This window comes from Lagopus leucura, unplaced genomic scaffold, assembly GCF_019238085.1.
Source record: "Lagopus leucura isolate 7727_CA_CO unplaced genomic scaffold, USGS_WTPT01 Super-Scaffold_100017, whole genome shotgun sequence".
Classification (NCBI taxonomy): Eukaryota; Metazoa; Chordata; class Aves; order Galliformes; family Phasianidae; genus Lagopus; species Lagopus leucura.
The window spans coordinates 7,626,216-7,691,772 of record NW_024962271.1 but is presented as its reverse complement, the minus strand read 5'-3'; the positions used below and the strand labels follow the sequence as shown (position 1 = coordinate 7,691,772).

The following is a 65,557-nucleotide window of genomic DNA, read 5'->3' as shown; positions in this document are numbered from 1 at the left end:
AAGGTAAGGATATTCTCCTCCTGATTTTGTGATCGTTGTACCAAGTTCAGCAAAACAGAGTGCACCTGAGCAGCAAGAAATACAGTTGTTATTTTTTTGTTTGGTTTATACCTATCTTAAATTATTGGCTATTGATAGATAGTGCAATTGCAGAAGTAGATAGATATATGTAATGTATCCTTAATTCTTTCGTGTTCCTGTACATTTGACTGTGCACATCAGATTTTTAATTGTGAATTGTGAGGATGTGTGTGAGTTTGGGTAAAACACTGAAACTTCAGTGACAATCTAGAATTTACTGTTAGTTGCATTTAAGACTCATAGATCAAGTACAAAGGTTCTGATTTCATTAAGAGCCAACACTTAACATCAGATGACAACTGCAATAAGTTGATGTACTTTTTAGAAACCTATGGGGAAAAAGATTTTGTTGCACAACTTTGAAGAAAAATGTCTACTGAGCTCATGGTTGTTTTTATGCTCTGTATCTGACATAACGAACACTTAATTCCTTCTTTTCCTAATTGAAATATTCTGAGGTGCTTAGTACTAAATTTTGTATGAGAAACTTAGACTTACACAACTATAGAAAAACAGTAGGAATACCAGGCTGCTGCTGATAGATCTTGCATAGTATTTTGCCTGTGACTTAAGTAGGTGTTCTCTTCATTACAATTAGTGAATAAAGTGAGCAAAACTTAATTCCTGCTTCAAGAAATAAGCTAAAAACGTGCTTTATGATTTTAATAGCTTAATCTGTTGTTTATAAACAACACATTTATTGCAGTCATCAGAGTATTACTGATGTTAATCTAGGTGCTATTACCTAATTTCTGAAATTAGTTATATGCAGACACAGAGTAGTAAATTAAATGATTTAAGCAAAAATTGAAACTTGCTGCGTGGACTCCGTTTACCTAGTGTTGCGAGAACTCCACAGACTGCCCAGATGGTTAAACAAGGACCCACTGCTCCAACATTGGCAAGTACTGATTTTGGAGAAACAAAGATACCTGAACCAATAATTGTGCCAACGATCATACAGATTCCACTAATCAGGCCCACCTTGAAATAGAAGGAGACATTTTGGTGAAGGAATTTCTAATAACTGCTTTTCAGTTGAATATAACAATAGTAATTGACATCAGTGATTTATTGTTGTCACTTTCAACATGAGGTTTCAGCTAACTAGTAAACTGGAATTTCTTTTCTTCCAAATAACTACATGGCCTGTGGTATGCCAGCTTGCATATTTGTTTTCATAAACCATACTTTGAATTATGTGGGTCTCAAAATCAACTTTGTACAAATGAGCAATTATCTGTATTTGACTTAACTGTCACATTTTGCTGAAGACTTGAATTCTGAATTTTTATAAGACGTGCCTTCTTGGAGGGATTCTGTCCTCCTTTAAGCAGTTGCTCTACTCTCCTTTCTTCAGGTATTTTCTGCACAGAAATTACCTTAATATTGATACATGATGAAAAGATTACGTTCTCCAGACTTTGTAGTGATCTGCATATTAGATGAATCTAATAAAACTTCAGCCTTAAAAGTCAAGGGCACAGGCATCTTAAATTCTCCTTAAGTTATAGCTAGTCTAGTAGCATCAGTATTTTGCCAGTCCAGAATCTTAGCACCTAAATGAAGCTATGCAGAGTATAATTTTCCAGGTTGCTTAAACTGAAAGATAAATTACACTTCCCTTTGTGAGTCTTGTCAGAGGTAAAAGTGGCATATCTCCTCTGTAAAAGCATCTATCACTTTCTGGAGAAGAAAAATTACTATTTGTCTTCCTGTGCAATTAGCTTTTTAATGGACATATACACTAACAAATTTGCAGAAGCAGTGAGCTGAACCAACCCTATTTAGCCTCTGAGGAGAATTAGTGAAGTTCATAACATTATGCTGAGCTGAGCAATTCTGAAGTAGAAAATACTAAAAAAAATAATTTAAAGACTTGAAAATTATATGTTCTTTCTTTTAATGGTGCTTATATCAGAGCTGTGCACATAGTTAATGAGTTCATAAAATGTAATTCAACCACATCATGAAGAAACCAGTACGCTGTTGCAAGTAAGAGCAGTTTCAACTTTAGTGTGATAATACATAGTCACAAATACATTCTTACTGCCTCCCCGTGCCAGCCCTTCACATGCACATATTAAGGAGTGGGTGTTGGCATTTACCTCTTTTTTTAGGTTCATAGCTTGGGGTTCCTGCCTCTGAATGGATTGTCCATCCTCTCTTCTGTTGTCCTGTTCTTTCCTTTTCCTCAAGCTTCCTTCACCCATTATATTTACTTGTTGAAATATCTGAATAAATTAAAGGACAAAAAAACAGTGTAGTCTCTGTCTTTTGAATGCCTCTAGGAGACCAGGTTGATTTAATCTTTCACCTAGAAGCCAGCTAAAGAGACAATTCCTGATCTTTGTTAAATTAGGCCTTTTCCTGATTTCTTGGAGATGCAAGTATGTTAGACCAGGTGTCATTTCCTGTGACTAAATAGCAGCTCTTTGCTTCAGAAAGTGTTGCTGTTCTTCTCTGTGTTGACTTAGGGTGAATGTCTTCTACTGAACGTTATATTCTGTTCAGAATTAGACTGTAAACAATTTGACTTCAAAAAAATTAATTTTAGACTTGTGAATGTAGTATTTTCTTGGGAATTTTGTTTGTTTCACACAGTATTAGAATAAAATCCAACCTGAAGTAGTGATGGAAATGGAGGTTAAAATAGATCAGTCCCGATTCCCGCTGTTGATTCAGTCAATCTTCTCTGTCCTTAGACTCTCCACCTGTAGTTGTTAGAACCTGAACCTTGAAGATTGTTTGGCAGCTGAAGAGACAATAATTCAGGTATGCTTCGTGTTCAGACAATTCAGCTGATATCCACTAATTGGCTTCTTTTGTAGCCTTTTAAATTGATGGAATATCCATCTCGGTACTGTTGGTCTTCAGAAATGTTTCTGTTATAGAGAAACCTGGTTTATGACTTAAAGATTTTAAAAATCAACGTAATCCAACTTAAGATTCAAGCTATAATGGAAAACTGCCCATGTAAGGAATGTAGGGCTTGGGTCACTGAACTCTTACAGCTTTGTGCCCAATGTTTCTCTTTAAAGTTTTTTGTCTAGAATATGTTGTCATCTTCTAGTAATTCATACTGTCACTTACCTTATTTGTATTTCCTTGGTGTAATTCAGGGATCCAGGGAGCTCTGTATAGTGTTTCTCTTTTCTCCCGTTAGATTTACCAGCCAGTTAGAGAGCAACACAGAAACCAGAATATGCAGAAGCAACAGCAGCTTAAGTACAGAGGTTATAAAAGGTAATCATTAAACCTGTTCTCAGACAAGAAGCTTTGAGATGGGAACCACAGGTAAACCAATAGTCCAATTAGTTTATCTTTAAAACAAAAAGGTTTTTTTTTTCCATTTGTTAAGAATGTTTGTCCAGTACCTAAGCGTTTTATTATATAGTGAGAGGAAATCATAATTTGGGTGGATTTTAATTTCATGTCATGATATTTCTGCTTTAGAAACTGTGGAAGATAAACTTGAAGTAATTGTTGTAGTGTGGATGTGTTTAAAAGCATCTGTCCAGATGTTAAGTGCATCCCATACAAACAGCTTGTTTCATCTTGAGGAGATGGAAAAGTGTGAGCAGAAATCTCTCATTTGTTTTTCATTAACCTGAAGACAGCTGAGCGGGCACATTGTGTTCCTTTCATCTGCATTTCAAGTTTTCATTTTTGTAGATGTTTAAAAATCTTGCTTTAGGGGTAGAAAACCTGTCTCAATTTCTGTACAACTATATATCCAGGAAAACGTTGCTAATACTGTCTGCTGAAACAAGGTAGCTTCATTCGTGGTAGTCATCCCAAAACTACTAGCAAAAAAACCTCTAAGTGTGTTTCACATCATTTTTAGTAATGCAAGCTGTAAGTTCTAATTAAGTCAAATGTGAACCAACTTTTTTATTTCTACTGTTAAACTAACAGACTTCAATCTTCAATGTGATTAATACATTTTAAGACTTACTGTTACGGCAGTGCCTCAAGAAAAACAGTAGTACAGGATTGGAAATAAGTCCACGTTGTTGGATCTAAATATCAAAACTAGTCAAGAGTTGAGGTTGTCTGTATGTTGCTAACACAAAAACTAATCATGACGTGGAATGAGAGAAGCAAACTTTACCATTCTGTCCCAGCTGTATGCTGGCATGTTGACAGCCTTTTTTTTTTTTTTTCCCCCTTTTATTATTCTGTTTAAGCATGCAGTCTTGATCAACAGAAATTCCTGGCTTTTGTAATGTTAATATAAATCTGTGATTAAAAAAATAGACTGAAGAAAATGTGAGACAACCCTATATTGGTTTATGTCTATCATGTTTTGTTATGGTAGAGCCGGTCTGTGCAGCATCCATTTTTCTGAGACTGAATTGCAGAATCATAGGAGTTGGAAGGAGGCTCTGGAGATCATTGAGTCTAACCTATCTGCTAAAGCAAGCTACCCGGAGGAGGTTGCACAGGAAAGAGTCCTAGTGCATTTTTTTAGTATCTCCACATACTCCACAACCTCTCTGGGCAGCCTGTTCCAGTACTGTGTAACCCTCAAAGTGAAGAGATTATCCCTCATGTATATATGTGTTCGAGTTTGTTCCCATTGCCCCTTGCCTTGCTGCTAAACACAGCTGAAAAGAACCTGGGCCCCATCCACTCAACGTCTGTCTTTTAAATATTCATAAGCATTAAGAAGATCACCTCTTCATCTTCTCCATACTGAACAGACTCTGGTCTTTCAATCTTCCCTCACAAGGGAGTTGCTTCAGGCCCCAGTCATCTTTGTGGTCTTTTGCTGGGCTCTCTATAGAAGTTCTGTGCACTTCTTAAACAGAGGAGCCCAGAACTGGACACTGTACTCTGGATGTGGCCTCAGCAGGGCAGAGCAGAAGGGGAGGATCACCTCTGTCATCTTGCTGGCTCTTTTGAATGTATCCCAGAATACCACTAGCTTTCTTGGCCGCAAGGGTACACTGCTGGCTCCTGGCCAGTCTGTTGCGCACCAGGGCATCCAGGCCCTTCTCTGGAGAGCTCCTCTCCAACAGGTCAGCTCCTAAACTGTACTGTTGCACATAGTTACTCCTCCCTAGGTGTAGGATGCTGCACTTACCATTGATGAACCTCATCTGATTCCTTTGCCCAGCTGTCCAGCCTGTCCAGGTCACACTGAATGGCAACAGTGCCTTCTGGTATGTCAGCCACTCCTCAAAGTTTCACATTATCAGCAAACTAGCTGAGGGTGTACTCTGTCCCTTCATCTAGTTCACTGATGAGGATGGAATTGCAAAATAATATCAGTACTGAAATCAAAGCTGTAGCTGCATTTTTGCAGCTATCAATTTTATTTGCCCACTTTATTTTGATAGGAATTAAAAGCAGGGTTAAACTTCAGGAAAAGCTTTTTCATTGTAACCAACTTGTTCAAAAGTTACCATCTGAACAGCAGAGTTGTGTGCTGTTTTTGTTTGTTTTACCAACAGAGAATAAAGAATATTAAACTCAGAATCCTACTTTAAGCGGATGAAAAGTCAGGCATCAACAATTTACTCCTTTTTCTGCATCTTTTATAAAGACTTAAAAATTTATCTTCGTTATTGTGATACACTGATGTTTCTACATCTATCAATTGTATATACCTAGCTTTGTATTGAATATTATATAACGTATTCCTGTGTTCTGCAGTGTATTTAGAGTGAGTAATCTTTGAATTTTACATGCAGGTAGATGTTCTGCATCCCTCGATGTTCTCAGATTTTTTTCTGCATCACACTTAGCCTTTATTTTGTTTGTTCAGATACAGTACAGGCAACATTAAATATCTGTTAATTTTTCACTGAGCAATCAATTTATTGAATCAGTATTGAGTAAGCATTTGGAAAGTTCTGATTTATTGAATGGACGTGTTAAATTTCTGCGAGTGGCTTGATTTGAGTTAGCCTGTTTCCTTATAAAAATGGAGTATATTCATTTGTTATCTATTTTTATTTTAAGGGTTAATCTTTGGATGGTATAGAGCTGTTAAAGGACTTTTATCAGCAATCCTTTTCTGAACCATTTAAAATTAAAACAGCAACAAAACACAACACTGAGTTCAAGAATTATACTGATTTTTTTCTTTTTTCCTTCATGGACAGGAGGAATTACATTCTACAGCAATGGGGGAAGACTCTTTCCCTCTTAACTGTATATCTATGAAGAGATCAAGGAGTTCAAATTTCAAGGGACTTCAGAATGAAGCACTCTGTGGGCTAGTCCTGTCAGTGTAGTTTGAACCTTTTCAAATACTGTTTGCTAATCATATCATAAGAAGTAATTTTCAACTTGAATTCAGGAAACAGCAAGAAAACAGCATATACATTTAGCTTTTATTACCATTATCACTAATAATAAAGGTTAATGTTTGTTGGGGCTGGTATTTATTGCTTGCAGTACTGCACGTATTCTTTTTTGGACTGGCAGTTCTTAAATGAATGGTAATGACTGTTCTAACTTGGAGGTTTTACTTATAGCTTAGTGGTATCTCAGAATAGATACTTTCCATTCTTACCTTGCTGCCTAACAGGTTACTTCGTTTTTATCAGAGGAAAAGTGTGTTTACTTGCACTTGCTCTTCTTTGACTCCTGCTGTTAACAGATGTGCTCTAAGAAGTTATCTCACTTCTGTTGATCTTAAGTGCATTTCGTTTTTCTCACGAGAAATTCCAGGTATGTTTTAGTGGAATGTAAGAAAACAATTTTTCTGAATAGTTGTGTCAAGCAGGTCATGCTCATGGTTTCAAGTTCCTTGTGTCTTGTGGCAGTCAGTTGTACTGGCTGGCCATACGTTGCTGTGCTTTGACTTGTAGCTGGAACAGTTTTGATGTCACAGCAGCGTTATGGCTAGTGCTGAGCAGTGCAGCATGGAGGTTGGGGTGGGCAGGAGATGCAGTGAGGACACAGCCAGGACAGCCAACCAAAACAGAGGGATATCCAACACTTACTTGGTATTCTACTCAGCAATTACAACTGGGAACTGGGGAGTCCTCTTGTTAGACAGTTATTTGTCTTCCTGAGAAACTGCTGTGCTTTTTGAGGCCTTGCTTCCTAAGAAGTAACTAAACATTGGCAAAACATTGCTTGCTGATGGGAAGCAGAGAATAACTTGCTTCTCTTTGTTTCCATATGCAGCCTTTGCATTTTTTTTCCCCTTTCATAAAACTCCACCTTATTTCAACCCATCAGTGTGGTTTTTTTTAATATTTTCTTGCCCTGCTTTGTTGAGCTGGGGGAGTAAGAGTGGATTGTTGGACCTTAGCTGCCCACTGACTGTCATACTATTACGTAAATATGAAAGATTAGATGAGTGTGGTGTTTTTATTGCCCATAGTATATATATTTTTTGAAATAAATATTTTTCCCCCTTTGTTTTTGCTCACAGTATATTTGTTTGGGCACCTGTGACAAAGTAGGAAAAGGAATGAGGCTGTTGGAAAAGTCTTCAGGTTTGCTAATGGTAGTAGATCTACTTCAGTAGTTATTCAGACAAATCACTATAATGAGGTGGATAAAAATGTCTTCCAGATCTGTTGTATTTTTTTCTTTTTTTTTTCCCCCTCATACAGGGAGGTAAACAACATCTTTCAGAGCAGGTATAACTGAAGATAAGCCACAAGAAGTCGTCTGATTCAGTAATTATTTGAATAATTTAGAAGGGTTTTAATCATCTCAGTACGTAGATGTTTTTTATTGACATGAGGATTCTTCATTAGTTTCAAAATCAGAATTTAAAGTTCTCTCAAATAATAATCACTTCCTGTCTGTGCCAAAATTTAGGCTGTATCTTAACCACTACAAATAAGTCAGAAATGCTGTGTGTTCTGTTTAGGAACCGAGGTGGGGTTGTTTTTTTTGTTTTTTTTTTTTGTTTGTTTGTTTTTTGTTTTTTGTTTTTTTTATGTTTACAGTACTTAATCTGAGTTTAAATTTATCAAAACCAAATATTTGGTATGTAAAACAACTTTAAAATACTACAGTATATCTTTAGAGAGTAGAGAGGTGTTGAAATTGAGTACAAGAAAAAAAAAACTCTACAGGTGTTGGTGAGAAACTACATTTTTAAAGACAGAAGTCCTCAAAATGCATCTTTTCGATATTCTAGCTGATTGTCAGTGTAAATTTATTATTTATTTCCATTATATTTGCAGAGCAGGATGAGTGCACAGAGCTATTATAAATGTCAAAACTGATTTTTTTCTAGACAAGGATTTGTAATCCCAATGGAGAAACACTTGGGATGCCTGATTCTGTTTGCCCGTATAATTGCATGAATTTCTTACGGCTTTAGAACGCTAGAAGGTTCTCTCTTCTGAGTTGTTGAAAGCCAGTGTTCAAGCTAGAAAGATGCAGCTCCTTCTATACTAAAAAGTGCATGAAGGGGAAAGGTCAGCAGCTGGGTATAATTCTCTTCTGAATGTGCTGTTATTTGGGGAAATAATTTGATCTGTACGTAACTTATTGCACACTTTCTGGTAATCATTACAAAGAAAAATTGAAAAACCTGTGTCTGCTGTTTCACCTCAACTTAATGATAAGCATAAGGGAATCTGAAATCAGCTTCTATAGATAACGTTGTTGTCATAGGCTATAAATTAGAGAATGAATCACCAGCAGAGCATAGGACACTATAAGGCATACTTTTCTTAGCCAGTCTGAGTAGTAGAATCTTTCCAGTATCTCTGCAGCTCACCTCTGAAAACCTTATTTTATTAGTATTTTGAAGATGCATCTGTCTTGCTTGAGTTTATTCCAGACTCAACAGAGTTTTGTTTGTTCTTAGGTGGTGGTGGTGTTTACATTTCAAGTTGAAATCAAGTATGCTTAGTTGTTACGAACAGAATATGGTCTGTAAATGAAGTGATGAAACCAACATGACCACAGGAGTACAAATTCTGAATTGTTATCTCTGTTTCTTGGTAAGAATTGAAGTACTTTCCCCTGTTTTTATTTTATTTTGTGAAAGGAAGTTGTAGCAGTGCTTAATGAGTTCATTTTACAGTCAGCAAGCTGTAAGAAGGAGAGCACTTAAAGTCAGTATGCTCTGTCAAGCACTGGTTGGGGTAAAGTAGTAGCTAATGTCAGTGCATAACAAAAATAAATGGTCAGGGGTAAAGCTTTTGTAGTGCAATATAACATCTTTTCTGTATCATTTGTTTATAATAGTATATGCGTATAGTAACTAGTAGACAATGCAAAGACAAATGGCTAACTAAAAAGACTTTTATGCTTGTGTACGGGGCAAATTCATTCACTCAAGGATGCAAAACTTCAATGCATTCACATTTGGGTGACTGATTCTAATTAAAAGGTTATTTTCTCAGAATAGGTAGTTGATCTTCACTTCAAAGATGCATGAAAACTGTGTTGCTTATGCAAATAGGAAAGAGTACTTTGTATTACTGTAATGCCTAGCATTAGCAGCCATGGCCCTGCACTTCTGAAAGAATGAGCTGCAGTAAGTATGCATTTATCAGTCAAGCTAAATCTGGCTTTATTTCTAAAAATAATTAGCCAAGTGGATGAGGAGTATCAATTTTATAAGGCTTTTATTGATGTGTCTCATGATATTCTCACCAGTATGTTGGAGTGGCAAAGTCTAGAAAGTATGTTTAAAACTAACAGAGTACATGAAAACTAACTGGCAAAAAATGTAGGAAGAAAGAAGCAGTGACTCGCTGTCGGGCTGGGAAAAGGGTTTTTTGGTCAGAATTTGTCCTGATTCTGTCAGCAAGAATGATGCTTGTTCTGCAGTGCTTGTCATCAAAGTCTTAAATTGATGCTTGTTAGGTTAAAGAGTACATTGAATGGATGGTTAATAAAATTTCATTCAGAGAGGAAAGTAATAATCCTTTCTCAGTTTCATGATGTGTATGAATAGATTTCTTGCACTTAAAACTGAAGCAGGAAACATTAATACATGTTTTCTTTCCAACAATATTTTCCCATGTGTCTAGACTTGTTTTGTGGTATTAAGACTAATGCCAGCACAGGCAAGAATCTGAACCAAATGTGCCATACCAAAAAAAAAGCTTCATAACTGTTTGAATCATGAGGAATGTTCATGGTTGCTTGGTTATTAAACGTCTCAGAGTGTATGTTTTCTTGTTTCTTTCCTGTTTTGTTCTGTCTTCTTAAAGAGCATGTGTTTAAACAGTGAGCAGGATTCACAGCACGTGCTTTGGTATGTACAAAGTGATCTCTATGCAAATCATACAAGCTGGAGAAGTTCAGTTTTCAGAGATTTGTAATATCCATAAAATGTCCACAAAGTATGTGGTAATAGTTAGAATTAAGAGAACAGATTGAATGAATATGTATGATAAAAGCTCTGCAACCTCTGCTAGTGTCAAGATTTTCAGGGTAAGATAGTTGTTTCACAGTTCAAAAGATTTTGCCTTCCACACTTCTTCCCAATGCTGCTTTCTTTCATGAACTTCATCCCATTGCTTAGTTTGGTGTGGTTCAAAGGTTGCTGAAGTAATTATTTCTATCCTTGATGTTGACAGAAAAGTGAAGAATGATTACAAGTTTTGCTTCTTCCTTTGTTTTTTGAATGCTAGTTAAAGACCTGAAACTTCGTATTTCCCTAAAGCTCCTTCCAAAGAGGAATGGAAGTAACTTTTGTCAGATGTAAGCAAGCTTCTTTGTGATTTAACACAATTGCTTCTTTGTTCGTAGAAGCAGAGGTAGAAACAATTAAACTGGTCACTCTAAACTACTGGATAATAGTTCAGATAATAGAATAATAGATAATAGAATATAGATACAGATAATAGAAGTTCAAAAAAATTACAGTGGGGAGGAACTATCTTTTTCACTCAGAGGAGAAAAGGTGAGATAAGCAGATTCTGGTAGCTAATTGGGAGGGTCCTGTAATCATGTCTAATACAGTGAGAGGTAATATCTTTAAATTTGTAATGTGTAGAGAATTACAGGTTGGTAAACTGTTCAGGTTTTATTCTTTTGCATAATTTACTTTCATTAAAGTGTTCTTTATTTGTTTAACCACTTACTCTGCTGAAGTAAGGTGAACGTGGACCTCCTATTCTATTGATACAGCTTAACATTGAAGATGAAAAGAACAGACCCGTGCTTATTTTGAAAGTGGTACCCTTCTTTTCACCTTCAGTGTTCAGACCACAAATATTCTTCTTAATATAATGTTGATACTACTTTAAATAGAAGAACAACAGGCAGTTACTTTTTATTGATCCTTGTTCAAGTCTTATTCTATCTTGTCCAGTTTGCTTCTGACTTGCATAGTATCTCTTTCTCTCTTTCTTATCTTTCTGTTGACTACTACAACAGAAAAAGAAGAGTCACAGTCACTTCAAGCATGAGGTAGCAGTTATCAGGATTCCAAGTCTGACACAGCTTTAACTGAACATTCTGGCAGTACCTCTTCCCAGTGCCCAGGGGTTGCAAAGACCTGATTTCCGTACAGTTTCAAGTAAATTAATTAGGTAAGGAAAACAATGTTAAAGAATGTGTGTGTGCTTTGGAAGAGTGGACTCCATATGATCACTTACAAGTTAATAAGGCCAGGTACCCATTCCTGGCAGTGATGGACTGTGTGAGTAACTTTTCTAACTGCCACAACTGATGCTATGGTGGTGCCACAGCAATGACAATCGCAGTACTGCTTCAGAAGTGAGAGATGGAGACAACTAGACTACTAGCTTTTGGCCAAGAGAAATATTCCTTTTGCAAGATAAACTTCTTTGTCATATCTTTCAAATGCTAACACTGGTTTCTGCTACACAGTGTTTTTTAATTGCGTGTTTAATACGGTTGTAAAATGAAAGCAGTAAGGAAGCTAGTCACATCTGACAGTTGAAATAGAGTGTAATATGATGTTGTACAGTCATCATGTGAAGTTCCTGGTTGCCATTTCTCAGAACTGCTGATCCTGCATTCTTCTACTATTATTCCACACCACTGTGAGATACATTTCTCTCTTAGCTCATCTGCCTGCCAGTGCTTTATTTATAATTGGTTGGTTTTATGCTCCTTTCCTAAATTAAGTTTCAGAAACACTGTATTTTATCACTCACTTGACTAGAATGTCATGTCAGTTATGTTGCAGTGTATGCTTCTCAGCAGTAGTGCCTAACTCCATGGTTATTGTGGTGTAAAAATGTTCTTAAAGTCCATTGTTATGGGAATTAATGAAAAATGAAGAGGAATGTTTTCTAACAGCTTCAGAAGGATGGATCTTGTGTTTCTATGATAGCATGTATTTGTAAAGAAACAAAAGCTTTCAATTCTCCACATGGTAACCTAAATCTTACCTAACCTATCTTTCTGATTTCAAATGGAACCAAAGTATTCTGTTACTTTTAGTGACCAGGGTTGAATCAAGGCTTCTGCTGGCTAAATGCCTGTATTCTGTGACAGTGTATGAAAAAAAGTATGTTCCACATACTGAAAGCATGGGAAATAAAAAGACCTTGTACTGGAATAGTAAAGTTCAGTCTGTCCTACTTATTATTCAATGTCTGTGCTTTTTATGTTGCATTTTTTTCTTGTTCTAGATGGGTTCATGTACCTAATCCAAGTTGCAATAAAATGTAACTTAGCAACTGTGTTTATAGATACATTAACCTAAAGACAGACTGAAGGACCTGTATTTTCCAGAGGTAGGGAAAAAAAGCAGTTTTATTGAACATACAAGTATATGCATATATGCAAGTATATTAAGAAAAACTGTACATAGTCTTGGTAACTAAAAGAATGAAGTTTATTTTGGGCAACTTCAATCACCATTCTTAAGTATTACCAAAACTTTTGCCAGATCAGCTGGTTATAAACCTGCCTAGGTGCTACCTCAGCTGATAGCAGATAACGCCCTAGTGACACTACTGTATTGCATGATAAGTGGATTAAGCAGTGATGAGAGGGACTGTATTTGGAAAGCTTTGAAAATCCAATGTGCACAAACTTTTATCACTAATTAACCTTTCACTTTTATGACACCAATTTTCAAATACCATGTAACTACATTTCATTTGATTTGTAATTAGAAGTTGTAAAAGTGCTTCAAGTTTCTTAACAGTATTTGGTGTCCATATTCAGAGTTCATCCACCTTGGGTGATGTTTACAAGCACTTGACCTTGGTGTTGTGTGTGCACGGGGAGCGTGTTTTACAAATTAAAAATCTTTTAAAAACTTTTTTTTTTTTTTTTTTTTTAAATAGTGGTAAATTCTCAGTACAGATTCCTCATGTTTTTACTTTACTATGAAAGAAAATGTCTCAAGAAAGCAGGAAATTTTCTGGTCCCTTACAGTAACAGTATGTATTCCTAGTATTTAACTTTTTCTATGTTTGTTACCTTTATCAAAGTCAGTGTAATGATTAAACATTTCTAGCTTTATACAGCCTCTACAGTTACAGATTTCAGTGCAGTTACAATTTTCTGGTTCCATTTGGGTTTTTATTATGGATAGGAAGCAACAAACAAAAAGCTGATCCTAAAAAATATGTATGAATTCCTAAATTGAAGTAATATATAATGAGACTTAATACTGAAATACTTCTGTATTGATGTGCAGTACTGTGAAAAAGCAATTCTTAGGAAAATGAAGATGAATACACATCATTCTAATTTAAGGACTGGCACTGCTACAGAAAATGCTGTGGAAGAAGTTAATGTGACTTCCTGTGAAGCAGCTGAATCCGAAGTGGGATTCAGACCGCTCAGTCAGGAGGAGGACTGCATCTTCTGTCAGCATTTCATCAACCTTGGTACAGCTGGGAGGAAATGTGCTGATGGCTAGATTCCTGCAGTTCTGCTTTGTGGACAGCTGTGCGTTCACACACCATAAACCTGTTTGTGTCCTTACCTGCTCTGCAGTTAAATATTTCTGTCCTTGAAAGAACAAGATCTTTGGCAGGCAATCCAATATAAGAACATCCTTGCAAATCAGGATCTTAAGATCAGAGAACAGGCATCAAAATTGTTTGGTTTTTTTCTTCAGTTTTGGTTTTATTTCATCTATAGTTTATTTGGTGATATTGAAGGAATTGCCTTCAAAAGGCCTTTTAATAAAGATGTATGATAAGGGACGTTATTTACCACACAGAGGCTTTCTTTTTTGCTGTTCAGTTAATCTAAAGCCAGGAACGTGCTTTGCCTGTGTTACAACTCCAAGCCTATCAGCGGCTTTGTTTTTTTCTCTTTAACTGGATAGTTGTTTTGTTTTAATTTGGAATTGCACCACAGTTTGCCTGAGTAAGGAACAGCTTTTTCTTCAAAAAATAAAAGTATAGATTTATATTCATAATTACTATAGCTAGAAAATACACTGTTGTCATATTAATGACTGAAAAATAAATTAATTTTGAAGATGGTAACTGTTCTATTGTTCAGTGTTGTCAAATTCAGGCACAGAGTTCTTTCTGTAATAGTCCTATCTTTGGTGATAAAAATCCATAAGCTATCTTTATTCTTATTGCTAGGATTGTTGTTGATTTTCATTTTTAGTAGGTGATTGTTTCACATCACAATAGCTAAAATCATGTCCATAAAGAAGATCCTTCTGAGAGATTTCATCCAAGTATGACTCATTACCTGTAACAGTATTCCACATATTGTTATTTCCCAAAGATTTATGTAAGAGTTCTCTCATTCTCCTGTTTTCTTTGGATGTGGATTCCCAAATGACTTCAAGTTCACCTTCTACTTTTCTAGGAAGAAAAATGAATATAAATCTTAAAACCACTTCTCAGCCGTATGCAATAATGGTATGCACATAAGCAAATTATACAGTGCATAAATTTAGATGTTTGAAATGTTCTGATTTGAAATTAAGTCTTATTTTGCTTTTTAAAATCCTAGTAGCTAACATCAGAGAGGACTGAGGTTAATTCAACACATAGAACAACATGCCTTTGAATCAGGCTGTTGTGACTGCAGTCCTGCTTCCTCAGCGGGTATGTTTCTGTAATGCATGCACCCCCTATTCTGCCAGATATGATTTCTGTATCTTGTCTACCAGCTAAACAAGTCTGATCAAGCAACAGGTCAGTTCAGGTTCTGTGCTCAGCTAATACCTCTCTTTGTGGAGGCCAAACAGAAATGGTATCAACTTCTGGGTTTGTGTGGTGGTGGTGTATGGAAACAGATACGTTTAGAGAGGGAGTGGTGTGTCTGAACTTTTCTTAGAAGATTAACTTCTGAACAAATCCAACAGATGCGGAATCTGAAAGTGCTTGCTGATTTCACTTTGGAATAAGCTGTCAAAGCATGTCATTGTCAAAGAAACATATTGTGGATGCTCCTGACTTTGCACACAGTGTACTACAGTCGTAAGTTAAGACTTCAGCGGGTTGTAATACACAGCTTTTGACAGTTAAGTTGTTTTTTCAGGTAAGCATCTAAGAAGCAATAGTTACAACACAACTGCAGTTGCACAATGGTAGGTTTTTGTTTCTGCATTTTTTGTTTTAAGAAAAAAGTGAAGTATTTTATAGTGAAGCTTGCCTGCTGTTGATAGTTATTTTTCTTTTCATTCTGCACGTGGCAAATCTGTCACTTGTTAACAAAACAGTGAGGTACATTCAAAAAGAAACCTGACGTGTGTACTCATTAGATTGATTTTTATGCCAGCGTGAAAGCTGTTGTGGAGGGGGGATGGGTAAATGTTCAGCCTTTAGTAGAAGATGCTGTTAAATAATTAACACATCTTGATGATCTGTAGACCCCTAACTCATCAGAAACAAGACTCAGATTGCTATTTTTCATATCTATTTCAGATCTATTAGGACTGTTTCTGCCTCTGACTGACTTCTTTTGCTGCAGCACTTCATCAAGGGTTTCCTGTTTGTCTTGCAGCAGACGCTGGAGGTGCTTCATTTCTTGCTGGTATTGAGCAGTCTTCCCAGCAAAATCTTTCTCCTGCTCAGTCAATTTGAGACTGATATCTCCAAGCTTCCCAGCTGCTCTCTTTTTATACAGCTGTAGAGTTAATAGGAAAAATGTTATGTTAGGAGAAATAAGTGCAATTTACTACCACCAAAAGGAAGTTGTGAGAGATTCATTCGCAGTTTAATATTTTCAGCAGTGATGCTTTTCTTTAAATCCATCAGGTATGTTGCATTACATTTTTTGTTGTTTTTTTTTTTTTTTAACCTATTTGTTATGGCATTACGTTTGCACTTTGTTATGCATATAAAACCATTGTGTTCTCTGAATACAATACAGAATGGAAAAGCTTTTTCTCTCCGAGAGTGGTCAGGCACTGGAATGGCTGCCCAGGGAAGTGGTGGAGTTGCTGTCCGTGGCAGTGTTCAAGAGATGTTTGGATGAGGAACTACAAGCTATGGTCTAGTGGCTTGTGGTAGCAGTGGTAGGGGGAGGGCAGTTAGACTAGGTGATCTTGTAGGTCCTTTCCAACCTTGTGATTCTATGATTCTGAGTGAAAAGAATCAGATGCAAAAAAAACATGTTTGTGCAGAGCTATACTTCACAGAACTCAAAATTGTAGAATGGTTTGGGTTGGAAGGAACCTTAAAGATCATTTAGTTACACCCTCCCCCCCGCCACTAGATCAGGCCACTGAAAGCTAGGTGGTTCTTACCACTTGTCCAGCAATTATGTTTATCAGCGCGTTCTATGAAAAAGTGTGTGTTTTGTTCTCCAATTGTAACACCAGGAGGCAGGACAGAGTGCCTTAGTGATTTAAAATAATATTGCTGTTTCATGTAATAGTTTGTTCAGTTTGTTGAGGGCACGAATCATTTTATGCACATTAGCAGTAATAACCAAATATATGGGTCTAATCTCAAAATAAAGACAAATACTTTTTCCATGAAGTGATTTTGCTTTTTGAAATAACTTTTCCAATTGGTTGCATACCTGGTTCAGTTCCTCAGTGAGGAACTGAAAAATACGGCATGCCATATATTGTTACATATTTCTATGGTACTTTTCACATGATAAAAAGAAATATTTTCCAATATCAGCTTTTTTTTCTTGTGGTTGCAACACAGTGCTTTAAAGTGGTAGTATATCTACAGAATGTAAAGTTTGACATTCTCTAAGTCCAGATTTTTGGGGTAGAAACACCTCCTTCAGTAAAACTGCAAAATATTTTGTGAAGCCTTGAAAATATTCCTATTTATGTCATCTTAACATGAACTTTTATCATAGGCTTTAGTCACTAAGTTTTCATCTGAATCAGAGCAAAAAAGTCTAAGTATACCTTATGTGGAGAAGAATATTTAACTTGAGATTCCCGAAGGGAAATCTACAAAATACAGGATGATATGACTGCACATTAAATAGAAGGTGAGGTTAAAGGTAAATCTGTTCTTTCAGATTTATTTTGCTTGACGTGCTTCAAAGCTGTGTCTGATAGGTAACACATAGGCTGCATTTGTCAGCTTTACTTGCCTGTTTATTATTTGCCAATTGCATTTGTGCCATATGTGCAAAAGGCAAGAATGCACTACTTTTTGGTGTAACGATTAAAATACAATGCTAGGTGTGAAGGATACACTGTTCTAGAATTGCTTATAGCTAAATTGATTTGAAATGTATAAGCTGCCTCAGCAGAACTTCAGCAGGATGGCTAAAGAGGCCCAAGCTGGACCCATGCTCATTTTGAGGGAGCCAGACCAAGTTGGTGTGATGCTGGGAATGCTGGTATGTGAAACTGCAGGCACTCACAGAACCTTCAGAGCAAGCTCCTGAATTATCCAGAACTGTCTCATTAATTTTCTCTCAAATAAAGCAGGCAGTAGTGTATGGAGATAACAATTTGCAGGAAGAGGGGGATAACACAGCTGGAAGCAGTGGTATTTTCTCTAGGGTTTAAAGAGTAGGCTGCCTGAGGTCACAGCATCACAGGTATATAGCAAGCAGTGAAGATGAGCACTGATGCTGGATGTAGCAGCTGGTACTGAAGGGGACATAACCTACACTCCTATAAAGAAGTTCTGAGAAGGTACATTCTTGGCAGTCTAATTCTGTTATGCTTTGCATACTGAGTCGTGTGGGAGCCATTTATTCATTTATTCATTAGTACAGATCTTTTGTTACTTCTCTTCCTGGAGCAACAAACAGTTTTAGACCACCATCTCAGTAACTGTGAATAGAATAAATACTTGGAGTTTATTTAAAACAACTGTTGAATAAAACCATTTTTATCAATTACGTACGTTTTAAAAAAAAAAAAAAAACAGGTGTCACTGCAGGGTAGTTCATGGTGCATATGATTATTTAGAAAAAAAAAATGCAAAACCTGTACACTTGAGCTGCATGTTTCTGATTACAAGGGGAAAAGGAGATAGCATAAATGTTCTGCTCCATAGTCAGACTTGTTAATGGTGTTCATTCAGTGACCTAGCTGACGCATGCAGTATTCAAGTACAATATAAGAACTTAGTTGTGATGAATGATGACTGTGATTTCATTTTTTAAAAACTCAAAATCAGCATCTTTCATAACAACACTGACACAGAGTTGCTACTGACTTGACTTATCATAAAAATAGTTGTACAGAATGTTCAGGTTAGAAATTGTTTACCTTCACTTTTTCTTCCAACCTTCCTAAGCGTAGACTGCCTTCTACTATTTTGTTTAGAACTCCATGGTTCTCATTTTCCAAGCACTTGGCCTGCAAACATATTGTGTAGATACAATGAAATATAATCATTACTTAAGGCAAACAAAATATATAAGTTGAGGAAGACAAAGCTGTTCTGAGTGTTAAGAACTAAGAATCAGTACACAAAAGAAGCTTAACAACAAGAGGGTGACCAACTTCTTACACAGTCTAATAGTAACAGGACAAGGAGGAATAGCTTTAAACTTAAAGATTTAGGTTAAATGTTAGGCAGGTGTTTTTTCACTCAGTGTGGGCCATCCCTGAGATACTGTAAATAAAACAATGCATCTGTAATAAAATGCCAGCTAATAGACAAAGCCAAGCAAATAGACTAAATAGAAGTTGTTCCAGAACTCTCCACAAGTTTGTCAAAATAACTGTTCACTAAAAAGAAGCATTGATGTGTATTTGCATCCAAAGTAGAAGGTCCATATGTATCACTAATAACCACAGCTTACCATCCGAATCAGAAATGCTTACAAAGTACTTATGGTTTCATGCTATTCTTCAGTATATGCCATTTCGGCATTTGAAGCCAGTATGTTAAATGAGATTAAATAACGGGCACTATTACAGACCCTAATGCTGCTGTGAATTAAGGCTTAATTACGCTACCGCAAGAAGCTAGGCTTCTAGTTCTAGCCACCCTTCTGTAAAATTTTGTTTCTATCCTATTTCCTATATCCATTTATGTAGCTAAATCAATCAACTGAAATTATCTATTTTCAGTAACTGAAATTAATATTAAGAATTGTGCTAGTAAGATGGTAACTGCAACATCAATCAAGTCAAATTAATGAAAGGTAATTACCAAAAAAACAAGATGATCGCGTTCCTGCGCTATCTTTTCCACCAAACCGATAAGGTTTGTCAGATAGTGATGGGCTGCAACTTCTTTTTCAATCGCTTCCTCCAACTGCTGTTTCAAAAGACCTATTTTCTTCTTTAATCGCCTATAAAATTAACAGGAGAATCTAAAGATTGGGAATTAAAAATGGCATTAAGAGAACTTGCATGTTAAGTGCAGGTCAACTTGCACAAGACTCAAAACCAATCAGATGCGCTACTAAAGATGTGCTGTCTTGAAATGTTTTGAGTGCTGAAAGTATCACTGCCCATAACTTTGTTTTTATAATATGCCTGGGAATAGCAACTGTAACAATTATTCACAAGAACAATTTCTACAAGCTCATAAAAAAACAATAATATTATTGCTACTTTTTAAAAGCCTGTTCTCCCTCTGAGCCACTCAGGTATATGTGAAAGTCTACAGTTACTGGAATATCCTGCTTTTCAGGATATGCACATGTGATTAATCACTATAGCTAACTACCATCACTGAAGATTCATTCTTGATTTGCATGTAAAGACAAATGCATGTGCAAATGTAAAAAGTTCAGAAAAGTTATTTAACAACCAAGCCAAATAAGTGTGGTGAAGATGTTTCGGTTTTTTTTGAAGATACAGTTGTTCTATAATCAGAAAAAAGACACTGGGATGTGAGACGACATTTTTACAGGTACTACTGCTGTGGTATTTTTAGAAATGTAAGTAGTGAGAAAATGAGAACGTAATACAAAATGAAAAAAAGAAAAACCTGTTTGTTTTCTGTGTCATTTCCATTTCAGCTTCCAGGGTTGTCTTGTCAGCCAGGAAGTTATTTTTCTGTAAAAGTAGTTTCTTGTTTTGAGCTTGCAGTGATGCAATCTTTCCCATGAGATCTTCCACCTCAGAGCGCTTTTTCTCCTGCTCCTGCTGTAAATGGCTGCAAAAACAACCACGTAGAACAGGATTCTTGTGTACACCTACTTCAGTATAAAGTCAAATTATGGTAAGAGTATCGCGCTGAAGGTATGAAAAAGGTACATTAGTAATATTTGGTGTTCAGTGGTGCTAAAGAATGGTTTTACAATCTGATGACGTACCAGTTTGTGAATGAAGCATAACACAACCAAAAATTAATAAAAATGAAAATTCATCCTGGCTGCATTTGAAATAATTCTATAACTTATAAAACATACAGTCCAAAATGCATTTCCTGCATATTTTTTTCGAAGAAACTGTTAGGCAGAACTTCTAGAGAAGGGATCATACCAAGAAACAATGAAATTACTATCCTCAGCTGAAAGAAAACAAATTTACAGAATGTCTTTAGAAAAGCTTTACTTCCCAAAATACGTGTGGCAGACATTTTGTTTTATCACTTTCATACCTTCAGGGTTGAGATTCACTTTTATAATTTTAATCGTCTATAAAAATCAAGACAGTATTTTGAAAATACTGACACTTCTTCACGTGTAGAGATAACTACCAAAATACAGAAAATTACCAGCACATTTCTACCTACAGAACAATGCATGCATATGAGGATGTGCTCACGTGAATGTTCTGTAGAACTGTTTCTTTTGCACCAAATGCAAACTCACCTTTTTAAGTCATTCACCAAAGCAAAGTGCTCCTCTGCTGCTATTCTGCTATCCAGTTTGGCTTTGAGCTCTTCACAAGTAGTATGTAGAGCTTTCAACTGCTTCTGGTAGTCTCTGATCTGTTCTTCTTGACTCTGTCTCGTCTCTTCTAAAATTATTATCTGTTTGGTCAATTTTGAAGCTTTTGGAAGGAAAAAAGCACAACTGGGTACAGCAGAATTAATTCAATCACTTAGAACTCAAACCAATAATACATTCATTCATTGTTCTTTATAGCATTATCTAACAGTGGATTTTTTTTTATGTTTTAACAGTTTGGTTTGTTTCTGTCCTAATTTGTCTAGATGTGCCAAATTTTTCCACAGTGAGGTAGGTAACTATAAATAGGAGGAAAGTCAAACTTTGAAAGCAGAAAGGGAACTATTTCTGGAACTACGTGTCAGATAAACAGAGAATTTCAGAATTGAAAATTGGCTATATAGATTCATTTCATGAAATGATTTTCATCAACTTTATACTAACAACTGAATTACATGTTCTTCAGGACATCTTAACCTGTGAATTAAGATTCACAGAATTCGTACCTTCAGTCTTGCTTTTATTAATCATTACTAACAAATGTTGCTCTCAGTACTAGGATTTTAAACTGTAACATGCCAAACTTTTTTTCTCAATACTCATTTGGAATTCTATTATCAAAAATTATCAAGAGGAATTGGTTGATATAGAGCATAATTATTCAACTAAATACAAGCCTCTGATAAAACAATAAGTAACCAAGCTGATTACAAAACAATTAGTAACCAAACTGATTACTACTTGACATGTACATATAAATCTAAGCCATGTCAAACTATGAAAGTAAAATCACATGCTGCTACCTGTGATATAATCAACTATTATATCAGTAATAAAGATTGGTTTAGGAAGTAGAAAAATGAACCGATAAAGCCCACAGATTCTAAATTGAACATGAAAGCCTGTGAAGTTTTAAGTGCTCTTGAAATACACTTTACTGATTTCATTATTTTTTTTTTTTTCAGTTCTGGTCACTCTTCCAGAAGAAGGAAGTCAAAACAGACTGTCCTGTATAGTAATCAGTAAGCGATAGTGGCATTCCTTTTTCCTGTCAGCTGACAGCCAGAGTCTGTCTTCGTAGTAGTGTTCTACAAGCATCTTATCAAGCTGAGGGAAAAAAAAAGAAATCACAAACTGCAGTTGCTGTGACTAGAAGCTCAAGCACATACCTTCTTGAACATGTTGTCTGTGACTATCTTTTGCTTTAGCTTGTTGAATTTCAAGTTGCTCCATCAACAACCTATTTTCTTCCAAGACCAGTCTGGCCTGAGTTTGTAGCTGGTGCCTGCAATAACAAGCAGTTTATAAAATGACTGAAGTTTATGTCCAAAGGAGAAAACAACCGACTTCCAACAGTGTAAACTTAAAACTGTATTTGAATGCCCTTCAAAAACAAATGAAAAGCCTTCATCAAAAGCAATCTCAAGATGTAAGGTAAGCTCACCAAAGACACAAAATATCTTTGAAAATGTAAATTATTTGAAGAAATTTTTTTACAAACTAAATAAAAAATTCACTGTAGAAGAAAGGAAAGATAGGTATGTGTAAATTATAGTCAGAGTGGTTTAGGCTGGAAGAGACCTCTGTATGTCATCTGATCTAGTCCCCTGCCAGTCTTAAAATCTGTAATCTTGTGCATTTGCATGGATCAAGCAAAACAATTAGTTATTTTTCATGTATTTCTCATAATAACTTGCCATTCTGTAGTGGTAATTAAGTTATTCGTATTTAATTGCTCATGCAGGTCTTCATTTTCCTTCACCAGCTCTTCGACTTGTACTTTAAAATTCTTCATATCCTCCTGGAAGATAAAGGATTTCAAATTAAAATATTTAGAGGTAAATATTTTGGTTTGATTTTTACATCAACAGAAGATGTACGTCTGAGTGCCTCCATAATTCCCACGTTAACAATGTTATCTGATTAGTCACTCATCTTGAACTCATGTACATATCTGAATTGAGATTTTTTTTTGTCTGTTGTAATTTGAATTAAGCAAATTAAAATTGAAACATAGATTCAAGAACATGAATTCTGGAATCTACCAGATAACAGTATACGTTTCAGTATGAAATATGGCTCATTCTCTGGCTTCAGTTTTTGAAGGAAATAAATTATGCTGAATAACAGTTCTGCTCTGAAGCTCATGTAGTTCCTTGGATTTGGTTATATATGGTTTAAATGAGAAAAGATGAGTGCCTTGGTAATCTTTCTTTGCCTATTGATCACTGTTTGAAAAAAGATTCTCAAGAAACAATTCTTTTAATTTAAAGGCTTGGTGATAAAATACATTTATAAAGAGCAAAAACAGGCAGTACCTGATCCTTAAATAACTTGAAATAAAAATACTACTTCCACTAAATCCAAAGCCCAGCTAATTCAGGGCACTGGCATCCCCATTATGAATGGCAGCAATAAATTCTTCTACTGGCTGACTTTTTATGGTTTACTGAGAAACTGCAATTCCCATACATTGCAATATTGTGCCTCATTCTGTATCTGAACAACCTGACAAAAAAAGAACAAACCAAGCATTTTAAGACAAAAATTACTATGTCTGCTAAAGAGAAGGTCACTTTTAATTTTTGGCAGAAAACAGCTTTGACAAATCCCTGAAAAACATAAGTAGATCTTTCTGCTTTATTTTAGAAGTATTTTTTTCTTTGAATGATGACTTGCCTCATGTGCAAAATTTAAATCTTCCTTTTCTTTTATTCTGTCTTCATATGCCAACAGAAGAGGAGACAAATACTTCATATCCAGCTTAAGAAAAAAAAGTTTAAAAAAAAAATCTCATAAATCAGATAGAAACTATAATCTCATCAGTAGATTTAATTTCTCATCCTAGTAGTTTTTCATTGCTAGTTTTAAATACTATTAAGGGCTTTCAGGTGCCACTAATTGTGTGTATAATTGAAGGTGGAATAAATAGTTCAAGAGCTCCTCAAATTACAGAAAAGTAATTTAAATAAACTTGCACAAAGTCAAAATACTATTTCTTTCAAAGGGACCTGAAAGTGCTTTGTTCTTAGTGCGCTGCAGTTCAATCTAGAAACCAAGTTTTTTTTTCTCATAGGAATGCATAATAAAAAAAATATCTGTCCATAAAGAATAATTAGTCAGCTACTTATAACCTAGTCATTTCAACTTGGAAAATCCATCTTCACATGCTGCATATCACAGAAAGAATTGGTGAAGTTGGGAGGGACCTCTGGAGGTCACCTTGAGCAACTTCCTTGCTCGGGCAGCCACACAGAGCACTGCCCAACACCAGTTCTTTGTCATTCTGACTAAGGAGGTATGGTTTAACTTCATCAATGAAATAAAGCATTTCATGGATTATTTGCCTACCACTTTCTACCAGTGGACCTGTGATAATTTCTATCATTAGAATCTCTAAAATACGGTATTTCTAGTATTACGTAAAATCATCTCTGGAGAAGAATAACAATTCAGATTAATAATTAAGCAATAGACCTTGAAGCAAAGCATACGACAGACAGTACTCAGTGAAGATGGCATTTACGGTTCTCACAGTAGCTGTTCTTGCATTGCTTTCATGAGTGCAAATTTGGTAACTGTATGCAGCTTGTAGCTTATCATTAGTTCACCCAGAGATGCACATATTCATTGCAAATTTTTTGCATTGCATCTGTTTTCATGAAGCAAATGTTCATCAAATTCTACCATTATGCAACAGTTCAACAGCATCACTAAGTAATATCCTGAGAGTTTGAGTATTTTGATTCTAGTAAAGAAATTCTACTGCTTTACTTGAAAAGGAATGAGCAGATAAGCAAAAATATACTACTTACCAGCCACGGGGGTGGTGGTCCTTTAGTGGGTAAACTATTTAGTTTTAGATGCTAAAAAAGATATTTAAAAAGAAACAAATTATTTCTTGCTTTTTAAAGCACCAACATCAGTCACTGCAAAAGCGTACGACTCATAACTATTACCCCCAAACAAGCTTATGTTTCTAATGGTGTGTGTTGCACATGTAATGCACACACAGTCAGCAGAAGTGAAATTTCAGCATCTTACTAATGTGAGCTAACTTTTTAAAGTTAGATTTAAAGGTAAGAGCTTAGTCTCAATTTTGAAAGGAAGCCTACACCATGTGCAGACTGAAGTTATTTTATCTGGATTTACCCCCAAAAACTCAAAGGTGAATTAAAGCACAACTGGACATTTCCATACAGACTGCTGTTACAACTAATATTCTTACCTCTTCTCGGGTCAGTGGCCTGAATTTAGTTTGATAGCGACTTAACTCTACATTCAAACGATGGACTGTCAATTTCAAAGCATCATTTTCATCTACAAGTTCTTGTGCTTGTTGTCTCAGAGAAAGTAATTCTGTAGTGTCTCCTATTAAAAGAAATACGCTATCCATTTCAATCAAACTTCAAGAAATGTTAACATTGATTTGTTAATTTTAAGGAAAAAAGTCTCAATAAGCCAGAACTACAAGAGAGCATCTCTCAAAAGTGTTAGGGAGTAAACCTGTGAAAAACTACTAACACAAAGAATATGGAATAATATTCTCACGAGCCTCTAGTTATTCCTTGACAAAATTAATACAAAAAATACTGTACAAAAAATCCTTCCGCAGAGCTACTTGCTCAAATTAGTAACACAAAAACCTGCTGCCCCAATAATGGGTTAAAAGGAATCAAGCAAGATCACTAGTAGTATGTCTCCCACCTTCATCATGTGTCATCTTTGCAGCTTCTTTCAGTTTTCTGTTTTCTTCTTCTAATCTCTTCACTTTTAATTGCTGTTCTTCCATTTGCTGTTTTATTCCCTCGAGTTGTTGACCCACAGCCTGATATGCCTTGTTCAAAGACCAGTTTTCTTGTTGTAGTTCTCTGAGCTTTTCTCTAGTCTTACTTTCCCGTGCTTGCCTTGCACGAATAGAGACATCTGTAGATGCCAAAGTTCAATATATCTGAATTATATTAAGACTTCAGTACAGCAAATTTCAGCAAATTATAATCCACTTTTTCTATTATTGGCATGAGTGGTACTACATAAGATATATAAATCAACTAATGGCTTCCAGAGGATTAAGGTAAGAAAGAATGTAGAAGGTGTGTGTGTATGAAGAGCTATACAGAGCAGGGGCTCCGTTTTCTCTGAGGCACTGGGGAAAAAAGAACAAAAACAACTTTCTGTAAGGCACAAGGAAAATGCATGTGGATTTTCCTCTCTCTAACACGGGTAATCAGAGTGGTGAGACAGAAATAGGCACTGCAGGAAGCAATGTCCATGTCTGCATAGGTTAGTTGATCTTCCTGTGCCCCCTTTTATTTTAATCAAGTATGTAATTAAAGCTTTGCTCTTCTTCCCACTGAACAAGTTTCAGTGTTCTGTTATGCACAGAAGCTACTTCACAGCCCTCAAAAAGTAAAACTTTAGATTCTCTGCAGGAATACAGATACATCGTTGCATTAGCAATAAGGGATCTACTTCGTTTTTTTTCTTTCCTGCCATATGGACTGAACAGCTTACCTATTAAAATAAAAGCTGCAATTTCACCATTAATGACAGAGTTCAAGAGACAGCACAATCTAACAGCAGCAGCTGCAGACAGCCCATGCACCTCATGTCAACCAGTTCAGTTGCAGTGAGACGCTTAGTAATGGTGACAGTCTTTAACACAGATGAAACTTAGGGGACTAAAGAAGTCCATTATAACTTTCATTTCATGACATTACTTATCACTTAGATTGGAAAATAAAAACAAATTAAATACCCAACATAAAAAACCTACAGCTAATGTTTTAATACATATCACAACACAGCATTTTTTTTATCTGTGCAGGAGAAATGTATTTTTTCATGAATTAGGCTTACTGAGTATAAGCTGGAAAATGTATTTCTATAAACATGCATTCTTTAAAGTGAATATCTGCAGTAACGTCACAGAAAAATCAGAAGTACCTGGGGATGGTGGAGGCTTCTCCCGGATAGGACTTTCAGCTAATGATTTTTCTTCCTACCATGGAAATAACAAAAAAGAGACAGTTTGCTCTGAGTTATTGTATCTGAAACACACTGAACAGTATCAGTGCTAGAGAACTTAAGAAACAGAACTTTTGAAACAATTCTTTGGTATCAATAAAGTTGAAGGTTGAACTCACTGCTGCACTTGTCATTTATGTCTCGCCATCTTGTTACTTACTGCTGTTACTGCTCACTCCTGAACACCTGAAATAGTATTTTCTTTTGTTGTCAAAGATGGACAGTTCTCAAAACAATTCCATAATGGCTTTAAAAATAAACCAGGTTTCTTGTCCTAAAAGTCTGAATTTTGCTCCCTCTTTTTAGTTCATATGAGAGACTCAAGGATAGTCATAAAAGATAGTTGTAAAGTGGCAGCTCTTTATAACACCAGAGCACAATATTTTCCATAATGCGTCACAAATAAACCTTCTTATAAGTCTTACCTTTGAATTCAAGCCAAGCCGTTCGTTCTCTGTTAAAGAAAAGCAGATCTGTGGGTTAATTAAGAATGAAATATTGGTAAGCCTGTAAATTCTAAGCGTGCATATGGATACTTAAGTACACATTATGTACTGCAAATAAGCACAAGAAAGTCCTTCTAAAATCCCCTTAGTGGTTTACTAGAATACTGATGCGATACCTTACTTTACCACTCACACTGTATAAATACAATCATGGAAGAAACAAAAGTATGTTTTCAGAAAAGTGTTCTTACAGCTGATTTTCAGACATGTCATTTTCTTAGTCCAAGAAAAATGACTGACTAAAGATATTTTCTTTTTACCTACTTAACCCTTCTAACATTGGTAGTTGCTAGAACGTCTGGGTTTTTTTCTTCTATTAAAGCTTTGAGTACCATAACATTCCAGTAGCATTCAGAGAATAAAATGGGTTGATTCTGGCACACATATCAGAGATGTGGTAGACCAGACAGAGCTTATTGCTTAATTTAGATGTTTTGTTTTTAAAGCTGACTGTTAATAGATGTTGAAGAGTTTCATTATAGAGTGGATATGGAAATCTTCCCTCTATGCAAATTCTTATTTTTCTGTAACTACTAGAAGTGGCTACTTCGTAACATTTCTTTTTTTTTTTTAAGGGAATATATCATTATCGTATTAAATTTAGGTTATTCAAAAATTTTCTCCCATGATATTAAATGGTAAGGCATTTTGCCTTACAGTAACCTTATTTACCTTCAGAATGCATGTTGGACTCATCCACCAACACCTGAAACTGACTTTCATGAGATGTTTCCTTCTTCTTAGCATTATTAGTAGGAGATGGTTGAAACTCTTCCTGTATATAAATAAGACAAGCCTGTCTAAATCATAACACTGTTAAAATAGCCCATGACAGAGCATCTTGATATGTGTATGAAACCTTCACTATAATAATGTCTTAGTCACATTTAGAATTATACCCCAGAATTTTAAGATAATAAATGAAACAACATAATGTTTGGCTTCAGGACTACACATAAAATATAGCCTTAACACAACCAGCAGGAGGTGGACAACTTGGATCGTATGATCTGTCCATTTTGTCAGCCTTTTTTGCTTCAGATCCCCTGCCCAGTGCAGTCTTACCTGCCCTGAAACTAGTCTTTGTGGATCCCCATCCCTGGATGCATTCAAGGCCAGGCTGTATGGGGCCCTGGGCAGCCGGAGCTGGTGGGGGGAGCCCTGACACAGCAAGGACTTGGAACTGGGTGGGCTTTAGGGCTCCTTCCAATCCAGGCCATTCTATATCTAAACTTACTCTTTAAAAAAGCTCTGCCATTTATGATGTTACAGTACTCAAACAATTAATGAGTAATTTTTAGCAGTCTTAGCTGTCTTCCCTTGTTGATTGCGTAGCAACATCCCAGTATGCAACACACCCCTTCTTCCCTCTCCTCTCTTCTCCCTAATTACTGTCTCTTCAGTGTGTTTTCCAATTCCTTTCACAAACATAGCATTGTATTCCTTCTGTACTACTCAGTTACTTCTGTTTTTGTAGCACTTTGGACAAAGATGCAAACTGAAGCTGCTTCCGTGCTTTAAACACACAAAGATCCACTGGTCTTTAAGACACAAGGTTATGTCTTCTGTTTGATTCTGAATGTTCTCTCTGAATGGGTCCTGCTCCTTAGCAGGATCTGAATCAATTACTGAGCTTTCACTACGCCTGAAAGTACTTAAGTATCACGCTCTCAGTAAAATATTGGACGCTTTACCAGATTAAAACATATACTTCCTCTAAATCTGTAGTAAGAGCAATAATATCAGTGATTTCCTATTAAGAAAAATGTGCTAATAACTATATAAGGAATATGTGAGGATCAACAAACAAACTTAGCATGTTTAAGAGTAAATTGATTGTGAGAAGATGTAAATAAAAATGGAATAAATAAGTAAATAGTAAGAGAATGACAAGCTATAGTAATATTTAATATTCACACTAATATATTACAATACAGTAAAGGAATTAACTGATTAAAAATACTACCTTTTTGTTTTTACAGGGAACTGCATAAATCGCACTGGTGCTAAAGCTTTCTCCATGTTTCTCATTACTCTCAGAGCTGGACTCTGCCTCTGCCTCTCTGCCAGCATCTGAAAGATAGGTTTCCATGTCCTCATCCTCACAGTAACTGCCTGTTATTTCCAGTGACTGCACAGGAGATCTGTCACTGCCATCAAGTTTCCAGTTAGGCCTGTAAGTAGAAAACAGTTCAAAGCCTGCTTCAATGTTGCTAAATGCCAGTAAAGTAGCGTCATCTGTCGGAGAATGTACTCCAGTCCAACAGCAGAAACAAATATGTAAGCTTTAACTGCAAACAAGGAGCCTAAGTTATGCACATGCTTTAAAACAGGCAACACCAAAACTGTTTTCTTCTCTAGTTTAAAGAAAATACCACACTAGAGATCAAAGGCTGCTAATTCTACAGCAAAAATAGTCTGAAATAAAAATTTAGCACTAAGGAATTACCTTATATAATCCAGATGATTCTTCGGTGATTAACTGTATAACTGATAAGCATTTGGCAGAAATAATATGTTTTTATGTGCAGTAGCTGTACAATCCAGACCTCCCTCTCTGGGGATGGTATACATCACTGTATGAGAAGTAGAATAACAGCTGTGGACTTTGGATTTAATTTATGAAGTAAACTGGTTTAAGGATTTGAATTAGTTCTCAGTAACTCTTGGTTAAAATTATTTCACTGGAAGATTTCATTTCTAATTTAAGAGAGCAAAACAAAGCATACGCTACCCCATTCTGAGCTCTGTGACTGTAGCATATGGTTCAAAGCCCTCCTGTTCTGCGCGGGCAGAATCACCTTCAGAAAGTGATCGCTGCCGAGGCTGAGGAATAGCAACCGTGCGCCCTGTCAGTGTTGTTGCAAGGATAGCTGCTGCTAAAGCAGATCTGGAAGAAAACAGAAGAAAAGAAACAATACAGTACTAATGTCATCTCTGTGCTGCACACCTTATATCCTCTTCCAATGTAAAATGTCTTCACTATTTAAGAAAAGCCAGAAGTTCAAAGTTAAAAAACATCACTGACATTGCGAAGGGACCAGATTTAAACCAGTTAACTCCAAGGTAACGCACAAAACCAGGTGTGCTCTAACAATGCTCTCTAATGAGTGCAATCTAAGAGTACAGTTTAAATACCTAATAAGTTTTTCAAATGCATGAAAAAGAAATAATATACTGAATTACATTTCCAAAATTCACACCAAAAATGTACAGTACTTAGCATTCACTTCAGTCCTAATAACAGTACCTGGAGGCAGGTTGAGAAACTGTTCCATATTTTGCTATTTTGTCTCCTACTTCCCAGGAGAAAACTACACAGAATTGTTGATGTCATTACTGATGGCTGTGAAGCTGTGCATAAATGCTGAAGTGTTACAAACTAGTGCAAGTGTAAGTAGATGGAAGTGCTTGCTAGAGGGATGCTGCAGAGCAGAGTGGAGTAAGATAAAGATGAAAAAGAAATGGGAATGAAGATCAAATGATAAGGGTTGCAACAGGAATGACAGCAGCTGGAGATCAAAAAGAAGAAATGAACTGCAATTGACCAGGAATAATATGGACAGAAGCAAGAATACAGAAAACAACCAGAAGTGAATTAAATGCAGAGAAATCAAAGAAGAAAAACTGTAAGGTACTATAAATGAAACTAAATTCCTATTTTCCCTTTGTACTACTTGCCTGCCTTGCTAATTTGGATTAGCAGGGGTCTTGCATACACGTTTTTAAGTCCCTGTTTTGTTGTTGTTGATAATTGCAATAGAATGGCAGGTTAGTAATGTTTAACTTAGCTTTTCTAAGGAGTAGAAAGTTCTTCATTCATGGTACTAACACAGCTACAGTCCTGCACTGTAGCATCCAATTTAGAAATGGCCCTAGCTTTGAAAAGTCCATTTGTCTTTGATTGACTCAGATTTATAAGTTAGATAGAAAGGTAATTGTCTTAATTGCTTATCGTACTTGAGAACAGCTCTGCCTAAAAACATTCATTTGTGAGAAGGCTTACGTAAACACTACAACAACAGCTCTGCTCATCATGCATTCCTAGTGTGCTATTGCAATTGATGAAACAAAAAAAAAAGAAACAACTCAAAACCTACCTGAGCCTTTCTGGAGAAGGGTTTGGGCTACGAGGGGGAGGGGTGCGGGGAACTGCAGGTTTAGGAGCTATGGTGGCAGCAGGGACCAGGCCATGAGCTATGTGTTTCTAAACAATTTAAAATAAAATTAGTTGGCAATGAATTTAAGGATAACAATGAATAAAGTACAGAACTGAACATGCACAAAAACTAACTTCACAAAATAATACAGAAGGCAAGAACGTTCACATGCAATTAATGTGAACAGAAAACTTGAAATGGTTTTAAATGTAACTTCAGAGCATGTATGAATAGTATGAATGAAGGTTAGAAATGTACTTTACAACAACTGTATACCAGTGACTGCACCTTCTCCACTCATTACATCACTATTTGCAAAATCAGAATTGCAATATACTCATTTAAAGTCTTATTTTCGCACATAGACAAGAAAGGCACCAGATGTTAATTTACTTCAAATTATTTGAACCTTACTTCGCAGTAACAATTATTATTCCCTGTCTTGTACAAGAGGTTTGAAACCTGTGGTCGCTGCAGTAGGAGATGAAGAAAGCGCTATCACTAAACTAGTCCCATAAGACTTGTCCTTCAAGAGTCATAAAGGCTCAGCATAAAGGCTCAGACTGAATAGGGAAGGAAAAAAAATGCTGATGAGGTTTGAACAGCAGATTTTTTAAATGGAGAATTTTTCTGTATCTTCTCCAACGGGATAATTAACAGGAAAACGGGGAACGACTGCTGCGTTCCAGGGAGCTGTGCAGAGCCCCGCACCGGCAGCACCCTGCGCACCGCCTGCTGCCTCGCGCCCGGCGCGCTGCGCGCCGCCCCAAGCTGCCGGAGCCCGAGCGCGTTCGGACAGCACCCTCAGACACGCGGCTGGGGTTTGGGGCGGGGCCGTGGTTAGAACTCCATAGTTTCTAGGGGACAATCTGCAATAACTGCTACGCGGAGCTCGGCGCCTGCCCGAGGCGGTACTCACGAAGGGCCTTTCGCGACCTCTCCTGAAGACGAACGCCATCGCGGCTGACAACGCGCTCCACCGCCTTCCGCTTTTCCTGCGGACGCTTCTCCCAGCACGCCCGACCCGCCAGCAACAGCGCGGCGGATTTGCTGGGAATTTGCGCTCCGCCAATCGGCGTGCGCCTTACTGCGGCCATAGCAACCTACCAGAGGCAAGCCCCGCCCCCATTCGCCTCCTCATTCGCTCTCGGCGTTGGAGCTTCGTTTCCTTTCGCGCCTGGCGCCTTCAATCAGGCGCGCGCTGCGAGGCGGGCGGTTTGCAGCTGCTGCTGAGGGAAGCGGGGCTTCTGCTCTGTCGGCTGGCCTGTGGAGTTATAAATTCCCTTCCGCGTTTTTCAGAGAGCGTAATTGCTGCTGAAGTAAAAAGGTGAGGGAGGTCCGATGACGGCCAAAGGAAACCTCCCTGCCGCGGCGGCATCCGTGGTTGTTCCTTACGGACACGTGGTTGGGAACGAGAAGTGGAGGGGATCCGAGATGGCCCGCAGGCTGCAAGGTGAGAGAGAACAGCGGCCCTCTGTTCCTCGCTGGTGCCGAACTTCCTGGAGTGCGCTTCATTCGGTCGTAGCCATATCTGAGCAAGACGAACAGCTGTTCGTGGCTGTGATGAACTCTGCCGTGTTTGCGTTGCTGCCGCTGAGCAGCTGGCTGCAGCTCCACCGAGGTACGGCAGGGTGCAGGGTTCTGCAAGGCCGAAGTGTGTCGAGAGGCCGCCTGGAATCTGTAGTTTCAAAGAGCTGTTAATCGGTATTGTCAAAGGTATCGGGAAGGTTTTACTTGAAGCAGGTTTTACTTGAAGAGAAGAACGACTGCTAAGTGAGTTTGGTAGCCGAGCCAACAGAATTATTGGCGTATCGGGAGAGCTGCGTGGCTAAGTGCTTGTGTGTGTCTTTAAATTGCTGTATTTTTTATTCTTAACCTTAAGGGAAAACTAAACTCGTCTTTGAAGATGGCTTGGGACTCGTGGATTTCCATCTTTCCAACAGAATCTGTGTTTTATATATTTCTGAAGCAGATTTGGTTGCAGGGGATGAATTCAAGCGGAGATTGGTGCGGTTTAGGAATGTAAGTACCACAGGAGAAGAGGAAGAGTTTCCAATTGCAGCTTGCATATTCCGTGCTTCTGAAAACATTCACATCGTGACTTTTTCTTATTTCTGGTGGAGCTAAAATTCTGTGGTATTTCCACCGAAATACCGAAAACCGAAAGATTACACATCGGTGTAATAATGCTTTATTTAGCTTCAATGCTGCTTGTGCAGCTTTCATTTTTCCTCTGACTTGCTTCTAAGTCACATTTGACAGGTTGGTTCTGTGCTGCGTCACATCAGCTTGTTAATGAGGTCTTTTTCCCACCCCACCCCCTTCAATATAGGCCAGCAGCATTGGTGGAATTGTGATTGTCGAGAAGACTCCAATAAGTGAGCAGTACTTCTCAGCAGTGCAAAAGCTCGTTGTGCTGCAACTTGGAATGGCGTTGGTTCCTGTGGCAAATCAAGAAGAAGCGTCTCAACTTATTACTCAACTTGTAAGTTCTAATGTTAGTGGAGAGTCACTTCATATATAATACAGGCAGAAAATTACCTATTTTCCACTCAATCATGACTTGTTTTGTGGAAAAAACATATGTGATTTCAAGGGAGCCCAGCATTTGGTCCTAAAATGCTAATAGGTAGTGCAGTTCAGTAGGAGGAGGAAGCAAAGGAAAAAAAATGGAAGAAGTTGATACTGTATTTTTTGTATGTGATCTAGCACTGAGATGCCACTGGATAGCACCAGGAAATCCATTCTTGTCACAGAATCACAGAATCACCCGGGTTGGAAGGGACCCCAAGGATCATGTAGTTCCAACCCCCCTGCCTAGCAGTCTGTCAAAACCAACTTGTGATTATTTTTTTTCTTACTTTGTGTCAGGCTGAAGAAATTTCTTAGGTTGTTTCTCTTTTTTACTTTATTCTTTCTTGATTGCATCAATTGCTTGAATTCATTATTTAAGTTAAGAAACCGTTGAGTTTCCTGGGTGAGGCTTTGTGGGTTTGCACTGAAGCAAAAATACAGAGCTCCAGTAGAGGGCATTCGGTGTTGCTTATGGTTTTGTTTTGCTTCAGGTCCGTGAACAAAGTAAGGATCACACCAGTAACCCCTTTCTGCGTAAACAATGCTCACAGCTGGCTGAGGCATCAGTGTTTCGGACAGTGCAACAAATCCCAGGAGTTGGGAAAACGAAAGCTCTGCTTCTACTGCAACAGTTTGGAAGCATCCATCAGATTTGTAATGCATCTGTCAAAGAACTTGAGCTTGTAGTTGGACCAACAGTGGCACAACAAATCCACGCATTTTTGGGTTCCTGACTTGCATATTATGCTGTTCTTGAAAAACTGCTTCTGTTTCTTGTGAATTCTAAAGTTTTGTTCTTAACGATAACTTACTATGGTAATTTCTATAATCTCAGCAACAACTAGAGGGTGCTGAGTAATCACCTGGCTTGCTCTCCTCTTTATAGCTGTTCTGGTCGTTTGGATATAAACTTGTACCATCCTCCTTAGAACTGTGCTCTATTGTGTAGAAGTTTCAGATGAAGGTAATGCTGTCATACTGCCTTGGGATTTATGTAACTGTTACATTAAGTAACTGGTAAAGAGATCAATTCACACTGCTGGTGTTAGTATGTTTGTTTGTTTGTTTGTTTTTTAGGACCTTTTAAATCAAACATTTCTTGCACTGTACACTGCTGAGAAACACAGCTGAGTACAGTGATTACTGCATGTCACAACCAGCAAGGTAATGCAGCACTTGGTATCGGCTCCACAGTTTGCTTTAGCTGTTTATTTCCACCTGTCTGTGTATGACAGGGCTTCTCAAACATCACGCTGGTTTAGTGCTGCCTAAATACATCTTTGACTACACTAACTCATTTCCCTAGTTCTTTTTTCACTCCAAAGGACGTTACCAAATTTATTCCTTTGTATCAAATAAACTAAGATTTTAGACATTAATATGCTTTTCTATATAGGTTGGGATAATTAATTATGGCATTAAATATAGCAACTACCATATGTGGGAAGCTTTGACTGTATCTTGTGCTTCCAGTACTAATCAGGAGTTATTTATGAAGTGGACTGGTGTTCCTGACATATTGCATTATATTTTAAGTGGTATCTCATCTAGTAATTTTTATTGTTGCTATGCACCCATTAAGGAGGTGTTGTAAGTTCCAATCCTATCACTTGGGTTTTGGATTACAGCAGGAAGGCAGTTGAGCAGTTTTCAGTTCCTGTTCATTAAGAGAACCTCTGTAACCAACTTAATCATCCATGCGATGATGGATTTGTTACTTACACTGATTCCTTTCTTGGGTTGAAAATACAGTTACAAGATGGCTTTACATTATTTTATGTACTGATAGTAAACATCAGAATTTCCACAACTAGAAAACAAGATACTATTTTCTCACTAGGGAATACTTGAGCTTCATTATAAATGTTTTAGCTTTTTTCTGTCACTGGTTACTGATGTTGCTATGGAGACTGGATTTCACACCCAAAACGTGTGTGGAGTGCAAGGCAAACACCAAAGTACATTCTGCACTTCTTCCAGTGACCACCTGGCTTAGTACACCAAATAAATTCCAACTGAAGTAGTAAAAACTAATACTAATAAAGTTAAAGGCTGAAGCATTAATCTGGGGCAAACTTTGATTTTATAGGATTTTAAAATAGCCTTGTATATTCCATATCATTAGAAGCATATGATGAAAGTGCTGAAGTCTTAATTTGCTGTGAAATGAGTATTTATCTTGTTAGCTATTGCCTGCCACTCACTGTAAAGTTAATCTTTAAATAGCTGCTAGAAAATAGTAAATATGGATTCATATGGCACTTAAAGCCCCAATTTTTGCTCGAGTGTGAAGAAGACCCCCAGCCCTGTGTCTCCTCAGGGACCACTGGTGGTGGGAAGGGGAAGGCATGCAGCTGAGAGACCTAAGGAATGGAGATACTTTTATTGAAAGGAGCATTACAGAAACCTGCAGGGATATGTTACCAGAAAGTAGTAAAAACTTGTAACAGGTTTTATTTTCCAAGCAGCAGTAGAATCACAGAGTCATTACCCAATGGCAGCATCTGATTTTTATTCTTAAATAAGTCATTAACATATTTACACCTATTATTAAGAAACTAAAAATGACACCTCTGAAGTTTACACCCAGACACAAGCTTTCCCATAAGTTTTGAGTATCAAACAGCAAATATCTACTCTGTAGATAGCAACATTAACTAACACTAACGTGTTAGCAACTTTCAATTAATTTCATAAAATAGAAGAGTTTAGCAGAAATACTCAGAGGTTTTTCATCTCCTTGTCAATACATGCTCATGAGATGTTCCAAGAAGTAGAAGATTTCATATCAGTTTTCTTAACTGGCACAATAATAGTCTCCCACTGTGATTTCTAAGTACTTTTTTTCCTCATGTTTTGAAAGTGTCACTACAACTTACATATTCTTGGTCAATATACTAGAAAATGTCAGTTTTGAGATTTGTTCCACAACTATCAATTTTAACAAGAGTAATGAAATGCAGATCATCTTGTAACTAGGTTAAATAATTTCAAGTCTGGCATACAACCTGTTTTTAATAATGCACACGTAACCTCGATCAGAAAAGAGCAGAGTCAAAGTCCTTTGTAGTTCAAAAGACTGTATGACTTCTCAGCCTTCTAATTCTGTTGCTAAGTCATATCAGCTATTCCATAGAATATACCTCATGCTCTCAGAGAACGTTTATGCATAAGAACAACTGTTAGACCACCCTTTGCAGAAACCTATTTTCTCTAACAGCTTCCTCTCTCCTTTGTTCTTTAAGATAATTCTGTGAAGTAGTGTTAAGCAACTTATTATGAACTCTACATTTTTACAGCAAAATCATCCTTCACTGTGTTCCCTACTGTTTTGCATGCAGCATCAAGTTTGTAATAAATAACTCCCATCTACAATAGTTACAAAAACTGGTGATGATACTGTATTTTGAAATTCCAAAGGAATCCTGTCTCTGCAAGCCATTTTATCATCAACAAACTGTTTTTTCCATCTCTCAAACCATTTTGTTCTAACCTTCAAATTGACTCAAGTTCTCCAGTTTCTGCCAAACTCTGATCTTCATAGCAAGTGAAGTCAGTGGCACTTGTCTGAAGTTATACACATGTATAGATAAAGATAACATTGATCAATGTGTTTTATATACATTTAAAAGAAAAAACTTCATGGTAACAGCTCCTTCAGAAAGATTCAGTACAGTGAACTTTCTGTACCCAGAAACGTGAAGGGAGAAAACTTTTTCTTAACCTGAGAACTTGCAGCCACAGCTGAAGGAAGGCAGAGGGTGCTTGCAGCCTTCTGTCTATTTTTAGTTCCCCAACTTAGAAAAGGCAGTTTGAGTGGGGCTTTCTTAGCCTGATCAGTCTTGTTCTCTTCCATGGCTAAACAGATCAGGGAGTATGTCTTCTGCATTCCCACAGAGTACGTGGCACTCTTGCTATGCTGTAGGAAAGAGAGAAGAATTATAAGCACCAGTCACTGAAAATGGGTCAACAATTTGAAGACAACAAAAGATTACTGTGCACATAGTTTTCCAAGGCAGACTACAGCAAGCATTCTGTGCTAATTAGTACAGAACACAAAGTCCTTCAGCGCGCTGGGATTTCTGGTGTTTTGCCCTTGCAGACTGAAGGGGTTTACTGTGCAAATCTAAAAGATTCACAAGTCCCTGTACAGTGGTGGTGCTGTTACAGTTACACAAAAGCCAGTAAGTGCTGCATGACATATACAGCATCCTCTCTACAACACTTGGGCATGCAGTTCTTGCACAAATCCCTCAAGGCGAGTCTCTGTTGTCCCTGGAGTCCAGAAAGTCTTTAGAGTTTTTGGTAAATGCTCTGAACAAACTCCATGTTGACTGCAGCTATTACAAGTGCAATGTAGAATGTTTTGGGTTATCTGGCAGGCACAGCCCTCTGCCTTTTCTTAGCTGTGCCTGATTGTAATGTAGCCCTTTTGTGTCCAGCAGCAGCTTGGAATGACAGGCATGCAATTCCTTGTGGTCAGTAAGGAAAATGGATTTCAAACAAGGAAATCCAGTGGCAGTGAGGGCACCTTGATCACTTTTAAGGCAACAAGTATTCTAGTGTCTAAGCTTGCCAGGAAATGCTAGAGGCATGAAGCACTGGATTTAGCTGAACTACATGTTCCCTTATCACAAATAATGTTTTTAGGGCTTAACGTTTTTTAAACCTGTGATCACATTTCCTTAGTCTAAAGCTTCTATGGCAGTTTTGTGACTGGACTAGACAGTTAAAATACCCCAAGATAAAAACATACACCAATCTGTAAATTCTTCTACAAATGATATAGGTCATTTATGCTAACAGCAAATAGAAAAGGGGCATGTAGACTTGGATGCTCTACTGCACTCAATTATTGTTTCATTATGGCTCTTCTTGTGCCAAACAGGATGGTAATTTTTTTAAATTCTCTGCAACAAGTTAGGGGAAAATTAATTGCAATATGAATTCTAGGGCATATTTAATCCCAGTAGTTCCACTAACACACAGACACAAAAGTAAAGCTGCCAACAACAAAAAAAAACTGCCCCAAACCATTCTTATGCACACAGACTTCACTTTAGCTTTCTAAGTCATGATGCAGGTTCTACTGATTTTAAATGGACTGTTTAAAAAGCACCAGATGTTTAAATGCACTATCTGTTCACTTGCAAAGTGGGATATCTAGGTGAACTGAAAGTAAACATTAATCAGGACTGAAGCCAGAGGGGAAAAAAAAACAACAAAAGCCTCCCACATCAAATCCACAAATGTATTTGCCTCATTACGTACCATAGATGCTGTTGTATCCTGGCAGCTGATAACCTCAACCTCAATGGGCTGCTCTCCCACACTTTCGAATTTTTCCAGAACCTCATCCACTCCAAGCCATTTGCAATCCACTCCACCAATTGAAACAATGTAATCACCATCTTTTAGGCCCGCTGACTGTCAAAAATTGTGCATGAGTTACTATCAGGAATCATAAAGCCACGTAAAATGTTTCTTGTCATCAGGCAGTATTTGCCCTAAAGGCATTTCCCTCACAGTAGCCATGAAGCCACTGTCTAGTCAGACATGTGGAACAAAAACTGATAACTAGCATAAAAAGATGCAGATATTTCAAGTACAGAAATTACATACTTTGTGGAGTTACTGTTGATACATGTGATTTTGGTATTCTCTTGGCTAGTTTTACATCCTTTTTTTTTCTCCCAAGTTAAATCCCAAGTTTTTTTGTTATCTTATCATTCCCATGAGGCATGTTCTCCAGTTTCTATTTCTGTTCTGTCAGCTTTTTTGTATTATGTGGTTGCTTTTGCCTTTGCTGTAACTATGCTGTAGTAACCTCAGTGTGTTGATTCCCTTTCATAAAACGACAACATATCAAAAACCACTGAAGTGTTCTTTTTCCTCGGGTACATCCTGAGCCTCATCCTTACTGCTGTAGCTACTTTTCTTTGTTTCTTCCAGTTTCCCAAATTAGATGGGGAATAACATACTTGCTTTTTTATGTTTGGGACTTTCTATCTACTGAAAACAATGAAAGAAATGTACAGTAGTGTAATGTGATGTCAAGGATATAGATTCTCTAGCAACTAAGGTGTATATTGTACTAAAAGTGTGTCCAGATTGCATTAATTGACTACACTGACACACACTAGATCTCAGTAAGTACTCCATACAGATATGAACAAACTAAAACCACTTTTAAAAGACTGCAGTGCTAAAGATAAATCATTAATATTGCACCAATCTACTTACTGCTGCAGAACAAACTGGGTCAAGACAGTAAATCTGTACTGGTGAACCTCCTTTAAGGCTGAATCCCAGCTCTCCTGTTTCACAGTGGAAGTGAATGGTACGTGGAGCCGTCCACCTCTGCTTGGCTGAGAACACTGACAGCGGGCCCTGCAGGTAACACAGCAGTAAGCATGTAGTGCTTTCTTGTCTGATGGTTACACATAACGTGCATGAGAGGCTGGTGGGCATTAGCATGTTACATACCAGTCTGTGAAAAAAGTCTTTAACTTTCACCTTGGAAAACTGAGGAGCAACCATTTCTACTTTATGCTCTGTTTTAGCTAAAACAAAAAGAAAAGCACATTCATTGTCTCTCCAGTATTAGTTAAGACATTAATTTCTTGTGTTCTAAGCTAGATAGAAATTTACCTTAAATTCTTACTAGTAGAAAACCTCATTTTTGTGGAAATGTGCAAGACAAATTTTTAAATCACCTTAAAAAATACCTTCAGAAATCATAGTATCAATACAGAAAGTTTAAAATAATCCTTTCCAACAAAACACTGATATTGTCCTCTTTATATGCGTATGTATACATGTACATACACATGTATCACAGAATCAGGTAAGTAAACATCTGAATATATTTAAATATTAGAGAAATTGTATAATAAAGTCATATCCCCGTGCAAGTACTTATCTCATCCTTCATGCAAATATTTCATGCCACAACAGATAACAGAAGCACACTATTGCTACCACTGCTAGTAGGTCTTAATTCATCTTCTAACACCATCTTTTTTACTTCCTTCAGGCACATCCATTATCTACCCCCTCCTTTTTTCTTTCAAGCCTTTCCTAGATTTCTTAGTGTGATCTGAAGATTATTCTGTTAGTCCCTTGAAGGGGATCATCATGAAACACTCTGTTAGATGCCTTTATTTCTCACTGTGGATACTTACGAAGAATATCTGGAGCCTGGATTAGACTGAGAAAGTCATCTTCTGTCTCCTGCTGAGCGTATTTGAGAAGTGAGCGCTTATGTGCAGCTGTCAGAACCTCCAGAAGAACTTCAATGTTTCGAAGTTTTTTGCACAAACCACAGACTCTTAGAGCTTCTTCGTGGTAAACAATGGCTTTGTGTAAATGGGCCTTCCCTGAAAAAAAAAACAGAACTGAGTTGTCTTCCACAGATGCAAAAAGAAAAGATTATTTTCATCTTTTATACATTAGCCAGATGACACTGGCAATTACCTAGTTGTTTTCTCTGAACTTTGTCCTTTAAAATGGTGAGAATCATCACACCTTCTGGGACGTAGTCATACAGCTGAGATAAGGCTTTTTCCTGCTGATCTTCATCATCATTGGACTGCACTGCAAGAATTGACACAGAATTTTAGTCATTGAACATCTCTTCATAGCCCACTCCTTTAGGTCTATTGTTGTGCAGTAGCTATCACTTTCTTTGCAAATCTGGTCAAATATTTTTACAGATATATACTGATGTGAATTTCCAGTTTTTAGAGCTCGTGTAAGTTTTATCAGGATGCAAAAATGCTTATATATCAGAACAGAATCACAAGAATTGAACAACTTAGTAGCATATAATGCATTAATGGACATAACATATCTTCTGTTTCTGCAAAAGTTTGTGTATTGAATTTTCCATTCTTCTGTGAAGGACAAAGAAGACTGCCTCGTAACTGAACAAGAAATGACCACAAAATAACAGATTGAAATCACAAAGTTCCAGGCTCCTTGTCTTACTCACAGAAATTATAATTGTTTATTGCATTTGCTGGTGTTCTTTATATGAATATATATGATAAATCTACCATTCTTACATTCATGGTCACACAGAATGGTGGCAAGGAAGTAATGTGCCAGAGCTCTGTAGTGATCTGCTTTTATTTGTACCAGTTTAGACCAGGAATACGGGATATTTTCTTTGACTGGTTCCTGAGTCACTGCAGTGTTAACCATCATGTAAACCTCTCCCACCTAAAACAAAGCATAGAATTGAAGTATGAGAAGTTAACATTACTTGGTAGGAGCTCAGCTACTCAACCAAGGGATATTATATTAAGCCTTAAGACAATTCCACATGCATCTCATCAAAGAGGAAAAAAAGCTACAAATGCTGTTGAAAAGGATTGAAACAAAGTTTTAAGACAAAATGAACTTCCACCTGATTTCTTTTTCTCACAAAAAAACAAGAACTGATTCTGTACAAGAACAGATGGATTAAGTTAGTCAATCAATATGGCTTCAGAGTTCCACAAAAATGCCATATAATAAACTTAATTTGCAAATACATCTCATCATGTTAATTCAGCCAAGAGAGTTCAATATGTCAATTACTTCACTGGATTTGCACTTTGCTTCTGAAACTGTGGAGTCACATCCACCCTTAAGTTTGTATGGTCAAGTTAAATCTGGCTGCTATCCTTGATTCCTTTTTGGAAATAGCTTTTCCAGCAGTAAATGCTGCTTTAATTGAATCCCAAAATCTTTCCCTGCTACTTAACAACTCTAGAAGTAATTCATGGCAGCTTTGCAAGGTTGGTAGGAAAGGCCTTGCCCATGTTAGCTAGTATGGAGCCATTTATACATCTGGCTCAGAAAGCATATCCTGATCTGTTGGCCTATCCTCATTTTGACATCAACAATATCAAGAATTCAACCTTCTAAGGCACAGCCCACCACTCCATTTTTCATACAAGTTCCAAGACAGCCTTGCACTACCTACCAATCTCATTCTGCATCCTTCTCCCAATTACAATTCAGTTTTTCTTTTGGACTTTAGCTTCTTAAGTTTGCATAACCTCAAGCTGTCGGGAAATTATGGACAGGTTGAGCGTTCAGCAGTTAATGGAAGGACCCGCAAGCAACCCTGCCCCTTTCTGTGTTGAACTGTGGCCAAGATTGTACTGTTTGAAAGAACAATATACTAAATTGCTTTTAAAAAATCCTTTGACAAGTTTGCTGTCCAAGTGTTCTTCAGATGTTTTTATTCAACTTAAAATAGCTCATAATTCTAATGTAATGATAATTGAATTGCAGGTATTAACGTTTTCATCTTCTGAAGGGTTGCAATTCTCAATACAACTTCAGTGCTGTCCCTTGCTACTTTGGGTTTTCAGTAGTGGTTGTTAACATTTAGGTTTAACAAATTCTGATAATATTCCTAGAGGCTTTATCTTGTAACTCAGCAGTGGAAATACTTATTTTGAAAGAGTAGATATGAAGGCTCTTATTTTACCTTGGCAACTTCCTGTGTCATTTTCACTAGTGTGAAAAACTCATTGCGTATTCCAGGGAGACTGATCTGCTCAAAAGCACACTCTTGAGCTTGAGCAAGCATCATCTTCACGAGTACATTCAGCATAGCTGGGCTCATGTCATAACTTGGTGTGTGAGTAAAGGTCTCCTTTAAGTAGCTTAGGACTCCTGAAATGACAACATTATTCGTTGGCATTACAAAAACAGAAAGAACTGATCTTAATTCTACCATGTATGACAAGAAGATTGAAAACATACTTGCTCATATTGAACTATAGCAATCTGAGGAATTCTTGGTGCACGCAGAAATTAAAGTGACCTACTGATTTTGGTTTACATTCCTATGAAACACACAGATCTCAAAATTACAATTCAGGAGAGCACCAGAAGGTACAGCTTCTAAGGGTAGAAGTACTTTCAGATTTGCCTGTAATGAATCTTGACACTGACCAGAAAGCTATGCTGAACTGAATGCAATTTTTATATGGGAATGGTAGGCCAGAGCCACATACAGGACAAGAAACAAAAAACATCTGCACAAGTTTAAGTAGTAGAACCTTTCAGTGGTGGGAGAAAAATGTATTTAAACTTACTAATTATGTCTCCTTTGTAGTTGCTGCTAAATTCAAAGTGTATCTGAATAAAAGCTCAGTTCCATCCCTTTAAGTAAACTAGAACAATATATTTAATAGGGAAAAATAAGGCTCTGTTCTAGATGTTTGGTTCCATCAACATCCTAATCACTTTTATCATTTATCAAATTAGAAACAAACACTAACTGTAGTGCAAATATTAAGTAACAGTTTCATGGACAAAAGTGTAACCTCAGCACGCACGTCATCCAACTGTTTTAGTTGGTTCTACTCGCCTGCTAATTGCTGATAATGCTACCAAGCGTAATGATAAGGCCTCTGCTTTCTAAGCGTCCCACCTTCTGTAATCTCACATCTTAGCATTTCTTTTTGTTCTGCCATGTTGCAGTATGTTTTCTACCACCACTTTCTGGTATTTTTCAATTTCTATGTGACATTGGTATCTTTTATCTTGTACATCCTCACACAAATTTGGCCATCTCTGCATCTCTTGCATGGTGTGACACGTACTGACCGAGTACCCAACTGAAAGCAACTGGAAGTACAGGAAAAAAAAAAACCTTTTTTTGGTTCTCAACACAGTTCTGCTCCCACAGGACCTTGTACACACTGAAAGCTTTGTTGAGGATAAATTCTGTGCAACAATTTCCATTCAGAACAGAGCAATGGTTAGCACATGTTCTACATCGCACACAGGTACAGTGAAACACCACTGCAGCGCTCCGCTTCGGGGCCCCGCAAAGGCACTGTGGTACAGATGATGCATTTCAATTGTGAATTAGTTCTGCTCTGTAAGTATGCTGAAGTAAGAATCAGTTACTTTTCTTGCAAAATGGAAGTAGTAGCAGCAGAATGGAGAAATTTCTTTCAAGTTTCTTGTAAATGAAATACAAAGGTTGAAAACCAAAATCTATTTAACAAATGCATGAAGAAACATTGGCAGATCTTCTGGATAGCCATTCTATGTATTCAAAAGGAGTCCACAATTTGTGGCTGTTAAAGCTATTAATACAGTGAAAAACAGCTGCTCACAAAAATATCTTACAGTCCGTGTTAATTACGTAGGTAATGTCTTTAAGCAGTATTTGTGGTACAGATGACATTTACAAAAAATTAGAAAATCTACTTGAAGAAAAAACATCAGCTTCTGTAATGTTATTTTAGGGCACCCAATTCCCTTCATTAGAAAAATTTTCATTTTTCTTTGCTTGAGAGAGAGATTGTTTTCCAAGTTCACCTTTGGATTCCATGGAAAATATGCAGTCAAATGAAATGAATTGCAAGTTTCACCAGACAACAAAGCGAGATTAATTGTGAAGTGACCATATGAAAAGTTAAGTTCTAAGCCTTTTACCATCCTTTAAAACTGTTTCTTGTCCAGTGTACTATCACTGAGGTTAGAGCAGCTATAGACATGAAACAAAGAATGAACAAAACGAAACAGCATTAGGGCTATTACTCAGACCTTTGAACTACAGCTCGTTAATCGTTAACCGCAGCATTCATTGTCTTTACCAGCATGCTTGAACTGCATTTCCAGGTTTTGAATTAAAGCTTCATCTCAGTCCTTCACTAGGCTTCTCAAATTTCCCTATTCCATCTTTTCTGTGTAAAAAAGTCAGTGGGAAATGCAGAAATCTGCAGGAAGTCAGGCTGAGATTAGGAACATTTGCATGAAGTTCTTCCTAGTTTTTATGCATCTCTACCTGCAGCTCTCTGAAAAGCATCAGCAGCATTTTCAAGTCCAGCCTGGGTCTGACGATTGCATCTTGTTCCAATTTGGGTGTAGAGGGCTCCGATATTGAATAAAATACTGGCTTTTTCCAGCAGCAGATTCTGCTGACACACGGGAACACCTGTGAAGGAATCATACCTTTGGAAAAATAATGAGAATACGTGTTACGATGTGCAGAGTCCACTGAAATACAGGTACTGTTGTTCTGTTTTTCCAAAAGAACAGTGTAATTCCTAATAGCTGTTCTGCTGCAGTGAAAATAAAAGGTGGCTAGAAATACCATCATGTTCTTTGAGGACAACATAGGTCCCACAGACTAGAGCAAAACAGAGAATGTATTTAAGCCTTAACTTTCAAAAGGCTTTTAAGCAGGGTCTCCAGAAGCATGTTAAGAAGTGCCTATAAAACTTTTCAGGGGCTGAGAGCATACTGGGGAAGTATTCCTATGTGGGCACTGTGTTCTCATAGCTTTTATTAGGATGCACTATTAAATGTTGCCATGCATTAACTACTGGCATGGTCAGACCCTACATTGCAAGTATTTTGAAGTTCCTTTTTGCAGTTAGACTGGGAATACAATGGCTCTTCTTGGCTGCGTTGCAGTTGTCCCCTTTTTGCAATCAAAAAAATCAAAATTCTGAATTCAGGAGTCCATCCTTCTTCATACATACAGTAAACATTTAGCAAACGCTCCACTATAATAAAGTAAGTCACTCTTCACTCCTGGCCCAAATACCCAACAAACTGACCCCCATCTGCTTCAGGCAACAAAGTTCAGAGTCCAGGAGAATATGTGCAGTTGTCTAAAATTATGTTCTTTTTTCCCTTGTGTAAACCTGTAACCCAGATCATAATTTAACACAGCATGAAAAGGGCTACATTGCAGTCAGGTTTACACTTCATATTAAAAACAAAAACAAACACTGACAACAGTGGGATGAGGGTGGGGAAAAACACAGAAATGCTTCAAATTAAACTGAAGACAGTTAAAGATTAACGGTGCTCTGGGGGGTGGAAACAAACAAACATGAACTCCACGCTTACCATGTAAATAACACTCCCATGTGTCTGGTAGGTGGGAAAAATCTGTTTTCTATGAAACCAAGTTGAAGGAAATAGCTCATCAGCATCTCAATGCCAGCTTCATCACGGCTAGGAGTGCGGCAGGCCTTAAAATGCAACAGATCAGAATATGGTGCATTTGCTTGGGTTACAGAATGAATACTGAAATGCCAAGGATAAAGCTCTACTTCCTCTGGACTTCTGTGTACCACAGAAATGTGGGGAATGTGAGAACAGTAAGCTTGAGGCCATATGGATGAACTGCAAAGAAGATTTTATTTCTGTCTTCTTTTGCACAAAGCAGCACATAATCTTTATAGAAAGAAGGTTCTGTTTGGCAAGTCTTGCAGCTAATTAAACTGAGATTGCAGGTATTTTATGAAAGGTACAAAGAAATTGTATGTATGATACTGGAGACGTAAGATTGTAAAGCTATGGGACAGCAGAGATTCACGTTCCATATCTCAGAAATGAAGTCAATATGAATACGGTAAGCTACAAAACATACAAAGATTCTATACAGATGTTATTATTTACAACTTTAGGCTAGAAGACCTCATGGAAGAAATCTCATGATGCCATACGTAAACTTACTTGTCTCAGATCCACGAGGTCTGCTATTTCATCTTCATACTCTGAACTGTCTTCACTATAATGTTCCAGAATAAAGTCCTAGAAAAGGTGTAAATGAATCAGGAAATCATTAAATCAACTCCACTGAGTTTTAAAACAACAGCATGTAATGGTTTTGAAAAGGACAAATGAACTCTGTGTGTTAAAATAACAAGGGAATCAAGTGACCATAAAAAACTTGTTAACAGAAAGACACTGCCAAATTCTTGTCAATTCCACTGAAATTACATAGTTGCAATGCCGTAAATTGCAAAGGCTCAATAACCTGGCATAGAAACTAACCTGCAGATGTAAAAGCAGCAACTTTTATGGTTATACAAGAAGCAGTTTTCCATGAGGTAAAATCTGCATTGTGCAATACGCAGTAGTCCAAAAATACAGAAGGTTGCACAAACAGCTGGCAAAGCCCACAACAAGCAGTGATAATTATGCACACAGCTTCCCAACTGAGCTGGCTTGGCTAGAGGAAACTGGAATATCACTGTATTATGCTCAGTACAATCATTGTTACTGCTTCCTTTGGCATCTGGAGTAGCCTTGGGGGAATCACCAGTCTTAGGGGAATGAAAAACTGAAGAAATTGTTTTTTTCAAGTCACATGCTACTTAGAATCACACACGCTTAAAGCGCTCCTGCACCTAAAACATAAAACATAAGTCTGAAAATAAAGACAGAATCTAAATATCCCTAGAGGGACAAAACCATCCCATAGTTTCACCGCAGGCTGAGAAGAATAAAATTACACAAAATTCTTTTACATTGTTTAGACTGTCACAGCTTCTCAACAAGGAAGATCTGCCTGACTTAAAGGACGTGGTGCTTAGTGCGTGTGAAGCACTGCGCAAATGTTAAAACCTTCATCTCCACTGAGCACACCAGCTTCTGCATGCCCACTTCTCTTTCCACAGGAATGTAAATTAAGGCGCAGGGCAACAGCCCAGTTAATCGCTGGGTAATTTTTAAACACGTTGGGACCTCAGTTCTAAGACAAATACAACAACAACAACAAAATTATACATAAACTACTTCTTCAAACAAATTTGAAGTGGAAATTACTCCATTAACTATTTATTCTGAAATACGTCTCGGAAATTTACCTTCAGGGGGAGCGTAAAATCTACTTCTTTGGTTTCCTTAAGGCCAAGAGGTACCAAGGGAATGCTGAAAGTCCCTCTATGGAAATCAATAAGATAATTACTTTTGTTTCATTTGTTGACAGAAAGCTAGCATGTCAATGGGGGTTAAGGCAAAAAGTGTATAGTTTACAAAAGCTCTGTCCTTCCCAAGAAAGCCTGCGAGTTCTAGAGGAAAGAGTGAGGTGCATTCTTCATTTGAGTCTGTTTTTCCACTAAGAAAAGGCAACTCCTAAAAGCTGGCTTGCTGCCACTCGGCTCTGCCTTTACATACCTGCACAATTATATGGACAGCTGCTACGAATCTGCCTGATTGAGGTACAGTAATTAACAATAACCATCATTAGTATTTTACATGCTACCCATGTTTTCATATAGAGAATTGATACGTGTCTAACAGGGAAAAGCAGGGCCAGAGTGTATCAACAATGAAAGGCCTAAAACTAGAAGAACTGAGCTTCTAGACAAGGTATTAACTTCATAAACAACTCCAGCTATAAAATATCAAAGGGCAATAAAGATGAGAACTGGAACATTAAAAAAAATCTAACTTCAAGAGGATATGGATTTAAAATTGGATCACACTATTAAACACTAGTCAATGGAACCATCAATGAGTGAAAAAAAGAAAATACCGCTTACACCTCAGCATGGAAACTACTTCTACTACATATACTGCTTTTCCTCTAAGCACATTACCCAATTACAAAATAGTGAGATCAAGATTGCTTCCAGGTACATAGTCTGTTTAGTAGGTTTAATGGATTGGTTTCTGGCAATTATGAGGTTTATCTGATATTTTCCTTTTTCCTCCAAGCTGCATAATCATCAGTCAGAGTATTTCATTACCAGCACAAAGTGGCGTGGGTGTGATTCATGTATGGTCTTATCACCAAAGAGAGGAAAATCTTTCTCCCTGGTGAAAAGTCTACCTGGGGGAGATGGGAGTAGCAGTGCAGCTTCCTTAGCAGTGGAGGAGTCTTAGAACTGGTTGACATGATCCAGAAAGCAGCTCTGCTAGCTTGGAAAGGGCTTCTGAGACACAGTGAAAAAACATCACTGCAGGCAGTGCAAATGATTTTATTTTTGATGAGGCGTTTAGAAGGAGCCACAAGACTTTTACATCACTTTGAGTCGACATTTTTTCCATCAAAAGGAAGTGATACATGCAAGCAAAATCCTAACTTACTGATTTAATGAATCCTACAGGAATTGCCACCCACAATTCCTGTTGACATCAGCATTTGTTTCTCAGAGAAAGCTCTGTTTTTCAAGTTTCCAAGGTGTCACACCCATGGAGTCAACATGGATTGCATCAGGGAGGCGTTGGACAGTTAGGGAGGTGGACCTTCCTTATCAGTGCAGAAGTTCCTCAATCTAACTGAGATGTGCGCAATAACTGGGAAGGCCAACACTTCCAACTGGTGCAGTTCAATACCCTGTAACCTAGTAGCATGGGTGTGACCTCATGGTGATGACTGCATGCACAAAAGATTCAGAGGATAATTGTTCATAGCTATTTGCTATCAAAAGGCCAGAGAGCAGCTGCAGAGGGTGTGGATTAATTTAGTGGATGACGAGTAAAAAGCATCTACAGCTTAGAATGAACAGCAACAGAAAGGCAACATAAAACAGATTGGGAAGTGGGATCAGGAGAGAAGTCATAGTAGTACACAGCTGCAACAATTCTACCCACCCTAGGACATGACCTACTGCTCCTTCTTCACTGAGAATGCAGATACTTCGAATCCTCTTCAGCTAGAGGTAGGATTACCACAGCTGGAGTCTCTCATTCCCACAGCCTTAACTTTCACTGCTACTTAATTGCTGACATATGTATGTAAAGACTAGCAAAATTTTCAACAGAAAACTTCTTTTGTCAAATAGAGCTGTCAATGTTTGCCATGGGGTTGGGCAGTAGGAACTTGTACAAAGTTTCTTTTGAGAAAAATGAAATGTAGATATTTTGCATCAGGTTAGAATTCAGTTGAAACCTACCCCACTGAAACTGTGCTTAGCTCCTCAGCATTCAGGCTTCTCTATAATCCATCCAGAAGTTAACCCTGACTGAGAAAAGTGCTAAGAGGGAACAAAAATTATCCCCCCCTCCACAAAGCACTTTAGTTTGCATCTTGAGCTGCTAACGTTAATCAAATATTAAAAGTTTAGTTCTAGGAGCAGTAAGATATCTAACCAGTAGAGAAATCTTTGCAATATTCAGGCAGTGAATAATGCTTAACTTCAAAGTTTTATGTTTGAGGAATGTATTGAAATTTAGCATACTTTTTAAAGCTGGAATAACATCCTGATGCAATCCCAATTTCATCCATCTCTTTTTAGTCTGTTAGTTTATGCCTTCTGCCGCCGAAGTACACATCTTAAGAATTACAAAGCTGCTTTGAGCTCCAAAAGCAGCGTTGGTCCTTTATCCTCCAGTTAAGGAGGATTGTTGTGTATACTGCATCTGAGAATACAGATAGATTCGCTAGGTTTGCTCTCTTTAGAACGCACTGAACCAGTTAGTCAAGTACTGGAAATGCTGCTGGGTCCCACGTGTTTCTCCATATTGCCCCACGACCTTTCAATTCTTACCGTAATCCACTTCACGAAGGGACTCTGTATCTAAGGATTAGAGGCACATACCTTTCCCAAGTGAAAGACAAACAACACAGACTAACCCTTAGTCAACAAATCTACCATCAAATATGTTCTCTTCCTATCAAGTATTGTGTTCTTTCAGGTTATTATTGTCCAGCGTTCAGATTCATCTAGAAACAGTTTCCTTTTTCAGTGCTAAATACAAGTTCTGTTAATAATTTAGTAACTTGAAACTTACTCCGTATTTTGATAAACTTCTACTGAGATATTAAGTCCTTCTAACTCCTCCTTTAAGATCTGCAGGTCTGAGTTTACAAAACTCAGTTCCAGTAGTACCTGTTCTCGTACTTTGTTGTTGGTGGTAGCCCTGGAGAAAGAAAGAGACATCATTTTTTTATTGCTGAGGAACAGGTTTTGTACATAAGCTGAGCTGACCCCTCTGCTAGCATTCTCAGCATTGTTCAGATTTTTTTTATCCCCTTAAGAGATGATACAAGACCTCATGTTTCAGAACTTATTAGCTTTTCTGTCGAAAGAGGACAATAGTTTCCAGATAGCAGCATGCAGACACATGAAAGGTTTGTCACATGCTAATTTTTTCATGAGATAAAGAGTCAGTATCATTTTCAGATACATTAATGAAAAATATTAAAGTATCTTACAAACAATCCCTATCTTATTTTAAGATTATGTGGTCTCCTCCTAGAAGAGGACGATGGGTAGAGAAGGGAATTCGGAAGTGTTTTTTCAAAAGAGATTCGCCCACTTCATTAACTGAATAATGATCCGCTGCGACTTCTGATCTTAAGAATGAAAGAAAACTGTTTTATGGGGAAGCTGTTATTACATAATGCATTACTAGCAGGGATACAGGTAGGAAGATTTTGTAATACAATATGTTCATAATATTGTTTCTTATGCAAATAGGATTTGCTTGTTCCTTTGCCATCCATATATTTACATTCTTCTAGGACCGTGAGCAGAGCAGAAATTAATACAGCATTTCTGTGCCATTTATTATTTACATATTTCATTATATCCATACTTCTAGCCTGATTCTCCATCCAGCATTACTGTTTACAAGAGACATAAACTATTACCAGTAAGTACAGAAGTGAACTGGAGTGATTCATATCCAGCTTTAAGATATTTCACCCCTTTTTTAGATAGATTATCATCAGACAACAACAATTAAAAAAAGTTTAAATTTGCAGCATTTATATTTACCTTGAAGTTAAAATTAACCTTCATAAATATTCATGAACAACCTTATGATACATCTAGGCTTCTCATGGCACATCCTCCAGTTTTGCAGAGTATCTCAGTGAAGAACTGGGAATCCCAAGGATTAAATTCTAACCTTACACTTCACATTATAAATGTGCTTTATCTGCAAGTTCTCTATTTCTATTGTATTCCTGAGGCTGATTAGTTTGAGCAGGGTTTAAATCTGCTGTCTGCATAATCCACACTGGATGTAAATACAGAATAGAAAGGATCTTGAGCACCATGTAGATAACTGGGTGAGCTCTGATGCTAGAAGCAGTTTAGTTACAGTTAAGGCTCTGTGTTTGGTCTAGCTTACCAACCCCCACAGGAAGGATTTTAGCATCTCCCTCAGAAACCCTGGTGTTCTATCCAGGTAAACATCTCAAATATGGCTGTATTGCCCTCAACATGGTTCTCTTGCCATTATTACTAGCAATAAAGTTGATCAAACAGAGCAAGACGGAGTTAGATTGGTAGAGCAAGTCCAACATGCAGCCACTTGCTACAACAGCGCAGCTTTGGAAGCGCACTTTACAGCAGGTAAGGTCCCAGCAGAGACAAGCAGGGAGATTCACAAAGCATCCAGCAGTAATTATGTAAGTCTCCCTCCTCCCCCACACAAAAAACCATTTTGCTGCTCAGGCGAAAGCACTGCGAAGCGGCAGCACATACCGTAACAGGTTTTCAGCACCAGCTCTCATTCTTACTGCTCTCAAGATCTGCTGGTTTAGGACAGCTCTTCGATTTTGTAGTTTGCTTCGACCAGTCTCAGCAAGAGGATTACATCCCTAGAATGAAAGAAACAAGTTTTGTTGTTACAGCATTCTGAAAAATGAGTAATCCTGCATTTGAATTAACTCCGTTGGCATGGGTACTGTACAAATACCGGTTACCTGTGTTGACAACAATGACAAATGACTGTTCTGACAGCGTTTCCTTTCTCACACTTGGTTATTAAAAGCGTAAGGAACACCGTAACCAAAGCTTTCGACATTAAAATCTAGGCTGAAAGTATTTGGTTTAGAGCTTATGCACATGTGAGCCAGTCTGTTTCCTCCTAAAAATCCTTTGAAGCTATTGTCCAATTACAACTGAATTTGACAGCACGCTATTAAGTTCCTAAAGGTTTTGTAAAACTGCTGCCTGGCAAGGCAGTAAATCTTACTAATGCTTCTGCTTAACCTTTCCAAAACATCTGAGTTTCATACTGGGAGATAAAGCCTGGAAATACAACTCTATCAGAAAGCAGGATTTGTGGCACCACAGACTTAGGAACTTTTGAAAGGATCTCTTCTCTTGTTCCTTCTGGTGCTCAGTACAATCCCACCCCTCTTTCCCCCAGTTCCTTTCTTTACACCTTAAACTCATTTTTGGCACAGTACTGCTTATCTGCATCAGTCTTCTTTAGATCTAGGGAATGCTCTCAGATCTTTAAGTCTGCCCTGCCCTAACGCAACATCACTTTTGCATACTGCACCAAAAATGTGAAATATGAATAAACTCTGTACAATATTTCATCTGTATATTATCACAGTGCCAACTATTTTCTGCCCACTACTTTATCTTATCATCTGTTGGACAAACAAGGATTACATATGTCTGCCTCGACATCAAAAAAGATGGAACATGGAATAATATGGGATAAAGGAACAACAGACCTGGACAGGGAAAGATGGTTATTGCACCTTCAGATACTTAGCAAACTGAGCCCTTAAAAAGTAAACCATTAAATCCACAATTCACAAGAATACTTCTGTGTACGTGCAAACCTACACAAAAGTAGAAGAACAAAGGTTCTGCACATTTACATGAGGAGAGCCACGCCATTGTATTTCAGAGAGAGCACTGATAAGATAAAACGATTACGGACAAGCAGAACTGTGTATCTGTCTGACTTCTGTTCTTTCCAGGAGGAACACAATCTTAACACCTTTTTTTTTAATAAACAGAATCCTTCCACTTTTTTTTTTTCCAATTCTTTGCCTCTGCCCCCCACCTTTCTTTTTTTTCATGTTCATTTACAGCTGACCAGCACACCCCACAGCCTTGACTACTGATTCTGAAGCACACAGATCACTCCATCTTAAGGTTTACCCTTAAATGAAGCGCGCCCTTTCGAGTGGCCTTGCTGGGTGTTGTTAAGAAGTTTAACTGGGTCCTGCTGAATCTTGCATTATACACTAAAAAGGCTCAAATCTGTCTGACGCAAGTTTTCCCACAAGTCCTCCAGCCACTAGATTATGAACAGTTTGGGATCCCCCTCTTACATGTTAACTGGAAAAATCTGGCTGAGACACAATAGCACTGAAAAGTTTCTCAACAAGCTCTAATTATGAGTGGTCAGGCAATAACATACCAGCACATCAAAAACAAGTATTTAAATAGAACACAAAGTTCTGACCACGACATTTTTATTTGGGTTGGCAGGTGAAAGCAAACTAACTTGGCAACAGAGAAACAAGAGGATCAATCCAGTTTATATCAGCTTATCTGAGAAAGCACATAGCCTAATACAGTTAACTTTAAATCCTTACTTTGAAATGTTTATAATAAATAGGTAAGATGACACAAAGCTTGTGTAAATGCTTTCTGAAGCATCGTGTGCCAGATAATTTGAAAAAACATGTCACATTAAATTATTCTCATCATAGAAACATTTCTACAATGAAGCACCAATTTCAGCAGAAGGCCAAAACTTGGATGTGTGCTACATACTCTCTTTGATGAGAAAGCATTGGTAACAAACAGAATACAAAGAAGATGAACTTTTACTGGAGAGTACATGCATATTTAGCAATTTCCTTTGTTCATGTCAGATTAAAAGTAGTCTTTGAAGCACAAAATACTTTATGCCCTTTAACACATTTTTACTCAGAAGCAAAACCAAGGCACACTCATAGGAACAACATGGCCTTGCACCTACAGGTTGCTTTCTGCTCTTAGCCTGCATCTTGTTCTGGGCTCTTGCTGTTCTTCCAATTTTGCTTTTTCTTCACTTTACACTGCATAGTCTTTCTCTACTACTGATGTTCAAAGTCTCTCTCCTTCTGGTCTATCCATGCTCCTTTGCACTTGAACCTTGCCAATGACCTTGTCTTGCGTCTTGTATTCACCTTGAACACTTTATTCTTGGGCCTTTCATCTCTGTACCCCTGGGATGCCCTTCTTCCCAAACCCCTTCGTCCAAGCACCCCTCCTAAGTGCATCATCCCCTGCCCAGACTTCATTTTCTCTCTAGGGCTGCAGCTCCTCCCTAGAACTCCCTGCCCTTTCTGCGCGCACAACAAGTTTCCTGTTGTCATTCCAATCCTTTGCAGCTTTACTCCTGGGAACTTTTTCAGGAAGATCACCTGCCCGGTCCTCGCGCCAACAAAGCTCAGCAGAAGTGTTTGGTTTATTTCCATGGACGTCAAATCAAGATCCAGCCCAGAAATCAAACAGACTCCAGGTGAATACTGAGTGCAAATCTGCAGCAACCTCAAACTCTGCAAAGAACAAAAGCAGCAGAGGTGTTTCCCTTCATTTCAAGGCCAGCCTCTAATCACTGTGTGATGCCCCAGTGCAAAAAGAATCCCCTGAGGCCTAAAAGGAGAAGGCACTGACTAACTATCGGGATCACCCCCTTGTGTCTCAAGTGCTTCACTTCTGAAAGACTTTCTTTTAACAGAAGAATGTTTTCAGAGTAGGCTCTTCTACTGCACATACCTCCCATCTACTTCAAGGCCAACAAGGAGCTTGCATTTGACCTCATGGAAAACTGCTTTTTAGATCCCCTCTATAGCATACGGGGATGCTCAGCTAGTTTATGCTCATGTGCAGGTTTCAACTCTTCTTTGTATAGGATGCCAGAATACTGAACGGTACAAGGATGCAGAGAGAGCACTGAAAATAACCAACATCAGCAAGAAATGTTATGGGAAATAGACAATCCAGAGAAGATTTCTCCTCGTGTAAATCACAACCTCTGTGTGCTTAAACATTACTTAAGAGATAGGTCTGAGTAAAAGCTCCATTTTGTCTTCCTGCACGACAAAGGTCCTTTCTCAGCCCCCATTTGTAGGTGGCTCACATATGGACATTCCCAAGAATGCTTATGTTCAGTACATTAAATAGCTGGCAGCCAAACTTCCCAGCAGTTTCCACACCTACTGCTTCATTTCTTGTCAACAGAATGAGAGATGTTTCATTTAATTACTGTTTATTTCTTTGCAGATGCAAGACAACTCAGAGAGCAAAGGGGATTTTACCCTCACTCACACACTAGCAGTGTTATCAGTTCATTAACAAAGTGACCTATTACTAATGAAGTCACAAAAGTGATCAAGAATAAAGTATGATTGAAGTTTTCATTGCATGTTTTGATGGGGAAAAAAAAGAGTAAATATACTTCTTGTAAAGACATTTCAAACTCTGCTATCAGTTTTAGAGCCCTTTTCCCCTCAAAGTGCTGCATTTCATGAAGAGGTGTGTTTGTTTGAAGTGCTTAAATGTTATAGTTCTTAGCCTCTGAAAAAAAAAATAACAGTCTCTTTAAAACCTGAAGTTGTTAGCTAGTTACTTCATTTCTTCCTGCTTGGCTGAATTGCAGTGTCAGGAAGCTGGTAAGTTTTTATTATGTCCTTACCAAAAGCAAGTCCCGCACATCAATTTCTTACCATATGTTATATGTGTACTTTGGTAGATACGTGCTCAGAAGAAACAGACACTGGTATGAGAAAAATAAACACACATCTGCTGATGAAGGCTGTGCAGGGCCTATGCACATTTCGTAGCAATCCTCTGACTAATTAATGGAGCATGCAGACAGATTCCAGTGGGATTCCTGCTCATCTCTTGTTAGAATTAATGCCTGAGCTTAGGAGGCTGGATATCTCACCTTGTACTTTTAACCCTCTAAACATTATCCCACACATGCTTATTTGGCAAACAGCATAATGAATGCCTCTGGGATCTTGCTGCAACTTTCTGCCTCTCAGATGGGGCGCAGCAGGAGATAAAGCAGAGCTACAGGGCGGCTGATGGGCTCCATGGGGCTATGGATTACACAGACACAAAGAGGACAGTCAGACAAGCCTGTAGCTGGACACTGCAGGCTAGCTGTCAATGGACAGCATCTTGCCTCTACCTCCCACCTGACAGAGCCTTCAAATCCCCAGTCTAAAGGGATACAGGCAATATTTTCATGTTTATCCAAGCTTCGAAGTGGCCCACCACAGAAGGAAGCAAGCTGTCAAAAGTCTAGGTCCCAAACAGAGAAGAGCTGCATTTAGCTTCAGTGCCTGGCAGATCCTTCTTCAAGACAGGAGTATTTTTAACATCAGAACTTAAGTTGCGATGCACACAAAAATTGTGACTGCCTAACAATGAGCAATCAAAGGAGGCATCTGAAATTAGCATGAATATGACTTATGAGGCAGTGGTTTGAACTTTTAGACCAGTCACACACACAGGGTGACACAGAGTTGAAACTGGGTGTGCCTTCTTACCTAAAATAAAACATTCCTTCCCAGCCAGTGTGACCTGTGCTGCTTGTACCCTGCAGAGCATGCAAATGGCCATAGCCCCCAGGCATTTAAACCTGTACGCAACTTCACTCATGCAGGTAAATTCCTTGGCTTCGATAGAAGTCACCGTACATGGCACCACTGACACTCCAGTAGTTCCAGTAGGACTCTGAATAGCTCCTAAATGATGATTTCCTTACCATCTCCTACTACTGCAGTTGAAGCATCTCTGAGAGATTCCCTTAGTTCAATGCTGAAATCTTAGGCACATACCACAAACCTTTCAACAGTAGATGTTTTTAATCTGTGCTTAAAATAAGGAGGAGAGAGTTAAGGAAGAACTGATATTCCAGAGGCTGATCTAATTGTTCCATATTCAGGTATGTTACAGTTCTAAGTGTTCAAAGACTAACAATAATGTTTTATAATTAATAATTGTATTGTTCCAAACATTTTCTATACCATCTATACAATCTTGTCACACCGCTCACAAATCAAAATTAATACTGGGTCTGAGAAGCCTGTGCCTTGATGACCCAAGTTCCAAACGATTCCTGGTTTGGCCATGAAGGCCTACTTTCAGTTTTTTGTTTTTTTTTAATTTGTATATAATGAGTGGACAGAGCATGGCCTGATGCCGGGTGTGAATCACGTCAATGTTGTTTCTGGCCTGGCTAGACGAGCAGGGAGAGAACAAACAGGCAAATAAATATTGCTGTGTCAATGCTAATGTTGATTGTTGCCTGGCTACTAATGACTAAAACCAGCCACGTTAGCTAAGCCCCAGTGGAAGCACAGGTGTAGCAGGTTGGTAAACTGATCCATAAATCACAGCAGGGCAGGGGGCAAATCCTCCACAAGAAAGCCCAAAAGCTAAAGAGAGAGAGGATTAATTAGGGCTGATTCACAAGCAACTTATCATACCTACCATCATTGTTAGTTTCAGCCTGGCACTCTATTTACAAAACTACTTGTGTTCTGTTTTTAGCCTTTTCATCCTGGCAGGAAGGACTACCATACCTTCTTCCTTCTGAATCAGCTTGGTCTACATGATAATTTTCTTGTCTCCAGACTTTCAGAAAGGGAAAAGAAAGCAATTATCTTCACTCAACTGACATGAATTTCAAGGCTCTTTAAGCTATCCGTTCAACTGCTCGGCCTGTCCACACAGCTTTCCAAGACAACCAAATTGAAGATAGGATGCTTAGTGCTGTACCAGTATGTGTCTGAATACCTACAAAAAAGGTAAGTTTGAAAAATAAACATGGATTTTTCCTTCTATTGCAGCTTCCTAATTAAGAAACCTGAAAAGTTCCAATCTGTGTAAGGCATTATAATGCAATTAACAAAAAAATAAAAAAGTTATATGCTAAAAAGTTTGCTAGAAATCTCTTCCTTGCTCTGCTTCTACTCACCAAACAATGTTCTAGGGCTGATGAAACTCTACCAAGAGATCACCGCTCTGTTTTGAATCCTGTGAGTGGACAAGCACAGCCTCACAGGTACCCTGAATTCTGTATACTGACTGCTCTTTGGGTTACTCTGCTAATGCATGCTGGTTTAGTGGGCTGATTCTGGAATAAAGAGAATGAAGAAAACTCTTCTTTCAAGGTGTTCTTTGCTTTTGCTTTCCTCACAAGAACTTGTGTAAATGAAGAACAGGCAATCTGATGCAGAGCTATGGCAGGCTACGTCGTCTGGAGTGGAATAAGCATCTCAGGTAAGCAAAATGGTAGGTGAGGATGGGCCTTTAAGTACTGTGCGTTGAAAAATCCTTCTATGTGAAGGCCTTGCTCTGCTTTCAAAACAAGTTCTTTGCTCTTATCTTTAGTTTTGTCAGTACTTCTCACTGGCCGTAGGATCTCTCATGGGAAAAATGCCAGGGAGTGGATCTTGACAGAGTATGGTATAAGCATGGCTGATTCACAGGCTCATGGCCAGAGCCAGGAGAAGAATGTGGAACTCCATGCAAAGAAGGCTGTGGCACAAGGCTGGTCATCCAGGAGCACGCACAGAACTGCAGGTACAGTCTGCCCTGATATTGTACCACAGGGTATAATGAACTACAAACGTGATGGCAGAGATAGACAGAACAATAGCAGAACCAGTTTCCTTAGGCACTGTATTCCCAGAAAGAAAGAAAAAAAAAAAACTTCCAGAAGAACCTCCATCTCCTCTTTGATGGAAAGCCCAAGTAGGGTGCCCCTGCCACCTTGCCATATCCTTTTCAGAGCAACAGCAGGATTTATTTTTCTTTAACCTAAAATTCCTCTCAGAATTTTAGTTGTGGCTAATCAAATAGTTGAAGAGGTTCCCCTTTCTCAGGGGAGATGCAAGGAGAAGAGGAATAGTGTCATTACTGGCAGAGTTGTGTATACCCTGCATGATTGCATAATTATTTCAAAACTAGGTATTATAAAAGGAAAAGGGGGGAGGGAGGAGTGGTCTTCAGAACCAGCTCAAAGGAAGTCAATGGTTTAAAGGAAATCATAGTTTGCATATGCAAAGATGAGGGGCCTTTGCCATGAGGAGAAAGGAGAGAATGGACTCAGAGCTGCTGCTGATGTGGCTGGGAATGAATGGAGGAAGAGAGCCCCAGGGCTGCACGGAAAGTTGCCAGAAGAAAATGCCAGCCATCCCACTTGAGACTGACTTGGCAGTCACAGCAAGCCTAACTTCCTAGTGTGGCAACAGGAGTGAAAGAAGGAAACAGGATTGTGTTTCTGTTACACCATTTCTGCCTGTTGCCCTTTACACAAAGCCAGTCTCCACCCAAAAGAAAATAAGACTTTAGGAAATAAGTTTTTACATTTTGCATCTTGGGTACAGCGAGGGTTACTGTCTGCTCTTTTGTATTTGAGGCTGCAAAAGGGCACTGTGTCAGCTTTGAGCAAACGTCCCACAGCAATCCACTTATCACAAAAATATATCAAAAGCATAGAACAAATGAATATTGTACGGACTACTCAATTTTATCAATATTAAGATCTCAGAGTATATATAAAAGTCTTTTACAGTATTGAAGACAACCTCATTGCATACAGAATGCTGGGGAGCCCTTTTATGAGCAGTCCTGATACAAAAAAGTATTTTCATCTTGCTCTGCAGCTTATACATTAGAAAGGTCAACTAAGTAAATGTTTTCATCTCAAAACACACGCAATGGCTTTTGGAAATTGGTGTGTTTCTGCACCAGCAGAACAAGTAGAACAACCCTCAGACTCCTTCAGGGAATGAAGAGTGTGATTTATTTATTTTTTTTTTTTTAAGGGAACAGAAAACAATGCAAAGGGACTCTGGAGAGGCGGGGGAGCCCATGGACACACATGACTAGCTCAATAACCAGTTTGTTACACGAAGCCATCTAGCATACCATTCAAATGAACAGGTAAGGTCCAAAGAAAGATATTCTGTCCAGGTTAATGCTTTGGCTTCACAGGGTGAGTCTGTTCAGGATTCCAGGTTTTTCTTCTTGTTTGCTTGTTTTCTTCTCCTGAATCTACTTAGAATGAAAGCTCTGATCTTTGAGACCATTCAACTAATGTGTAACAAGGAATACTGGCTTTCTGTTTAGATTTAACTTCTAGGGACAGAAGGCTTTCAGCTTTTAACCTAATCTGACGTTTAGAACTGTATTAATGGTACAGACGAGCCAGACAAGCCTTCCAAACATCTCCTGAGTGAACAGAGGAAAAGGCGCCAGTGCAGCCCCAGCTCATCCAGATTTAACATTGGATTTCTGTCCATTTTGCACTTGTTTGTGATAAGCAAATCAAAAGTGGGGAAGATGCTCATAATAAGGTGTAAGATCTTTGAGTTCTTTCATATCGGAATAGCACCATAACTTTTCAGCACATGGAGATGGCTCTGATCTGATGCTGTTTATGAGACCTTATTCGTAATGTACAATGCTGTAACCAGAAAGGACCCCATCCTATGGCCGGTCTGAGTGCAGCGTATGCCTCCCACTCCTTACAGCACACAGTTTGGCCATCAGACTCCAGCCGGACCCCAACAACAAGGCGAACAAGAGAAAAGGACAACTTGTATCTATCTTAACAAGTTCGGCTCTCTCTGGGATTGCGAGGCTCTGCTAACACGTCAAGTACGGCGGCAGCCCACAGCACCTGGTGCTACAGAGCACAGCTACGAGAACTCAGAACGATTACAGCTCTGCCATACTTCGCGATTTCCTGCTCAGGACTGCTAAGTGATTACTCACCCGATACTATATGAGGATTACTCAAATGAAAGAACCGGACGAGATGGGAAGTTTCACCTCAGCCCGCCTGGCTCCCCGCGCGACAGCGCCCGTTCTGGCAGCACCGCGCCGCTCCCAGCCGCTGCAGGGCAGCGCCGTTCGGACGCGCTTCTGCGGGCATCGGCGGGCCGCGAGCGGAGCGCCGCGGGCAGCGCAGAGAGGTAATTGCCGCCGTGCCGAGAGCCCGGGCACGGCACGAGCCGCCCACGTCGTCTGAGAAGTAATGAGGGCAGATGTTTATTAAAGGCTTCCTAACGACTCTGCTAACTTCGCCGCCTCGCTCGAGTAAGCTTCCGACAGCTACACGCGGCAATTACTCGAGAGCGAGCGCGGAGACGGAGCGCGAACGACAGAACGAAGGGACGGAAAGGCAGAAAAGCCGCCAGGCGGAACCGGGCTCCTCGTGAGGAGGTGCGCGCGAGCCCGGCCCGGGGGGCGGCGGAACCGCCTGGGATCGGGACGGCGCCGGCAGCTCCGGAGCCCACCGAACCCCGGGGCTCCGCCCTCCTCTCACCTTCCGAAAGTAGCAGTCCTCCTCCGGGCAGCCGCGAGCCGGCAGGGCGTCCATCATCTCCGACCGAGAGAGCTGTCCTCGGCCGTGCTGCTGCGGAGAGCCGCGACCCCACGGGAAATGTCGGCGCTGCCCCGCGGCGCCGCCCGGCTCCACCCCCGGCGGGCGGGGAGCGGCCGCCCCGCCCCGCGGCCGTGCCCCTCGCTGCTCCGGACCGCCTGGCCCCGCGCGGCCGCCCGCCTCGTGGCTCGGGCTCGTCGCGGAGGCTCCGCGGCGGAGCGGCCCCGGCGTGGCGGAGCGAAGTCGGGACGCGGGCGGCGGCTGACGGACGCGGGGCTCCTCCCCGGCCCGCGCTGCCCTGAGGCGCGGCGAGTCCGGCTGAGACCCCCGAGCACCGCTCGCCTCCCGCCGCTCCGCGTCCCCGCGCCGGAACGGTCATCACGGGTGACCCCCGCGTCCCCGGGGCCTCCGGCAGCGCGGCGGTCGCTGCCCGCCCCGGAGATTTCTGTGAGGTCGGCCTCAGACGTGCGCAGATCTGCGGGGTTCACAGCGCGAACGTCATGTCTTCAGAAAATTCCACTGTGCAACCGGTTCTGCAGATGTTTGTTGAACGCTCGAGTAAGGAAATGGGCAGCATCGGCTGCTGTTGCTGCCCAGGCCTAAGCTATAGCTATGTGGGCTTCCAGCATTCGAGGACGTTATGCATCAAAGTGCTTTAAGTGATTATTAGCAAACGTATCCTGTCCTTCTGTGAGTTCTGTCTTTCTGTAGCAGTAATTTTCAGGAGCCAGGAAGGTGTCTGCAAACACAGCCTTTCCCTATCAAAGAGAAATATCTTTGGGATTACATCCCAAGTTCCCAAAAACTCCCTTTGAAAGCGCGGGTGTCAGCAGGGAGCTGAGCAGAGCGCTGCGGCTGAGCTGCGCCCGCTGCTGTTAGAAGGAAGAGCACAAGAGCCAGCAGTTCAGAGATTGGGATCCAGAGACACCATGTTGGCTCTCTTGAGGGCGGCTGAATTTTATTCTTCCCCACAGTATATGCTCCCACCACTGTACCTTTTACTTTTTTTCCCCCCCATTAATTCTAAAAATACTGGGCGAAATGGGAAAGTAGATTAACTTCCCTCAATCTCGTTTTAAAGTGTTATTTCCATTGTTAGAAAATGCACTGACCTAACAAAGAAAAATATTTGAAAAACTTAATCTTACCAAAATAAGTCAACGTAGTTGAAATTAATATCAATGAGAGAAAATGTAGCAAATTGTCAGATGTGCTGATGCAGCCGGGCAGTCGGCACAGCACTGCTTCTGCTGGGTTTATTGAAATTGGACTCAACATGAAGGGTATCGCTGTTACTCCAGCTTAGCCGTAAGAGTTTGTAGCCTGGTTAAAGGGTCAGATGGTTAACAGTGAGACAAGTGACCATGACTGCGGTGTGTGGAAAGCACTAATTTGCATAAGTTTCTGCAGAGAATGGTACCGAAGTTAAGTACTGGTTGCTATCTCGGTGACAGACTGCAGACTGCAGCCTTTGGCAGTTGCTGGTGGATACTTGGAATGAAACAAATTCAGCAGCATTTCACACACTGAAATTTTCCAGCAAATTCAAGAATCTGAGATAGCTCTTACAGGCTTCCTCCCCCCTGGTGAGCACCCTGAGAATATCTTCCAACACCTTCAGAACTGCCAGATCAGACTGTGCCTTGCCCTCTCTTTGATAAGAGTACTTCACGACTGTCAGGATTTATCTCGTATTTCTAAGTAAGTCTCAGTAAGTTTTGTCTGTCTACGGATTGCTCCTCTTAGAGAATACGATTTTTTTCAGAAGACATGCTGATTGCATGGTCCCAGTATTTAGAGCTGAGCTGTGTAATGATGGAGTAGGAGCACTCCATGACCCTGGAATGTAAATTGCAGCTTAGAACGTTCCAAAAACTGATTTATCTCAGAAAACATGTCCCTACTCTTCTAAGCATTTGGTTAAATAACTTGTTTCCAGTAGCTCTTTGGTTGCTATTAGAATTCTGAAATAGAGGTGGGTTCATACCACAGACTTTCTCAGTTTCTCACAATTGTATTAATCACAGGGTTTGGTTTCCTGCATTGTAGAGATTGAGCAATAACAGGCTGGGAATCAGTAACTCATGCACTCAGAAAAAGGGATCCGCAGAGGCAGATGTTTGGTTGGCATCAGTAACCTTAGAAGACCAAATTCAGTGAACTGGTGCACAGGACATGGCACCGTCTCTGAGGAAGCATTTTTTACCAGATGCTCAA

General features: G+C 38.8%; 3 protein-coding genes and 2 long non-coding RNA genes across 9 annotated transcripts; 2 read left to right on the top strand and 3 right to left on the bottom strand.

Moving 5' to 3' along the window:
* On the bottom strand, positions 1–3,293 carry LOC122183356. Its single transcript, XR_006180244.1, has 4 exons — positions 3,175–3,293; positions 2,190–2,315; positions 918–1,065; positions 1–65 (listed from the first exon to the last, which is right to left on the bottom strand). It is a non-coding gene; the product is annotated as an uncharacterized LOC122183356 (long non-coding RNA).
* A 9,493-nt stretch (positions 3,294–12,786) lies between these two features.
* On the bottom strand, positions 12,787–32,903 carry CEP89 (centrosomal protein 89). Of its 2 annotated transcripts, XM_042877230.1 has the most exons (19): positions 32,823–32,903; positions 31,844–31,950; positions 30,478–30,633; positions 29,710–29,917; positions 28,416–28,518; positions 27,663–27,691; positions 27,157–27,211; positions 25,918–26,136; positions 25,439–25,581; positions 25,026–25,076; positions 23,890–23,973; positions 22,908–23,011; positions 22,380–22,495; positions 21,133–21,313; positions 20,304–20,471; positions 19,518–19,659; positions 18,626–18,715; positions 15,884–16,053; positions 12,787–14,783 (listed from the first exon to the last, which is right to left on the bottom strand). In XM_042877230.1, the coding sequence occupies exons 1-19, from the start codon at positions 32,859–32,861 to the stop codon at positions 14,552–14,554; spliced, it is 2,397 nt and encodes a 798-aa protein (XP_042733164.1). In that variant the 5' UTR covers positions 32,862–32,903; the 3' UTR covers positions 12,787–14,551. The 2 variants fall into 2 exon arrangements, with proteins under 2 accessions (XP_042733164.1, XP_042733165.1); XM_042877231.1 differs by lacking the exon at positions 31,844–31,950 and having other exon boundaries at positions 29,710–29,816; positions 32,823–32,892.
* Positions 32,904–33,081: 178 nt separating this feature from the next.
* Positions 33,082–35,513, top strand: FAAP24 (FA core complex associated protein 24). 2 transcript variants are annotated; one of them, XM_042877036.1, is made up of 4 exons: positions 33,082–33,356; positions 33,876–33,925; positions 34,236–34,388; positions 34,969–35,513. In XM_042877036.1, the coding sequence occupies exons 1-4, from the start codon at positions 33,245–33,247 to the stop codon at positions 35,209–35,211; spliced, it is 558 nt and encodes a 185-aa protein (XP_042732970.1). In that variant the 5' UTR covers positions 33,082–33,244; the 3' UTR covers positions 35,212–35,513. The 2 variants fall into 2 exon arrangements, with proteins under 2 accessions (XP_042732970.1, XP_042732969.1); XM_042877035.1 differs by having other exon boundaries at positions 33,083–33,356; positions 33,786–33,925.
* Positions 35,514–36,974: 1,461 nt separating this feature from the next.
* RHPN2 (rhophilin Rho GTPase binding protein 2) lies at positions 36,975–63,414 on the bottom strand. Its single transcript, XM_042877033.1, has 15 exons — positions 63,284–63,414; positions 53,677–53,792; positions 51,974–52,102; positions 49,102–49,177; positions 47,966–48,043; positions 47,354–47,478; positions 46,281–46,447; positions 43,962–44,149; positions 42,544–42,700; positions 41,954–42,073; positions 41,662–41,856; positions 40,964–41,040; positions 40,721–40,867; positions 39,749–39,904; positions 36,975–38,396 (listed from the first exon to the last, which is right to left on the bottom strand). Exons 1-15 carry the CDS (start codon positions 63,338–63,340, stop codon positions 38,145–38,147), a joined length of 2,040 nt encoding a protein of 679 aa, XP_042732967.1. The 5' UTR covers positions 63,341–63,414; the 3' UTR covers positions 36,975–38,144.
* On the top strand, positions 59,382–62,842 carry LOC122183221. 3 transcript variants are annotated; one of them, XR_006180166.1, is made up of 6 exons: positions 59,382–59,753; positions 59,939–60,010; positions 60,149–60,228; positions 60,438–60,531; positions 61,779–61,896; positions 62,487–62,842. It is a non-coding gene; the product is annotated as an uncharacterized LOC122183221 (long non-coding RNA). The 3 variants fall into 3 exon arrangements; XR_006180167.1 differs by having other exon boundaries at positions 60,368–60,531; positions 61,786–61,896; XR_006180165.1 differs by having other exon boundaries at positions 60,368–60,531.
* Positions 63,415–65,557: the final 2,143 nt, after the last annotated feature.

Coding starts and splice junctions, on each gene's coding strand:
- FAAP24 (XM_042877035.1), top strand. CDS start 33,245: ATGACGGCCAAAGGAAACCTCCCTGCCGCGGCGGCATCCGTGGTTGTT. Junction 33,926..34,235: donor GATTGGTGCGGTTTAGGAAT/GTAAGTACCACA, acceptor CCTTCAATATAG/GCCAGCAGCATTGGTGGAAT. Junction 34,389..34,968: donor CTCAACTTATTACTCAACTT/GTAAGTTCTAAT, acceptor GTTTTGCTTCAG/GTCCGTGAACAAAGTAAGGA.
- CEP89 (XM_042877230.1), bottom strand. CDS start 32,861: ATGGCGTTCGTCTTCAGGAGAGGTCGCGAAAGGCCCTTC. Junction 28,519..29,709: donor TTCCCTGTAAAAACAAAAAG/GTAGTATTTTTA, acceptor ATTTATATACAG/GAAGAGTTTCAACCATCTCC. Junction 18,716..19,517: donor GCGATCATCTTGTTTTTTTG/GTAATTACCTTT, acceptor ATATGTTTGCAG/GCCAAGTGCTTGGAAAATGA.
- RHPN2 (XM_042877033.1), bottom strand. CDS start 63,340: ATGATGGACGCCCTGCCGGCTCGCGGCTGCCCGGAGGAGGACTGCTAC. Junction 47,479..47,965: donor ACCTCGTGGATCTGAGACAA/GTAAGTTTACGT, acceptor TTGCATTTTAAG/GCCTGCCGCACTCCTAGCCG. Junction 40,868..40,963: donor AAGACTTTTTTCACAGACTG/GTATGTAACATG, acceptor TGTTACCTGCAG/GGCCCGCTGTCAGTGTTCTC.